The sequence below is a fragment of the Malaclemys terrapin genome, chromosome 2 (assembly GCF_027887155.1).
Source record: "Malaclemys terrapin pileata isolate rMalTer1 chromosome 2, rMalTer1.hap1, whole genome shotgun sequence".
In the NCBI taxonomy this organism is placed as follows: domain Eukaryota; kingdom Metazoa; phylum Chordata; order Testudines; family Emydidae; genus Malaclemys; species Malaclemys terrapin.
Genome location: NC_071506.1, coordinates 276706825 through 276758958, shown reverse-complemented (window position 1 = coordinate 276758958; position 52134 = coordinate 276706825). Strand labels below are relative to the sequence as shown.

Below are 52134 nucleotides of genomic sequence, written 5' to 3'. Positions count from 1 at the left end.
CAGCAGAGAATGAGGTTGCGGGCGTTATCTCGGCTTTGTGGTTTCCCCCTTTAGGGCTTGCCGTGCTCTTCCTTACAAAGACTAGAGGAGAGGCATGAGCTGTGCTGAGGAGGACTTCACTGAGAAACGCAGCACAGGAAAAGGAAACAGGTGACAAACCGACAGGAGAAGCAGAGAAGCAGCGAAACTGCTCATTCATTCTCTTATCGGGAATGGGGAAAGGCGGTGGAGAGGGGCAAAGCCCTTGTCCCACTCACCACTTAGCACATTAGCATGCAAGTGTATTACAGAACAGCAATTCCAATCCAGGGTGGAGACAGAAACTAGCAGGGGGGGAAATAAAGTACAAACAAAGCAGCCTTCGAACCTCATCAGTCAAGCCCTGTCAGAGCCGGGAAAGATTTTAGAAATCCTGCCCGTTGCTGGGAAGTTGGTGTTATAAGGCATAGATATGGCAGCACTTGTGTGTCTCTTGGCCAGTCCGGGTTCTCTCCTTGCACATTCTTAGTGTATGAGTCAATAGGCCGGAAAACTCCACCGCTCATCTACATACTGCATAACACATTTTCAGATGGCATGTTTAGAAACTTCAGCTGTTCGCATTCAGCCTTGTGTAGCGGCAATAAACAGCAGTTGGGATGGCTGAAAGTCGCAGAGAAACAGATTTCTCGTTTACTTGATTCCATAGGTGTTACTAGAGGACCAGGCTCTGCCTTCCAAGTTGATTCACCCATTTCTGGCAATGACATTGTCTCAGTTCCCCCTGGAATAATGAAACTGTTCTACACTTCCTGACCCCAAAACTACTGTGTAGTGTTGCTCTCCATGCCCAGAGGTGACTGTAATATGATGAGTGGAACTGGAGAAAGAGAATCAAGTTTCAGGAGGGACCTAGTTCAGCGTGACACAGCTCATGGGGGGTTGTGGGAACAGCCTGAGCGTGCATAAGTTCGGCCAGCCCTAAGACACAAGGGGCTTGGATAGGCAGGCTGGAGCAAGACTGCTTACAAAACTCTAGAGGTTCAGCATGTCACACAGGCCTCTCAGCATATGTAGTAAAGATCTGTTTCCTACAGCTCTGCCTGCTTGTCCCTTGTTGCTAATGGAACAGTCACCAAGTAGGAGTAGTGGAGGGAGTGATGCATGTATAGCTTGCAAATCACATTGTAAATGCCTTGAGATCCTTCTCGGGGAAAGATTTGCTCGAAGTGGAAGACATTTTCCTTTTTTACGATGATTTATTTACTTTGCAGGGAAATCACACGTTTTCACTCAAGCGTTTCTAAAAGGACATGATGACATTGCTCATACTCTCTGTGAGCATTGCCCCAATGGAAACAATTAATAATCCCTGACTGTTCTGTGGGCCACCTACCATAGGATATACAGTCTTGCATTGCTACATGCTGCTGGGCCAGTGGTGAGTCATATGACCTCTCAGCTACTGCCCTGGCTGAGTTGGAGTTATATAATACTCTAAAACTTCCTGAAAAGTGGGGCCAGATTTCTGTATTCTCTAGCAGCATAAAGGAGCCAGAATGCTGGCACCCCTGGGAGATACCCCTCTCCTGATGTAAGGGGATACCTATCTAGCACAGAACTGTTGGAATGGCTCCAGGGCTCCACCCTTCAGATGTAGGGAGTGTGCCACGGGTGGGTAAGGAAGAGAGGGTGGTGGCTGGGGTACTCTGCGCTCTGGCTGTTCTCAGCCTTGATGGGGCCAAGGGCAGCCTGACTTAGACCAGCTCTAAGACTGGTCTAATTTTTCCATAGGCCCTGGCAGGGCTAGGAATATGGAATGCAAAGGTACGGCAAAGCCCCTCCCCCTTTGTTCTTGTGCTAGATGTGGCACAAGATGAACTGAGCATCTGGTCCACTGCTATTTCTTTACGAGTCAGGCGCCCATTCTGCTTGGACCCAGACAGCAAGAGGAAGGAGGGGAAAGAAAGAGTTGTCATAGACGAGAAGTGACTCCACAGTAATAAGAGAGTGAAAGGGAAGAGCTGTGAAGAAAGGGGGACAACTGTTTGTCCCCTGGGGTTTACTACTGAGATCCATTCTGATCACATTGGTGCCAAGTCCGTCTTAAATGGAGTCCCTCAGGTTAAAAATCATATTTAAAAGAAACAACGTCCTCTTCGACGTTACTAATAAATCCTGAGATTTACTAAGAGTAAATGTACTGAATGTAGGGGGGAGGTTTTTCTAAAAGCACCAAGGATAGTGAGGCCACCTACCCCTACTAACGTTCAGTGGAAATCGCACACATAAATTATCCTTGTGCCTTTGAAAAATCTCATTTACATCCCACTGTTTTGTATGTTTATTTCCCCTTTGCCTTCCTCTCAGTTTGGACACTGAAAACAGCCTAGTCAGTTTCACTTTTCTTTATCTCCAGTTTTAACCCAGTTTCCCTTTCTTGTTCTCCTACACTAGTATAGCTCACTGGTGAATGTACTAACCAGTGCGTCCCACTAGCGTGGTGCTGTGCTATTTGGGTTACAAACACAAGGGAAGATTTGTCTATTGGGGGAGAAAAGAGATAAAATTGTTTCCACTGGGACTGTTTAAAAACAAAAGCAGTTGAAAAATAGTTTATTAGTCTTAACTTCAGAAAAACCTTTTAAACACAAACAAATAAAAAAGAAACCTGAAGCTGGGGCAAATGTGACCCAAGAGTGTCCCTTTAATAGGATAAGCATAGTGTCTTATGATGTTGTAAACTTCCACAAGATGTTGACCTGAATATCAACCCATAATGATAAAAACACCCCGTTAAAAAAACAAGGAAAGGAAATTTGTAGATTAAAAATAAATTTAAGTAAACAGATAAAACTAGACTACATCAGGGAACTAATTTAAATCCATAAAAGCAATGAGATCCCGAATTAAGATTGAAACTGCATCCTTAACCCTTCCTGTGCACCGACAGTCACTGAAATAATAAGAATAAAACACACATACGTCCTTTACCAACATTAACTAATTAATTAATGCTCATACCACTCCTGTGATATAGGAGAGCAATACTATTGCCATTTTAATACTTCAACATTTGCGCAGAGGTTGCTTTGAAAGTTCTAATTGCTGTACCACAGTGAGGTAGATATTAGCTCTTTTTCACACATGGGGAAGCTGAGACAATAAGGGTGAGATTTTTAAAAGTGCCTAAGTGAGTTAGGAGCACAAACCCTAATACCTTGTGCTCCTACCTCCTGTAAGTGCTTTTGAAAATCCCCCCCTACCGCCAACAGTTTCAAACTCAACAAGGAGTGTGGTGGCACCTTAAAGACTAACAGATTTATTTGGGCATAAGCTTTCGTGAGTAAAAACCTCACTTCTTCGGATGCATCCGGTTTTTACTCACGAAAGCTTATGCCCAAATAAATCTGTTAGTCTTTAAGGTGCCACCAGACTCCTTGTTGTTTTTGTAGATACAGACTAACACGGCTACCCCCTGATACTTGACACCATGCAAGTTTCAAACTCGGCTACCTAATGGTATTTAGATTCCATATTCATGATCTGGAGTGGTCTGAGCAGTGAATACTCAGCACCTCTGAAAAATTGGTCATTTGTATTTAGCTACTCATATATTGCCTAGCTTTAAATAGCTGGGATGGACAATGTCGGCCTAAGTGACTCGCCCAGGGTCACAGAAACATGAAATTAGTGCCCGAGCCAGAAATGGAACTCAAGAGTCCTTATTCCAGTCCCATTTTCTAGCCATTAGCTCAGACTGGTTCCTTGAAAGCTAGGTTACCCGAAGTACGAAACAGGCTGCGATATCATCGCTACCACAGCCTGTGCTAAGCACAATATTTCGGCTTTCGCTTGGCATGACTCAGCTTTTGCTGTGTTTAAGTTAAACTCTTATCATAAACTGAATGCGGTGCTTGCCGTATGTCTTGCCACAGTAAGATAACATTTGCCTTGACATCACATGGGCGCTTTGCCTCTCTGCTCTCTACCCTGGCAGGAAATGTCTTTATATACAACTTAAAACACAAAGATAAGGTATAAACCCAGGAGATGGAGAAGTGGCTGCAGGGTAAACAAAAGGGGCGCACTAATCTGAGATGCACAAAATTCCCTAACCCTACCACCCTCTGAAACAATACATATACTTCTAAAATCCAGCTTCTTCCTCCTCCCAGCCACCCGGGCCAGAGAAACATCCTTCCTCCTCAGTCTCTGCTGTTTACTAAATGGAAGCATCTTTGCTTTCCCTGTTTGGAATTTGGGAACCGGGTTGGGGAAAGGATCGACTGTTTGGACACTGCATTCATTTTCATATTCTGGAAAGTTGCTTGGCCTCTCTCTCGCTCTCTCTCTCTCTCTCTCACCTCGTTCGGTCTTCTTCACTTGTTTGTGAGGCATTTTTAAAAGGCAAATGCGGCCCGCTTCACTGATTAGTAACGAGCAGAGGTTCTGAGCTCCAAAGGGAAGTCAAGGGAAACTTTTGAAAAGACCCAGGTTGGCTGCTGCTCTGGCTCAGGTGGGAGAAGGGCCAAACAGATGGCTCCATTTGGATGGTGCTCAGGACATCCTGTGGATGAGTTGAGGGTGCTCGGCGCCTCCCAGGATCCGTCTCTAAAAGAGGAAGTAGGGGAGAGAACTGAAGTGGAATCTTTTGTTCTAAAAATCTCTGCGTCACACTAGGAGATTTAAAACTGCACTTTGCCCTCAGTGAAAGTCAGGGGCCCAATTTCTCTGCAAGAGAAACTCCACTGACTTCAATGGAGTTATGCCAGTAGAGGATTCGGCCCAGGGCTGGGCGATTTTCCTTCGGCTTGGCATGACGTACCGTTCGCTTTCCAAGCCTTAGTAACAGAGACAAACAGAACTGTGTGTTTGACTGTCTTAAAAGGGCATTTCTTCTGTATCAGTGCACAGTGCACTTGGCTCATCTCCTCTCTCACACACGGTAAATGGGACACACTGCAAGCAGGTTCTCAGGGACTCAGATGTAGTGAAGGAGCAGGAAAGTCTCCTGTTGCCCCAATGCACTGTAACTGCAAATTGCAATTGCAGTTACAGTGAACCTCTGCTCAGAGCAAAGCCACTCTGTGAAACAAATGATTAAACTATGTGGGCTGGTTATTCCCAATACCTCCCGGCTGCTTTCATTTTTCACACCCCTCCCCCTTGTCATACTGGAGGCATATTTCAATGGTTGTCATTTCCATTGCTCCTGTTTGCTCCGGCCCCAATTCAGCAAAGCCCTTAAGCACGTGTTTAACGTACTTGACATTAATGAAGCTCAATTGGGGATTGATTTGCAATGCCTGGAAATGATCATATTCAAGAGAGACAGGTATATGGATTTCACTGCTGGAACAAAGGTTTGTTTTAGAATTTCTGGTCTATTTTTTTCCTCTGAGTTGATAGGAGTAGGTAGCATCCGGGTGAAATGATGCTACAAGCCAGAAACAGCGCATTCAGCAAATGTCATCCTTTTCCTCTCATCACTTTACTTTACTTTAATTAATTTATTTTTTTTATTTATTTTTTTTTAATCACAAATTGTCCACCAGCGGTATGATTTCATGCAAATTAGGCCTCAGTCCGGCTACATAGTTCCCCCTGAAGGATAAGGGCTTTGTTCTCTTTTTGCACTTGAACAGCAAGTATGTTCTGCTGTCACATACCAGCTTATGGATTATTCACAAACTGTTCATTGCTACTATTCCATTGAGTATCCAGTATTCACTGTTTGCTAGTTGAGCTTTGCCATTGGACCGCTGAGCACATGTCCTGCTCCCATCTGTGTTTACAGATCTGATTGTCAAAGGTGCTGAGCGACCACAAGTCCCACCGAGGTCAGTGGTTGCTGCTGATGACTAGCACCTCTGAAAAACGGGACGCGTGTCTACTTTTTAATTTACTGCGAGGAACTCGGTTGCCATGGCAAAAGTTGCCATAGGAATGTGTCAAATAAGTAATGATAAAGAAAAGAATGAGCTAGAAAGCAGTCAAAACCTCTTTTTCATGTCAAGCCAACCAAAAGAAATGAATATACCAAAATAAAAGAAAAATATGGGATCAGCTTCTGATCTCAGTTACATTCAATTCCAATTGCTCTACTGTGAACCTGGAGTAACCCGTCTGGGATTTACACCAGAGTAAGTGAGAGCAGAACCAGACCCATAACAAATAAATGAATATCTCAGTTATAAATAGGATGGATTACATGTCTTTAAACTGCTCACAGACAGCAGGCATGTATGGTGTCCTTGTGCAATATACTAAGTAGTAGTGGGCGCTGTAAGGTATTTGTAAACATCATTTATCTTTACCTCCTAAGGGAAGAAAGAATACAATCCCAGGATTCGCAACTCAAATGGAGGCATTCATAAAAGATGTTGGTTGTTTGAAGAAAGAATGAGATGCAGACCAAGGCTGATGATTGAGAAGCAACTGGTCCCTTTTCCTCAGCAAAGATTTTATTAAATGGCCACAGGAAAGATAATCAGAGGACTGATAGTTAAATAAGAACAGATTTTTCCAATGCTACATTACTATTTTCAAGGGAAACTACTGAAAAAAACAGCAGTAATTCTCTGGGAGTGAAATTCGTCCCTGTGAGTTGGCCCAGCTCAAGACCTATGCATCACCTAAACCTTCAAAATAGGGCTTTAATGGTGCACTGAAATGGGGTGATTTTCACCTTGATGAGAGCTCCACAGCGTTCCACTTGGCAATACCAAGGATTTGAGATCTCGGCAAAGAAGATTTGAAGATCAATGCTGTGCCTCTGTCACTTGTAGGATAATTACTACTGCTTGTCAAATGCATTTAAAGGAAGGCATATGCCATTATTTATATCAGACAGTTAATCAGTATAACAAGACACTGACTGGATCCAAGACGTTATTCCCACTGCCTCCTACTCCCAGCTGCTGCTCTTTCACACACCCCCCCCAACAGAATCCCACTGTAGCTTCCCCCTTTCCCAACTGCTGCTGCTGTCCTCTGCGGAGCTCAACCTTTAATTCCCCACTGACTCCCCATCCCCCGCTGCTGCTTCCCTCCACATCCATACTCACGACTGGACTCTTACATGCTCCTCAATCCCACGCTGAGGTCTGCCCTCGGCAACTTTCTTAGGCCGACACTTAAAAGCAAAGCATATGCTCCAGCGCTTCCCCGACTAGGCCTGGACTCGAGTTCATGGCAGAACTAGGATGTGAGAGGAGGTAGGTGTGAGAGGAGCGGAGGGAGACGTGAGGAGGGTATAAAGATAAACAAGGCTTGTGGTGTACACTGGAGTAAATACATGAAGTATTTTTAAAAAAAAAAAAAACAAAGAAGATGGTTTTAAATTGCAACCTGAAATGACTCGGGAGCCAGATGAGGTGTCTGAAGATGGCCACCCTGTTCTGCACGTATGGAACAGAGGGGGGTGGTACTCGGCACTGGCTCTGAGGAGACAATAGCGAAAAGAGCTGTAATAACGATTATTAGAGGGAACCAAGGCATGGACAAGTGGGCGAAACCCTGGCCCCGTTCAAGTCAACTGGCATTTTGCCATTGACTTCAGCAGAGCCAAGGTTTCACCCAAAGATTTTAGCTGATGTGGGATCAGGATAGAGACATATACAGGCAGAGCAGTAGAGGTGGATATAATCAAGTCTGAAGACAAAGGAAATGCGGGAGGAGAAGGTGACTTAAAATCAGTGGTGACACCCAGGTTCAGAGAGCAGAGGGAAATGAGGGTGGAAGGTAGGAACAGGAGTTGGAGTTGTGGTCAAGGACACTTCCAAGCACTTCTGCCTTTGGATCATTCAGCTGAAGGCAACTAATAGGGGAAAAAGCAGAATAACTTTTCCAAAGCATATAAAGGAATCAGAGACGTCTAGCTCATTTTTCAGTCCTTGATTCCAACACGCCACAGCCGCCTTATTTCCCACAGTGCAGAGCTGACCTTAAAACCTTAGCTAGCATTTTCTAAATGCGTCTCAGCTGCCTGTGCAGCTCCAGCTGCCTAAATCTATTTTAAAACCCCAGGTTGCTTGGTATTTTCCTTTACCGGCTTTCATCCAGGGAGAGCTGCAGAAGCAGGAAGGTTCCATTTAACATTCACTGTAGGCTAAGAATCTAAATTGCAGCCAGCGAAGAGGTGGGACCGAGTGTAAATAGAGAGGATTGAAGAACCCACTGTAATGAAGTTCGGAACCTGGAAACCTTCAAGCAGCTTTTATATTGGGACAGGCTTAAAAAGAAAACATGTATATTGAAAAGCTAGGCGTTTTCTATATTCCTATCAGAGCTGGTTGCCCATTTTCCACTGATACTTTTTTCAATGAAAAATGGATTTTTGACAAAAAGGAAATTTTTGCCAATAAAAAATTAAGGGTTTTTTTTTGTCAACATTTTTTCATGGGGGGGGGGGCATAATTTCCCTACTAGCTCCAGTTACTATTAATATTTTGGCAGCTATTGGAGTGTGTGAGTAGGAGAGATTTCTCTCTCCCAAGCCAGGCTTCCTTGTTCCTTGCTTCCACCTGTGTCTGACGAAGCGGGTATTCACCCACGAAAGCTTATGCTCCAATACATCTGTTGGTCTATAATGTGCCACAGGACTCTTTGTCACTTTTTACAGATCCAGACTAACACAGCTACCCCTCTGATACTTGCCTGATTTTGCATTTCTGGGCATTTGACGTTCATTGTGGTCCTGAATTTTATTTTATTTTGGCAAAGGGATTGTTTTTTCTTTGTTTTTCTGTTTGGTTTTTGCAAGGGAAACACTGTCACTTTGGCCTGTGTATTTAACAACCAAAGTTTGACTGAGCAGTTAGGTCCAGCCCTAAGTATAAGGGGACAATGTTCAGCATTATCAGTTCTCGTGACTGTATTGTGAGTCTCATCATTTTTGTGATTTTCTTTAATATCCAAGCTCCTGGAGTCATGTGATTATATGTGACTCTCAACCCTTAATTTTTTTTAGGAAGCTCTAGCCCTCATGGTTGTGGAGTAAAGCTTGAAAAGGTAACACTCCCAACCCCTATCCCAAAAGGCTCCAAAATGAGAAGGAAAATAATAAAAAGAAATCCAACATTATTAAATATTGTAGATATCCAGAGAGGTTCCACACCATATCTGGACCCAAGATCGATGTAAGCCTTACTTGACTGAGCAGGAGGATTGGAGAGAGTTTACTCCCCTCTATACTGAGTAAGACAAGGGCACAATCTAGTCCTGAGGCTACAATTGCTAATTTCATATAGCTGTGACCCAAATCAAGTCCTCAGATGTGCGCGCGCACACACACACACACACACCCTTGCACACTCCTCATTGAGTTCAGAGCAAGTTGCACAGGTATCTAACCATGTAATTTGGACCTCTATGCACAACACTTTGAAAATGACACCTTCTTTATCATGCCATAGCCACTGGCTATTCACAGAAATTGCTCATTCGGTTAAACGTAGAAGTTGCAACATGTTAGGTTCAGATCCTGCGTTCATTGTGCCTGCAACACTCCCACTGAAGGCAATGGGAGTTTTACTTGTTGCAGGGATTGGACCCTTTGTGGCAAAAATCATTTCACGTGGCTTATATTTGGAATAAATGTGTGCTGTTGAATGTCCACAGCATTGAAATGTAACAATGATTTCAATGTTTGAACTGAGACAGGAAACAACTATTATTATCATGAAACCAAAGTCAAGGCTCCCTAACAAGATAAGACATAAATGATTAACAGGACAAACAATTCTTTTAGGAAAGAAAAGGTTACTGTTAATATAAAGAAAATCCCACCACAATAATTAATCAGGATAAAGATTTTGACTGAGATCTTTGAATTCCATTTCTATTAGGCCAAGTATAGAATTTAGGAATTGAGCCGTTGGTGACTTTTATTCCTTATTGAGAAGTCCTCCCAGTTTTGTAATATTCAAATTTACCTGGAACGCCTTGGTTTGTTTCAATTAATGAGTTAAAATAATACTCCTATAATACCCTGCATATGATGCCTTAAAGGGGATATTATTACAGAATAAATAAATTAGACATTCACGCAATTAGAAATACGCAGGACTCAACAAATAAGGCATTGAAGGATTTGCAAGCTGAACATATTAGTTAAGACTTCCTTAGGATGTTCTATCTCTCATGGGGGACGGCAGCAAAAAGGCCTGGACTGATATGACAACCACTTGTTTTTACTTATATATGTATAAGCTTTTCTGTGGTATTCATTCCTGTAGCGTTTCAGCACCTCACAATCATTAATTAATGTATTGTCGCAACATCCTTGGGAAGCAGCATTATTCCTGATCTCACAGCCTGGGAAATTAAGACAAGGGGTACATCAAGTGACTTGCCCAGTGCCACCAGGGGTGGCTCTAGCTTTTTTGCCGCCCCAAGCACGGCAGGCAGGCTGCCTTCAGTGGCATGCCTGCGGGAGGTCCCAGGTCCCACGAATTCGGCGGCATGCCTGAGGGAGGTCCGCTGGTTCCGCGGATTCGGCGCACCCGCCACCGAATTGCCGCCGAATCTGTGGGACCGGCTGACCTCCCACAGGCAAGCTGCCGAAGGCTGCCTGACTGCCATCCTCGCAGGGACCGGCAGGGTGGCCCTCGCGGCTTCCCACCCCAGGCACGTGCTTGGCGTGCTGGTGCCTGGAGCCGCTCCTGAGTGCCACACTGGAATTCTGTGGCAAAGTTAAGTGTAGAATCCAGATGTTCTGAATACCAGTCCAGTGCCTTATCCTTAAGAATATCTTTAATTGATGCAAGTTCCTATTGGGATCTGTGTTACGTTGATTTATTTTAAACCAGCAACAACTGAGTCTTTGAAACTTTACAGGGCAGGGCACTTTGACTCGCCTTTGGCTAATGACACTGTTCCCCTATGACACGTTTAAATGATGACAGTTTATCATAAGACTAGACAATCACAAGATTAGACAAGTTCTCAAATACAGTGGTTGCCTTTAGAAGCATGACATCGTTCTTACGAATCACACATATGACGGCATCTATCCAAGGTTCCTAAAGCGTTTGCCACTTTTAAAAATACAAAGGCATCTACAAAAAGAAGTCAATCCATCTGCCTCTCCAAAGCCATGAAAGAAAACAAAAACCACCCCAGTCCCAAAATACCAGCCCTTGACACACACATTCCAGCCCTCAACGTACCCCTTCAAAAGCCTAGGTGAAGAGAGAAACTTTGCAGCATGCCTTCAAAGAATACAGAACTGGCTGCTTTGCAGGAGAGGATTCCAACATCCGAGGGGCCTGTCATATCCTGGGGTACAACGCAGACCAGTGTGCAGTTGTGTTGCTGCCTGCCCTGTAACACTGAATGCTTCAAATGCTATGCTGTTGTGGCTCACAGCATGGACCCCAACAGCCAGCAGACAAGCATCCAGTGATTATCCGAGTGTGAGCAGCTCTGGTTGAGCATGCTGATCCAGCAGCCTGCTTGTTATACCCCAAAAGCATAGTGGTATCCACCAGTTTTGGTTACTACTCACCAGGTGACCCCAACATGCTCCCAGCCCTGAATTTTTCCAAAACTGCCTGCTCTGCAAAGTCCCGCCCTTTCCTGGACCATGTGGCCTCCTTTAAAGAGACAAAAAGCACAGCTTACTACTTTAACTGAGGTTAACAATAATTTTAATTCAAACACAGCCCTGGGTTGGTTTAGATTAAAAATAAAACAAGTTTCTTAACAAAAGGAGATAGGATTTTAAGAGATTTTCAAGTATAAAGCACTAGAAATGGTTACAAGGAAATAAAAGTGAAAAAAACTTTCTAGAGACTAAGACGTAACAAAACAACAGTCTTGGTTCAATGTAAGGTTCTTACCAGATTTCCTTCCAGCAAGATGGCTAACTCCTACCTTGGTGAGGATCTCTCCCCAAAGACAAAGTGCTTGGTTCCTTTGTCTTTTTAGGTGTGTAAACAGAGTCAGGATGAGCTCTACCCTGACATCTGGTGGTGAATTATGGCGAGGGTGGAAAAGAACTTCAGGGGCTGATCTTGTTTGCATAGGCACACCCACCCGCCTAGCCTGGGACAACAGCAACTGAAAGTGGTTACTTTGGCTGGTGTGGGATCCCCAGTTTCTCTGTTATTGGGGCAGGAAGAATAAAGTGTTGTTACCCTGATTAAGTGAATCAAGGCCAGTGGAACTGTTGTGTGACAGAGGGACTCACCATTAACTAAGTAGCACTCGCTAGACAAGGGGCATGGGTTACAAAACCCAGTGAATGGAGAGGGGCTGGGGACAAGTATTTGTACCTGATGGTATGGGCCCCTTTTGTGAGCTTGAAACACCAATTGTGCCTTCTCCTCTCTCCACTGTTGAATGTCAGAGCTAACTTTGATTCTATTAGGAGTCTAGTTACAGGCTGCTGAGCTGAATTCACTTTGGGCCAATGGTGCACCAGCAGTAGGGCTCCCCTACTACAAGCTGAAATCACTAAAGTTACTAAGAGCTGAGATTGCTGTGTTAACTAGTGGGGGAGCCTGAAACTATATTGCTAAGCAGCTGGTGGAGCAGAGTGGAGCAGTTTGCGGGATGGCTGGAGCGACCCAAGGAACAGCGAGCGGAGCGGAACAGTTGCAGAACGGCTGGTGGAGTGGCTGGCAAAGCGGAGCCATTTGTGGGACGGTTGGAGCGGCCCACGGAGCGGCTCGTGGTGAAGGCTGCAGCGGAACCCCACCGGAGAGGCGGGCAGTCGGCCTCAGACCACGTAAAGGTGCCCCTTAACACCCTGCACGCCCCCATCTCTCTCCCCCCCCCCATTTCCAACCAGGCTGGGGGGAGGTAAAACCCTGCAGATAAACTTTTAAACTCTGGGGCTGCACTGACCAGGGGCAGAGACGTTTGGGTTGTTGGACTTTGGGTGATTCTTGGGTTGATGGATTCAAGAACCAAAGGGAGAGGACACGGCCCAATTTGCTGGGGTGGGTCTTGGCTCATGGCTTGGTCCATGAACTCTAGTTGTGGTGTTTTCCCAATTTAATGCTGATGTCATTTACCTCATGTTATTAAATATTTTCAGCTACACCAAGACTCTGTGCTTGCGAGAGGGGAAGTATTGCCTCTTCGAGGCATCCAGGAGTGTGTGTATGATTTTCCCAGGTCACTGGGTGAGGGCTCAAGCTGGTTTCGCGTTAAGTTGTTGGGAGGGGACCCCTATGTACTGAACCCGGCCCTTGCTGCTATCAACTCAGCCTGGCAGAAGGGTTACAGGTGAAAGCTTACTTGGGATACTTTGCCCCTCTCTTTTATAATCTAGTGAATCTTTGACATGGATTCTTCTTCAGGCAAGCCCCCAGAGTAAAGTTCATTCCAGCAGTGAGGAAGGAGACACGGAGACTGGAGGGGAAAGAAGTTCCATGCTGATTTGTCCCCCCGCACACACATACACACACTGGTGTTTGCTGAAATGTAAATTGACCCACACCTGCCCTTTTCCATTCAAATGAATGGCCACTTGTCATGTGATTGCCAATCAACTCTGATGCCACCTGGCTAGCGGCATTGGTTTGTCCTTTGTGTGGTATAACTGTGTTCACCCAATCTCCAGACGTGTCTCGTAAACACATTTTAGTTCCATGTTTCCTTTGTGTGTGTATGGTCCCTTGGGCATTTATCGTGCAGACACCATGGGAGAATATTAATTATCAGCAGTGATGCAACTAGGGAGGTACGGTCCAGTATGCCATAACAGTAAGATATTTATAGCCGGTACACCGTACCAGAAAGACATAGGAGGAGCAGAACATTGGGCCACTGGGCGACCCCACACCAACAGTTCCTCCAGCCCCACAGGAGGACAGGGCTGGGGGTGGTACAGTCTCACCGAAGGAGTCACGTGCCCCCCCCCCTTAGCTGGTGCAGTGTACCGGAAAGAAATGAATTCTATTTGCACCACTGATTATCAGTGTGTTACTAGTTTTCCAGTGATGTCTTACACGACACATGTCAGATACAGTGTATGACATTAATGAATTGGGGTACACTGGACTGGTCAGGCCAGCTGAAACTCACTATAAGATGTCAGTGAGCCCCTTCTCCTCTTGCACTGGGATGCTGCTAGGGTCACAGGCTCCCTGGCAGAACATGCTGCCAGCAGTCCTATTCAAGCATCTCCACTGAGAGCAGTTGGGGGTGGCATACCATGGGGACAGAGGCAGTCTCTCCAATAGGCATGTCCCAGGCCATTTAGGGTCTTATAGTCCAAAATCAATGCTTCAGATTCCACCTGGAGATCAACAGACAGACAGCACCCTACACAGAGCACTATTATGCTATCATAGCAGATATTAGAGCACTGGGATCTGTTTCTCGTTGCCAGTAAGGGTCCTTTTTCACCATTCCAGCAGTGCAAAGAGGCTTTCAAGGGGGTGTGAAAGGCCCCTTTCGATTGCCAGAGCAGTGTTAAGGGGTGTTAGTATCAGGGCCAGCTCCAGCTTTTTTGCCGCTCCAAGCGGTGAAGAAAAAAAAAAGAAAAGAAAAAGCCGTTTCATTCTTCGGCGCAATTCAGCGGCCGATCCTTTCCTCCAAGACGGACTGAGGGACCCGCCGCCGAAGACCCGGACGTGCCGCCCTTTTCCATTGGCCACCCCAAGTACCTGCTTCCTGCGCTGGTGCCTGGAGCCGGCCCTGGTTAGTATAAGCATGAATCAGGCCTCAAGCGATAAAATATTGGCATATTGCAAGCAACCTCTCTTGCATGCAGTGATGATGTGAGGCTTCCCCAACTTTGAATCAGGTACAAACAGCTTTATGTTCCTGCGATACAAATGTCCCCTGCCTTCCACAGTGTTCAGAGATGGTGAAATTCATTCAATTCCCACCAGTCATTGAAATTTCACACACAATGTTAACAGGAGGCTGAAAGGTTCCGCTTGGGTAATAAAGGCTGGAAGATGGAGTTGGTGGCCTGCCTGAATTGATCTCGGGCTGCTGTCTGATTAAACTCATAAAATGAAATGGCGCAACATTAAAAAGTCAGAGCTGCCCCAGGGCGAGCGCATGTGTGCTGCAGCCTGTTTATAGCAACATCCACTCAGTGGTCAGACTGCTACTTGCTAGGGCTCCAGAGACTCTTTCAAGAAAAAAAAGCATTAACACTTCCAGCAATTGGACTTAATGTGAGCCTCTTTGCCAAGTGCTGCTGCTCGCCCCCTTGATTATGAAGAAAAAAAAATTTGGTGTGCGTTTTCAATGGCAAAAACACATGAATCAGTTCTCCAATCCCTCCGCCCTTCACACACACCTTGGTACGGGGAGTTTATCACAGACAAGGGGGCGCAATTTTGTGGGGCACTCTTCTTTAAATGTTAGCAACATATCTTGGGACAGTAGCCAGAAAGGAGGGAGTATGGAAGAACATAAGAACATAAGAATGGCCGTACTGGGTCAGACCAAAGGTCCATCTAGCCCAGTATCCTGTCTACTGACAGTGACCAATCCCAGGTGCCCCAGAGGGAGTGAACCTAACAGGTAATGATCAAGTGATCTCTCTCCTGACATCAATCCAAAAGAAGGGAACTGAAGAAGAGGCCCGAGAAAGATGTGATATCAAAGAGGATAGATGGGATCACTGTGCTGATCAGTTTTCATGTGCCTTGTGACTCCTGCTTTCAGACAAGAATAGAAACAGAACAATGGCAATGGTGCAATAAAAGTAATTCATGGCATATTTTTGAATCTGACCAACCAGGAAGTTGAGGAAATCTTACTATAAAGTTGGTTTATTGGTTGTTGTTTCTTCCTCTTTCCCCTGATTTCCAGCATGATTTGGCAACCAAAGATCTCTCTGGATCATAGAGATACAGCAATTGAGCTCCTGGAGCCTATCTGTGTAGCTTAACTAAGATGTTTAAGGGGTGACAGGATCACAGTCCATATGTACTACATGGGGAACAAGTATTTGATGATGGGCTCTTCAGTGTAGCAGACAAAGGTATAAGAAGATCCAATGGCTGGAAGTAGAAGCTAGACAAATTCAGACTGGAAATAAGGCATACATTTTTGGTAGTGAGGGTAACTAACCATTGGATCACTTTTCCAAAGGTCATGGCAGATTCTCCATCATTGGCAAGTTTTAAATGAAGATGGGATGGTTTTCTAAAAGATCTGCTCTTGGAATTATTTTGGGGAAGTTCTCTGGCCTGTGTTACACAGGAGGTCGTAAGAACATAAGAACGGCCATGTTGGGTCAGACCAAAGGTCCATCTAGCCCAGTATCCTGTCTTCTGACAGTGGCCAATGCCAGGTGACCCAGAGGGAATGAACAGAACAGTTAATCATCAGGTGATCCATCCCATCACCCATTCCCAGGTTCTGGCAACCAAAGGCTAGGGACACCATCCCTGCCCATCCTAATAGACTAGAATAGGTTAGACTACATGATCACAGTGGTCCTTTCTGGCCTTAGAATCTAGGAATCATAGTTCTTGAATCGCAGAATACAAGTTCTAATTCAAAGAGTCAAAACAGTCAACCCCTCTGAGGCCTGATTCTTTCCTGATTTTCACTGGTGTGACTCAGGAGCGGCTCCCTCAAAATCAATGGAGTTAAACCCAATGAAGGTGAGAAGAGAATCAGGCCCTCAGTAGCATTGATATATTATCCAGTTGCTCTATTTATGTGGGCTTGTGGTCAGCACTGTGTAACGGTTTCATCTTAGTTACAGGACCAGATTCTTGGCTGTTGTTAATAGGTGTGGCTCTGAGTTACATCCCTTTACACCAGTTGAGTATTGGCCCCAGTATATTTAAGGGAGGATTGGGTAGATAGAATCCATGAAAGTCCTTCTGCCCTAAAAGGGGTATCCAACTCTAAAGAAAAAAATATCCACTGAACTATGTCTAGTAATTTTTGAGAAAAGACACCTCTTTTATGCAGCTAAGGCAGATCATTATAAGGCATGGACTGTATCCTTCTGGGCTTCACATTTGTAAAGTAACCCCGGGACACAAGTTCAGCCCTTCTATTTATCAGCATCACAGAAAGTTTGTGGTTTATTTTCACCAACAATGTGCATGGAAGTTGTGCTTTTCACTGACTGCGAATGGTCTGCTTTCATTTTATAGGAGAATGAATGTTTGATTTTCTGTTTGCCCATGGCTCAGGTGAGGGAAATGGCAGGGAATTAGTTTTTAATGCTGCTTATACCTGAAAGCTTTTGAAATCAACTATGCGGGCTTTTTATGAACTCTGAATCTGAGCTATTCACAAAATGTTCCTGTACCATCATTTTCATTGTATCCTCTGAGGATAGGACAAGAAGCAATGGGCTTAAGTTGCAGCAAGGGACATTTAAGTTGGACATTAGGAAAAACATTCTGTCAGGGTGGTTAAACACTGGAACAAATTGCCTAGGAAGGTTGTGGAATCTGCATCATTTGAGGTTTTTAAGAACAGGTTTCCAACACCCGTCAGGAATGGCCTAGTTATTACTTAGTCCTGCCTTGAGTGCAGAGGACTGGACTAGATGACCTATTGAGGTCCCTTCTAGTCCTACATTTCTTTGATTCTATGAGATTTTGTACACATGAATGGGTGGAGAAGGACTGTTCTTCACACAAATGCCCAAGTTCTTGTGCAAACAAGAGTGTTTCCTAGTCTTTATTTGTTGTTCATAATAAACTATTCGCTGTCTGTTGCTTCATTTTCCTTATTCTCTTGTTTAAAAATTGTCAGGCCACCAGTCAAGAAGGATCAGCAACACTATGTGATTTAAGTGTCAATTCATACACCATGAACAGTGAATAGCAAATAGGCAATATGATCAGACAGCAAACATCCCATAGGTTGAAATTTCTTCAACTAACCTACTTTGACTAATATCTTTGCAGAAATCAGAGTTTGTTTGTGAATCATTCAAAATGAAACAAAAAAAACCCTAAATTCAGTGGAACAACTTATCTAAAATAAGCAAGAGCGCTGCTGCATTTAATTTTTATAGAAACACACATACTTGTATCTCAGTCAACCATCTTTATTCAAATTACTGTGCACCACCTTCTGCTCCCTAATATATATGAGAGAATAGAAGTCATGGGCTTTGCGGAGCAGAAGAGGAGTTTGCATGTGTAAAACAACTTCACTTGCTTCAGAAGAGTTGATACATTCTGTATGAAACTTGGGTTGAATTAAAATTGGCACTAATTCAAACTTTAGAGAAATTTGCCTGCCTACATCCATTTTGTGTGTGTATGTCTGTTGTGAGGATAGCAATGCACATTGCCGTGGAATATTCTGTTGAGCACTATATTTGCACATGGTTGTGTGGGAGGATGATAAGGTATTTCTATGAAATAATACAACAGTCTATTGAACCAGAAAGAAGAAAAGTGATACTGAAATACAAGTGAGACTAGATCATAATATTAAAACATTGGCTATCTCATTCCTTTGCCATGCCTGGGAGCAAGAAAGGGGATTTTATTTACCAGTATCTTACACTTGCTGATGTGTGTTTGCTCTATGTACAATGATCCTTGACCTTTTTTTAAAAGGGGAACAGGGCATCTCAGTAAGGGCATGATCCAAATTTAATTGAAGTCAAAGAGTATCCATTGGCCTCTCTGATTAGGAGCAGGCCCCAAAATCCCAAGAGAGTTGAGAATTTGTGCTTTAACTTTTTCTATACTGGCTGTTACAAAAAGTCTATGGTTTGGAGTTAAGACAAAGTGCTGTGAGACTACAAATAGTCACATTACTGGTTTTATGTCTCATTCCAAAAAATGTCACCTACAGCACATGCCATCATGCTGTGGTGCTGATCCAGAACGAAAAGTGGTGCAAACAGAATCACCAACGCCCTGTCCTGCAGCATGTTTAATTTCATTGGCTGTTTCCATCCAATACGATGACATGGTTTTTATTGTTTGTATTATTGTACGACCTTGAGGCCCCAATTGTTATCAGTGCTCCATTGTGATAGTTGCTGTATATACACATAGAAACCGACAGTCCTACCCTGAAAAACTTCCATTTTACAGATAAGAAACTGAGGCACAGAGAGTGAAATCTTGTCCTCGGTGAAGTAAATAAACTCACAGAGGCTTCAGTTAGGTCAAGATTGCTCGCAGAGAGAATAAGTGACTTGCCCAGGATCCTCCAGGAAGTCTATGACAGAGGCAAGAATTGAACCCACCCCTTCTGAGTTCTAGTCTACTGCCTTCACTACAGGACCATCTTCCTTAGCTTCTGGACGCCTACAGCCTCAGGTGGTATAATCCAATGGTTCTCAAAGCCAGTCTGCCGCTTGTTCAGGGAAAGCCCCTGGTGGGCCGGACCACTTTGTTTACCTGCCATGTCCGCAGGTTCGGCCAATCGCGGCTCCCTTCAGGCCAATGGGCGTGGCGGGAAGCAGTGGCCAGCACATCCCTCGACCCGCGCCGCTTCCCGCCACCCCCATTGGCCTGGAGCGGTGAACTGCGGCCAGTGGGTGCCGTGATCGGCCGAACCTGCGGACGCGCGGCAGGTAAACAAAACGGCCCGGCCCGCCAGGGGCTTTCCCTGAACAAGCGGCGGACCGGCTTTGAGAATCACTGGTGTAATCCACATCGAGCTAATTTTCACATATCAATCAATCTGTTAATATATAGGTTGCATTTTACAATTTGCCATTAGAAATTGTGTAAAAGACCTCATTCATCCCTATCAGGGAGGATTCATATCTGGGGTAAATTCTTTCCATAACATGAATCAATGTATTAATAAATAGGGCCTGGCCAACAAGGTCAGATGAAATCAAACCCAACTCAAATCTTCACAAAACACTTGAACCATTTATTGTTATTTTCCCATGTGTCTCTGTGCACTTCCCAGTTTCAGCTGGGACAGGACGTAAAAATGCCAGGCTACTTTGGGAGCTGATTACTAGCTTTGTTGTGTTTTTATTTTTATTTTTTTTATTTTAAGAAAATACTTAATCCACGAATTGTAGTTGGTGGACAGCTGGTGCAGCTTGTTTATATGTGAACACAATGGCAACTTCCTGCCCTGTTGGCTCTCTTCATATTGTGTTTCAAACGCCTTTCTTTCCTTCTTGTATGTTTTAAGTATATGGGAACCCAAGTGAATAAGAATCTAAATTTAACTTGCCGCAGGATGTAATAATGAGATGCAGACATGGCGATGGTAAGGTGCTGTCTCATAGCCCGAGCCGAGAACTGTAAACCTCAGTTCTAATCCCAGCTGCAATAGAACGTGCTTTTTAAGAAACCGAGTAATAGACCGCATCAGGTTGGGTCTGTGCATGGTTCATGCAGAATGATCTCTGAGCAATCTACAGTGAAGATCTGTTTATTAGAACCAGCTGGGTTGGTGGCCATGTCTACTCAGGAAAGTTACAACAGTTCAATTGAAGTCAGTTTTCAATCTGGTTTAGTTAAAGGTTGCAAACCCCTTGTGTGGATGCTCCATTTTAAGTTTATTTTGAATTAGTTTAAACCTTTTTCCCCCATTGACTTAAGCTAACCTGAAAATGTTACTTTTAAACAGAAATAGGAACGCCCACAGGGTGGACTGCACTGGTTTAACTCGATTGGTTTAAATTCACATCTTAGGTCAAACTAGTGCAACTTTCTCATGCAGACAAGGCCCATATTAGTTGTCTCTGTGTGCTATACCAACCTGGGGATTTCACACTGGCTCTGCCACTGATTTTCCCTCTAGCCTTAGTCAAGACAGTTAATGATAGTGTGCCTCTGGGTTACCATTTTATAAAATGTGAATAATAATGTTTACCTCCATGATAAGGGTGTTGTGTGGGTTAACTAGCTAAGGCTTCTAAAGCACTTTGAAGATAAAGAGCTATAAAAGCACTAAATTAGGAGGCTAATACAGGAGTACCTAGACTGTACAGAGAAGAATGAATGGCAGCTGTATTTCTCTGAAAGGTGAGTAATAGAAAGGCATTATTTTCTGGGAGAGAGTGAACAGCTCACTAAAAATATCATACAGGTTCTTGATTCTGATACAGTATAACAATGAATATAGAAGGATTCTCCAAGGCTATGTTGATGGTCTGGTTCGGTGTTTCTTAATCAGTGAGTCACAACCTCCAGGGGTCATGAAAGGCCATCGGAGGGTTGTGAGGTGTTAAAATGTTATTACAATGTAAAGCAAAGAAAATCTCACTCCCTACTCCCCACACACCCGTAACCTTCCAGGTCAAATTTTCTCTAGCAACATTTCAAAATCCACAGACACATACATCAGTTATATCGACATTTTAAACTCTTAGGGCTGGTCTACACCAGGAACTTAAATCGTCACAGCTATGTTGCTCAGAGCTGAGAAAAATCCCCCCCGTGCAGAGTAGTTAAACTGACCTAATCCCTGGTGTAGACAGCAGTAGGTTGATGGAAGAATTCTAGCTACCACTTCTCTGGGAGGTGGATTAACTATAACGATGGGAGAACCCCTCCCATCAGTTTAGGTAGTGTCTACACTGAAGCACAAGCACTGTAGCTTTTGAGGTGTAGACAAGCCCACACTTTTAGAATAAACGTAAGGGGGTTTGAAAAATGTTTGACTTCGAATAAGGGGTCACCAACCTGAAAAGGTTGAGAAACACTGGTTTAGTTGACTACCCAGTTGGGGAAAGGGGGAATGGTAGACATCCTTTGGAGTCAGGTATCTACTGCAGTCCCAATCGTTACGGGAGGTTTCTAAACTTGTCCAATTCATTTCCCTTTGAGAGCTTTTACAATGCAGAGCAGAAAGATGGTTTATCAACAGCTTCTCTTTTAGGACTTGAACCACCACCAACCATGGGAGTTTGGCTATTGATTTCAATGGGCGCTGGTACCCTCATGACGGTGTGTTTGTGTACCTGACATTTGTCCGTGTACCCAGTACCTACTACTGCATGTCAGATTTGAATTTGTTTACTGTGCAGCCTCCTAATGTTTTACTTTAATTGGAATACTGAGTACTAAAATTGAGTACTATAAGGGTCTTGGCCAGCACAGTCCCAACTACTTGTACTAGGAACAGCACGGGAAATTATTAGTAATTATAGCCTTGACTTGCATTGTTTAGAAACTGTCGTTCCCAGTTCGGGATCCAAGTATTTTGAATTCATCATTAAGCTTTTCCGTTTCCGCCACATGGAACTCTGGGGCTTTATTTAGCTATTTAGATCCACAAATAAATATAGGCATGGCAGGGCTCAGCATTACCACGCCTGACTTTTAGGCGCCTAGAAAATCACCCAAGTCTGAGTTCCGCACCTATGCTTCCTATGCAATGAATGGGGAGAGACGGGCGCCGCAGAATGGGATTCACAAAAGCCAGCACATTAGGCAGCTCCTTGCCTAAGCTAGCCAATGGGAGATGCCAAGGAGAGGAGTGTGTCCTAAGCCCTTCCCTTCTCACAGAGATAGGTGCCAAGTTCCCAGCTGAAGGAAGGCGCCTCCCTCTGTTTGGCATTCCCAGCTGCAAACCCTCTCCTGTTAGGTGCCTGTGCCATTTTTTTGCAAGAAGTGGGAGGAGGCGGAGCCGCTGCCTCATAGCTTTTAGCCCAGTGGTTAGGATCCTCAGCTGAGATGTGGGAGACCCCTGGTTCAAGTCCGCCTCCCACCCAGGTGGAGGGACTTGAAGGGATTCGAATAGGGCTCTTCCACTTTGCAGGTGCATGCCTCATCACTGGGCTTTGGCAGACTCAGCTGTGGGGGCTCTCACATTCCCTCTTGTTGAAGCTGTTGCACTGGGGGTGAATCGTTGGACCCGAGAGAAAGAATGACCTTGTACCTGGTGGTTAGAGCACTCACCTGGTCCCCCCGCTCCAATGACTTTTTTTTAAATTATTTCTCCACAGAGGAAGAGCTTCAATGGGAAGGGAGTCTCCCTACCTCCATCAGAATATCCCATAGCCCAGTGGCAAGGCACCCACCAGAGATGTGGCAGATCTCACCTGAAATCCCTTTTCCCCTCCAGATGGAGGAGGAAGCAGGGGTGTCCTACATCCCAGCTGAGCACCCTAACCACTGGCTTTAAAGTTGTGAGGGAGGGCGCCTTCTGCTGTCCTTTTGTGTCAGCTTGCCTATGGGGCCCCAGTCTGCTAAGTGACGTCTGATCACGCTCACGGGATGAAGCCCCATAGGCGAATTAGGCTGAGGAACACCTATGTTCCACTCATTGGTGCATCACTCTGGAGCTTAGTAGTGTTGCTTCCTCTGGGAAGCAGAAAAAGCAGCCATTGTACCACCAGCAGCAGCAGCAGCCTGACCCTCTTCTTCCTCTCTCAGGTGTCCCCCAGCAGCCTGGCCCTCCTCTTCCCCCTCAAGTTCCCCACTCCCCAGCAGCCTGACCACCCTCCAACGCAGACAGCGGTGCACGTGGGGAGTTGGGGGTGGCTCAAGACCTCTTTGCCTTTTATCTTCTCCACTTGTCATTGCATTCCGGGCCCCTGTCAAACTCACCAGCAGGTGGCAACGTGGGTGGCCCCATAACAACAAACCCACCCACCTGCTGCCAACACAATGACTAGAGAGCCTGCCTGACCCCAGAGCATGCTGGGAAGGAAGGGAAGGCAGACAGGTTCTCCAAAGTAGGCCGGGGTCTTGAGTATTTCTCTCCCTACTTCACCCTCAGAGAGGCAGAGGGCAAAAAATCTCTTTAACCAACAAGGCAGTACAAAAACCAGCCACCTAACAACCCATGTCCTGCAGAGCCAGACTCATAGGTGCCTATGGTACTTTTACTGCAGAAATTTAGGCACCAAGAAAGTTTAGGTGCCTACAGAACTCGGGGGCAGCTAAGCAGCAGTTTTGCGAATCTCGGAGGGGCCTGATTTGGGGATTTAGGTGCCTAAAGTGGCAGTTAATCACCAAAGTCCTTCAGTGAATGTAGCCCACAATTCCCAAGGGGCTGTGCTGGGGATTTGCAATAAGTGCAAATTCTCTCGACATTCATAACAATAGTAATAATAAAAAAAACCACGCTGTAATTCATTTACGTTGATGTGCCAGCAATGAACCCGTTGCAAGGAAAACCATCGTGGTAATGTGCCAAGATTTGCATTGGGGAAGTAGTTATTTTCATATTTTTACTACTAAAAAAATATTTTATTAATCTGATTGTATTTAGAATCATTACCGACGTACAGCGGCCGACGTGTGCTAGGCTCACTACACAACAAATAGAAGGATAATGTCCTTGTCTCAAAGAGGAGAGGCCCAGGGGGAGTTAGGCACCTAAATATCTGTGAGGATCTGGGCTTCATAGCCTAGTTTTACATGTTCAGGACCCAGGCGCCGCTCTACATTCTGTGCTAGGCCGGGGCGAACCACAAAATAAATTGTAACTCCTGGAGTCAGAATTCTTCTCTACTACCCCTTGCTTTGAGTAATGAGTAAGTTACATCAGTCCTGTTGGAGAAGCTTATCCCACCTCTGTGTACCTACCCCACTACTCTGGCCAGTGTGTCCTGGTGGATAAAGCCAAAACTGCTCTTCCTTCCTGCTTCTCTCTACCCCATTCCTGACAGACGCCTCTAGCAATTAATGCCTTTCTCCCTCTGACACTACATGTGCCACTTTATAATATTTTACTTGGATATATGCTTATAATAATAATAATAATTAATACATTATTAATTGCGTTATTAATTATATTACTATTATTTATTATTCAGTAGCACATAAGGCCCCAATCAAACTTGCGCCTCACCCCCTGTCCTAGGTGCAGTACAAATTCAGAATAAGAGACCATCCCTTCCCCCCAAAAGCTCACAATTTAAATTGGGCCTCCAAGGGTAGGAGAGCAGAACTATCATCCTCACTTTATGGGGTTGGGGGGAGGAGAACTGAATGATGCCATACAAAATGACATTGCACTGTATTGGATGGCAGGTTAAAATCAAGAATCATGATCAGTTAGTGTGTTAGTACAACGGCGTTTGTTTATTTCTAAACTGATCCAAAATCCAGCCATGCCATATTTACATAGATAATACATGGGATAATATACCAAATGTGAATGCAAGAAAGAAAAATGTATTCCATGTTTGCTTTTTTTTTTTAATTTTATGTGCTGTACATGTACTGAGCTGCCTGCAACTTTCATATCCATTGGAATCTTGTTTTGGCCCTATGATCAATACTGCTTCATTAACATGAGAATGGATCAATAGCGATATCAATTGATTGGTTGGGTGAGTTGAAAGTGTGCAGTTTTTCATATAGATACACCCCAGGCCTCATTTCTTATTTAAAGGTGATAGTCTAAGTATACAACAGGTATATTAGTATGTATCTGCTTCAAATATATTCTGCGGTTAGTATACACAATCATCTACAATTGTGTATTACTTAGGCAATACAAAGTAGGACAAAAATAAAAACAGAAAATAGTCTTACATATTTTTGTGTTAGTTTTCTCTCCATTTCCAGTGCCATTTATTTTGCCTAACATTTACCGCAATCCTTTTCCTTTGTTTTCTTCTCCTATTTTCTTACAAAACCGTTTATTAGTCTTTTAATATAAAACATATATATATAAATCCAGGAAATGACCCCAAAAATATGTTTAGGTTCAAAAAACTTATTTGTTTGTGCCCGTTTAGAATATACTCATATACTGAGTATATATATATTCTGTGTTACATTGTCCCTGAATTTCCCAGTATTAGCTACTCAAAGAAGTGGGGTGGGTTTTATTTTTTGCCATTTTGTTTTAAGATGCACAGTTGTATATGCAAGATTAACAAAAGCAGACGAGTCACAGGACTAGGCAAATCCTGTTTACACGCTAACGAGGTGTTGTTCTCGTTGCCATTGTTATAGCTGCGTTCCATTTGACTTCTAGTTATTAGTTCCCTGGAGTCCGAAAATTCTAGTTGCATCGAGGTTGTGCAGAGAGAACAAAAGATTGGAAGATGCAAACGTTTCTGGCGCTTGCAGATTTGATGTTTGCTGAGAGCATTGGTGGTGCAGTGTTTTGGGGCTCGCATGCAGTCTAGCAAGCTCAGACATGTTCCATATCACAATTTAGGTGCATTTATTTCTAAAGGATTCTTTTGTGCCAACAACTGGAGAGAATTTTTTCATGTGCTTATTATGCCTCATATTTTATGTTAAAGCTTTCTGTCTAGTAAAATCTCGATTATGGGTACAGACAGATCATGTGTCCTAGCATTCCACTGTCACAGCACTTACACTGGTGATTTGAATGTCATGATCATATATGGAGACATCGGGGGAACGATTCCTTCCCATACAGTGCCATAAACCTGGGGTTTCAGAATTTTAACTTCACTCGCTAGCTCACACGCAAGTGTCTAGTGATTTTGGCCTCAAGCCCATTGTACTTATCAGCCAGATAGTAAAGGCTAGAGTTAAAGGGGGCGAGGAAATGGAAAACCTGAATTTAAAACCTTCTGGAAATACTGCTTGTGTGTTTACAAAGAGTCTATAATAGTGATAACATCTTCAGAAATTGATGTGTTTCTTTTCCTGAATTCTTCTTTATTTTGGCTTCATCTCCACCCTTGTGTTAATGTCATCCCCATCCAGATCGTATTCTTCCACTTGGCCACTGGTCCACACCTTTATACGGTCAGTCAGGTCGCTGCTTCTGGGAGCCAGAATGAAGTCGTAGATTAGGGCAGCACTTGCACCTCCCAGCATTGGGCCCACCCAGAAGATCTGAAATACAAAATTGGGGGGAAGGTTAGCTCAGTGGTTTGAGCATTGGACTGCTAAACCCAGGGTTGTAAGTTTAATCCTTGAGGGGGCCACTTGGGGATCTGGGGCAAAATCAGTAATTGGTCCTGCTAGTGAAGGCAGGGGGCTGGACTCAATGACCTTTCAAGGTCCCTTCCAGTTCTAGGAGATGGGATATCTCCATTATTTAAAAAAAAATCAAACTCAGGTATTTCTTTCAGTGCTTTCCAAAATACTCATTCACTGTAGAGCCATTCCTGGAATCATCCTATGTTAGTCATGCACTTTCACATTGGATTAGACCTAGAGGTGATCATCTAATAGATTATGCATTGGGGTGGAAGCCAAGAACTCCAGTGTTCTAATCCTGGTTCTGATGCTGAGTTGCTATGCATCTTTGAGCAGATCACTTAGGCCAAAGTTGTTGGGTGTCTAAAGTTAGGCACTTACAGGGAAAACATTTTGCATGTTCCTAAGTATATGTGGTCTGATTTTCACTGAAAATATGGGAACTGCATATGCTCTGTGCCTCTGAAAATCAGGCCACATTCATTTTGGAGTAAAATTTTCAAAAGTGACTTAAGCTCCCAAATCCCCTGGATTTTCAATGGGATTTAGGCTCTTAAATTGCTTAGGTGACTTTGAAAATTGTACTTTAAGTGCCTCTTATGGATTTAGGTGCCTACTTTTAGCTACACAAGTTTGAAAATGTTAAGCTAAACTAATTTTCCTTTATAACCAAAGTTACATTTTTGTAAGTGGGAGATGGATGGCATGGTAAGCAGATTTATACAAGTTTTCTCAACTCTGTCTTTTATCCTTCAGTTTGGAATTTATTGCATGCCCCAAATGCTAAGATTAGCCCTACTCGCTAATGGGCGGCATAGTGATCAGTAAAGAGATGGGCGAATACTGCATAAATAAGAGTCTCTGTTTGTCAGAAGGTAGTGATGGACGGCAGGAGAGTGATCATTTGATCATTACCTGTTAGGTTCACACCCTCTGGGGCACCTGGCATTGGTCACTGTCGGTAGATACTGGGCAGGATGGACCTTTGGTCTGACTCAGTACAGCCATTCTTATGTTCTTATGTTCTTAAATTCACATTGCATGAGGATTTGTGCAATCAAATTGTACAGGCATAAATATTCATTGAAAGTGATTTTGAAAGTCATGTGCAAATGTACTGGTGGAAACCAAATTTAAAATTCTCATGCATGAGGATTCCATTTGATAATATGTGTACATTTATCTAATCAGGAAACAGGCACTTTATAGTGTGATTTTAAATGGACAACACTTCAAGACTTTATTCAAGTTCTAGACACAGTAGCAGTTCTAGTGGCATTCCCCGTTTTAAGCATAGGGAACCGCTCTGAAATCTGTAATATTTCCACTGCCCTGATCCAGGACAGCATGTAAGCAGATGCCTAACTTTAACCACAGGAATAGGCCCATTGACTTCAAAGCAACTACTCACATGCGTAAAATTATTCATAAACTAAAGTGCTTTCCTGAATTGGGATCAAAGGCCCCATATATTCAAAGGTATTTAGGCAACTAATTCTCATTTATTTCAATGGGACTTAGGCACATAAATACTTTGAAGGATCTAAGCCTAAGTGCGCTCACTGTAATTGACCAATCACAGCTCACAAACATAGCTTGAATATTGAGTACTTGGCTAGAACTCTGCAATAAGTCTGTTTATAGTTAAAAGAATGTGCAAAATAAGATAAATGGGATAATATGGAATAAGAAATAAAGTTGAGGAGTTTGTGATCTGCATGCAGTTATTTTGTGAGCTGAAAAAATGCTGTGTTTTTTGAATGAAATATTAAATTATTCGCTCAGCTCTGATGATAATATATCTTTTAATGTTTGTATTTTTGAACTGCAATCATACTTTTATAATGCTTCCTATCCAAGGATCTTAAAGTAGTAGGTATACATGGCAATGCTTAATAATTATCATGAACTTCATCTTAGGTTTTTGTCACAAAAATAAATTCCTGTAGAATGAATGATTTGAACTTACCCAGTGATTAGTAAAGTTTCTGCCAACCAAAGCTGAACCCAAAGACCTGGCTGGGTTGATTCCACAACCGGTGTAATCAATCTATGTGAAAGAAAGAGAACTGATGTTAGGGAAGTGATTCAGAATGTAATATGTTGCACAACAGCAAAATATATATGTCTGATATACAATAAAATCCATACTTAATGATCATTTAGCAGGTTTGTGACCGACCAAATGTGATTCTGAATGGAATCATCTATGGAGTTTTCTAGGGAATGGAATGGAAAAGAATAAGAATGGAGACTTCTATGGAAGGTGGAGCAGAATTGTTCTCAAGGGGCCAAGGGTGGAAATCCAGGCCCCATTGAAGTTAATGGGAGCTTTGCCATTGACTTTAATGGGACCAAGATCTCACCTCAGGTTCAGAGCAGCTGTGAATCAATGTAGCTTCTATTTTAATGGAATTATGCCCGTATATATCCTGCGAGGACCTTGCCTGGTACATCTGGGTATTCTTCGGAATCATTTCTTAAGACCTGAGGTTGTCTAGTTTGGGTAGTCTTTCTTACTGTCGTTATTGAATATTTGCATATGCCATAGGAGTCCATGCCACCTTACAAAGGTCACAAATACATGGTTCATATCCCAAAGAGCTTAACACTGAGGTTACATGAGAAACACAAGAGATGGCATCAGGCCAGGTTGGGGAATGGGAGACATTCACAAAACAAGGTTATGATGTTACTTGTCTTCAAAAAAGCTAATTCCTTGTTTTATATTATTTTGTTATAATTTTATTTTAAAGTGTAGAATATTGAGTGTTGATGTCTCAAGGCAAGTCACTGTGGGGAAGGAGTGGGGTTTGGAGGATGGGCTTAAAGAAGACAAGGAGGAGGGATAGCTCAGTGGTTTGAGCATTGGCCTGTTAAACCCAGGGTTGTGAGTTCAAGCCTTGAGGGGGCCACTTAGGGCATGTTGTAAAGGACCTGGGAAGATATTGCAGCAGCAGGGGAGGCGTGCAGAGGTGGTCAGGGGAAAAAGGAGAGAAATGAGTCTGATGAATAGTAGAACTAATTTAGTGCAGTTCTTGGTGGGCATGCTGTGTCTTTCACCTCCGAGGTTTCTGAAGTCTAAGTGATGGCTGTTGCATTTGGAAATGAAAGTATTGTTTGACCTATGACTTTATAATTGTATAACAATGTCTCAAAGTACTGTATTAAGGCATAATGCCATATAAGCTTTATATTAATGTAGAATCTTTATAAAGGTGGGTCACAAAGATGATATATTCAGTCTTCAACTGGCAGGGCTAGTGAGCATTTCAGGGTGATGTGCCAGCAGGATAACGGATATTTAAGGGGAAGATAGGGACTGTGTAAGGTATTTTGGCAGGCAGGTTGGAATTTATGGCCTTCTGGCCATGAACAGAATAATCTTAGCCACTCCTGGAAAAATCCTCCTAAGGACCATTACATGGGAAATTGCAGAGTATTTACAATGAGAGTTAAAACTTACAGCAAGAAGATGTCCTAAGGCAACAGAGAGCCCAATGGCCAGAGGTGCTGATCCTGAGACATCATTTCTTCTCCTGTCTGTGGTGGCAAGGACACACAGCACCAGTTGGAAGGTGGCAATTATTTCAATGCCCAGCCCTTGGCCTGAATTGATTCCATCTGCAAGCTGTATGGAGACAAGGAGAATAATTTCATCTGACATTCTGAGCCACATGCAGGTGAGACTTGAGGTTGAATGCTCACACCGTATTAGTTCTTCAGTGAGAAATTCTAGGCCAGTCAGGCAATTTCATCCCTCGTGTTGGTTTTAATTGACCAAAAAGAGAAAATCTAGAGTTGAAATACCAGCCACTGTACTCATCAAATGCCCCTGGAACTGTTATTAGATGATACTGTAAAACTATAAACTCTTCCAGCCACAAGTTAAAACTGAGCTCCTAGACACAGTGGCTTTTGGTAACACAGCCAATTGCAAGTTTCTGCAATAATAACATAATGTATATGAGAGACAGAGAGAACCCAAAATCTGCCATCTATAAATATAAGGTTACACACATCCTATCCATTGAATTAAGTGTTCAGTGTACGTATTAATTTCTTCCCAAAACCTAGACATTGTAGAAACAGATTGCACATTGCTCTGTTTTCGTACTGCAGCAAATGCCAAATAAATGCAAGGGGAAGAAATAATGCAAGGAGAAAGAGAGGTGGTGTGGTCCATTGGGTGGAGCACTGGTCTGGAGGCTAAGAGACCTGACTCTGTTCTTTACTCTGCCACTGGTTTACTGTGGGTCCTTGGGCAAGTCACATCATTTCTCTGTGCCTTACTTTCCCCACCCTTTATCTCTCATCTGCTTGAATTGTATTTTCCTCAGGAAAAGGACTATCTATTACTATCAGTTTGTACAATGCCTGGCTTTCTGGAGGCCCCTGATTTCTGTCGAGGCCTCTCAGTGCTACCTGAAAAAAAGAGAACACTCACAGGGCAAAAATGCCACACAGTTGTGGCTGAACCCTCCTGAAGGAAAGCAAGTTGTGGGGGGTGGATCAGCTATGACAGGCATAGACACAGCAATCTTGTTTCCACTCCCGTAAATGAGAACGAACTATTGACATCAACAGTGTTACATCCCCACAAAGCTGGCATGCATCAGATCAGGCCCCCAATATCTAGCACATCATTGAGCAGCAAAATGTGTAGGTTTGCTTAGAAAAAAAGGAAATTTGCTCATTTTCTGGAAGTTCCATGGAAAATGTGTGCTCAGGAAACACGCCTGGATCATGCAAAGTACATGCAGAATGCTGTTTGTACTAGTTCTGTCCATTGCTCATTAAACATGGGCCTGTTTCTAATCTCAGCTACACCGGTTTAAATGAGGAGTAACGCCACTGAACTCAATGTTAAGTGATACTGTGAAACTGTAATCAGGCCAATGTAACTGAGAAACAAGCCTGCTCTGCCAAGTTTACATCCAATGTCATGTTATCAGGAGGTTATCCCATCTGTCCTAGTATCTGCATTAAAAAGTTCAAGGCCCTACATGACAATAACATAATGATATTGTGACCCATCTGGAACAAAGAAAGTACAGGAAATCATGTTTGAAAATCTGTTCTCATGAGTTTTCCAGCCTCATTTCCTTAGGAGAGACATTTGGATAACTTCAGAAAAGTACCCAAACTTTTGGATGCTTAACAAAATCCTTTGACTTTCACCCCTCACTAGTCACATTCCTGTTTTTGCCTTTGCTATAAGGCTTTCTCTGTCTCTCCAGAGAAAGAGTAAAATGACTGGCTGGAGCCTCATCTGACATAAACCAGCACAACTCCATTAAAGTCAATGGAGCTACCTCTATTTGCACTAGTTGAGGATCTGGTTTATAAATAACACACTTTTTTACATATTACTCATGAAAAGAGCTGGATCGATAGCCCTGCAGTTAGAAGTCATCTGTTTCTCCACAGGTGCCAAGTAGTGTCCGTTGCAATGACGTTATTGTGCGATGTGGACACCCATTCTCTAGGAAGTGGACTGAGACAACCCAACATCCATCTGAACAGTGATACCGGTTGGGAGCTACTAGTCTTAACTTCATAAGAATTGATGACTCAGAGATGAAAACCTCCACTACCCAAACATCCATACTAAACCCTTGAGCCACACCACCCCGCTCATCTATTGGTTATCAACCCATTGCATCTGCTGCTTCCCACCCAGCCATTCCAAAAAGGCAGTTTATTTATTCCATCCCACCTGGCCCATCAGCCCTTCTGTGAAAAGAGAAATCACTTTATTTATTGCAAATCAATGGAGCTTGTGCTCCTAAGTCATTCTGGGTAAGTCTACGCTGCAGTGTAATTCCCAGCTTGGGTAGATGTGCACGTGTTAGCTTTCCTTGAACTAGTGCACTAACAATAACAGAGTGGCTATGGTGCCACAGCCAGCGGCTCAGACTGTCTGAGTACATACCGAGGGTCTTGTTACGGGGTTATACTCAACTGTGGCCACACTGCTATTATTAGGTGCTAGCTTGAGCAGAGATAACATGTGCACATCTACCCAAGCTGGGAATTATCCCTCCCTCAAGCCGTGGAGACGTACCCTTAGGTATTTTTGAATATCCCACCTATATATTGAATTTGGAAGGCCAAATGTTGAAATTTAGAAGCCAATTGCAGGTGCAGGTGCAGACTATGAAAATCAGGACAATGAGACATAGGTCTCCCAATACATCTATGGAGTCAAATTCTCTGCTGGTGTATCACTGAAGTCCTTAATAGCAGAGCGACAACTAGATTTGCCCTTCACATCAAAAGATTTATTTTAAAATAAATTGCACCTTGAAAAACAGCTTTAATCCTTATTTATGGGAGGTGGAAATCATATTCTTCCTCTCCTCCCCCTCCCCACACACACACACACACACAAAAGAGGCCCATGTTCAAAGGTCATTCTCTGTGTTAATCAACACTTATTCATGGGCTCTGTGGAATCAAAGAAAATCTGGAAAGGTCGTAGGAAACCTTTACTAATGTCATAGGAAAGCTTTTCCTTTTGCAAGGGCTTGTCAGATGTAATTACATCTGGCCTGAGAGGCACATCAAGTTTCATTGGAATAGGAAGGAGTGTGGGCTATGTTCCAAAACTCTACAAATCAGGACTAAACATTGGATGGTCTGCCCTGTTTTTTTCTCTCTTCCTTTGGTCAGATGTCAGTAAATATGGCGCTATGGAGGTCTGTCTGCCTTGTCCTAGAGGGTCACTATAGTAATATACAAAGCTGTATTAAGGCAATCTGGGCCCCTGGGTGCACCACAACATGGGTTACTTGGTGGTTCCATCCCCACAACCATGCCGTACATTTGGAGTGGAGATGGCAGGCAGCCCACTTTTTCCCCGCAAAGTGGAGCAGGGTAACTTCTCCCCGTACTTACCTCAGCAGCTGGGGTGTATCTGCTGGGATGAGTAGGCCAGGCCTGCTGAAATCCTTTATCCCTTCCAAATACATAGTCCCCTTGCCAGGGTGGTACTGATGGAGCTATCCCTTTCACACCCCTTTGAGATGCACGAGGCAGTTAACACCTCTCAGAGCTGTCATTTCAGGCTCTCTACAGACTCAGGCAGACATAACTATATTGGTTACATGTGGGTCATGTTTGCAAGGTTTTCTTCGCAACCATAGGGCTACAAACTTCTTTTTTTAAATGAAAGCTTATTTTTTAATCTACTCATCTAACTCCAGTATCTGAGGGCCTAGGCATGAACGGAGGTTGCCTATGCCTTAATCTGAACCTAGTAGCATACAGTATTACAGGATGACAACCACTCTACTGGCTTTAACCATCAGAATGTATGTAATGAGAAACATCATTGTTTTCATAGGAACATTGGGTTCTGATGGTAAATTATTCCATTGGTCCCACATGTCTGCTATCCCACATCTAGCACCATCTACCACACACCTGACCAAGGTGCTTGTCCTGCAATTGGACTTGCATTGGACTTCTACAGGATTGGAGACCAGGTATGCAATGTTTTTATTAGGAAGTATTCCTCCCTGGCCTTTGCAGTGGTCAGCTAATGCTCTGAAACATGAGATTTGATCACCTCTCTAGTGGGGTGAGGAGCAGCTCATGTGTCCCCTTTAACTATGTTTTTTGTGGTTTCAATTCAAATCCTTGACAGTTTTTGGCAGGTGAGTTTCCTTTGGTCTGTTTTTTAAGCTAATATGCTAAAAAGAAAATTAGGAAGAGACCAGATGGTTCTGAGGAAGTGGTAACAAAGTGCAGGGCCTGTCACCCGTACATCTTAAGCTCAATCATAGAACTGTTTGGCATTCAGCAAAAGTCAGTCACCCCTGCCAGCTGTTCGGTGGTTTATGTGAAAGCATTAGATGGTCCTTGTCCAGTTCCTAATGTCCACCTCACAAAACCCACCAGCCCACTCCCACCTCTAGATTGGCAGTTTCAGCAGACACTGAGAGAGGATGGAAATGCAACTAACCCCTTATGTTTACAGGTAGCTCCTCAAAGTCGCGGTAAGTCATACGGGGGCTTGTGGTGCCATTGCCTATGCTGTATCTGACAGGAAGCCTTTGGCCCTCATGGATTCCAGGCCTACAGCCATCCTGAGCTCTACATTTTAGTGTATACTTGTTAAAACAATGGACTCAATCTGCTGAATGGGCGGGGAGAGGCAAAGGTTGCTATAAGCCGCCTTTACACCTCATGCCCCTGGGCCCTGAATTGGCCTCTGGCACAAGTTGTAGCAGCCACAGATCTGCTCTAACTTACAGTGACTAGAACATCCCAGGGTGGCTCTAACACACCCCTTGTCGTGGGGAGGGGCGATGGGATTCCCCCACAATCAAGGACTCCTCCATTGCCTCTTTAGGGCAGCTTTACGGTCACTTGGTGAGACTCCGGCAGCAAGAATTGACCTTTCTGGGGACGAGGATCATTCCCAATAAACGTACAGTATGATTTTAATAATTGCAGCTTTTTGACATCATACAATGAAAGCGGTGGTTTGGGTTATACTGGTGCATTTCCGTGTTCTCTTCATTATTGCCTTACTTAAATGAACAAAAATAAACAAAGAATGGCAGAAAGGTAATAGGAAATGGGAAAGAGCATACATCACTGTCCATGTTATACCAGGTGGTGTATAAGAACAAAGAACGACCACTCAAAATACAAGTTTGAAGAATACCAACTCTAAGAAGAGAGAGGAAATGTTTCGTGTTGGAAATGGAGTATCATTGCTTGTAGAGAACCTAGCACAACAGGGTTCTGCTCCTTGACTCAGGCTCCTAGGGTATGTCTACATTGCCCACTAAGCCTGGGCTCTGACTCCAGTTTAAGCCCAAGCCTGTCTTCTGTCCACACACTGAGTAGGGTCAGCAAACATTCAGGAAGGTCCTCTTGATTTTGTTATGGAGTGATATCCAGGAGAAAGGACAGTATCGCTCAGACACAGCACATCTACCTCTTCCAAAGATAATCTTCATCTCTACAAGCTTCGCAATTGCCCATTTAACCAATGGCATGGTTAAAACCCCTGAACTTTGTTACTTGAGCATTGATTATTAAGCGTTGCTCAGGAACAGCACACCGCTCCCTTTCTGGGATTATTTTTATCTATATAACACTGGCAACCATTCATTGACTCCATGGCCATTTAGAAGAGTGTGGTCTATAAGTAAATCCATCTTGGCGTTTGCGTGCAGAAGCTGTTCATTTTTGCCAATCCATTTTAATGCACACTTGGGATTACATCACCCACAGTTCAGTTCAAAAGACCCATCTCAAGCCTTGGTAAAGGCAAGCAGGTGATGTAATCCGACAGGATGGTTCAACAGCCTGCAAGATTCAATGTAAATTTATTGGTCAAACCATGATCACTAGAGCTGCTCATGGAGTGAGCAGAATTCCTTCTCTATGCAGTTGTGGGAAGCATATGGCAACCGAAATGCAAATAGCTCTTAGAGGTGACAAAATGCTTCGCTCTCTGATTTGTCCATGAGTGGAGGTATTCAAGCTGCCTTCTTGCTGTTGCTCTTCATGGACATATTTAGCTGACCCATTTCCACCACTTTGAGCAGGAATGTGGGCAATTAATGGCATGTTTTCTTTCCTTTTGTTTTATCAGAGCAGGACGTTTCTGAGTAGTCTGACTTCAAAACAGAAACAGGGAACAGGAAATTAAACTGGCCCAAGGTGAACATGCCTATGAACTTTTCTGGGGGCGTCATATTTTTTGCATTAGAGACAAAAGTACATCAAGTCAAAACATGGTTCCAATTACATGGACAAGACAATAGAAAGGACATTATTATTTGTTACCCAAGGTGGTTTTATCACGTGGAACTATGTGCCGTATCATCCAGCACCCTTCTAGCTATGTAGCATATTTTCCAGGGTTCAATTCACTTTTATATATCAGGGAATTGGTTAGTTTCTCATCATTCCTTAAAAATATGGAACTTTTTGCAAATGAGTACATCAACCTTGCATAGGGGACATATTCATCTTTGTATCTTCCAAACACTTCTCTATGTGCCATACTGATATGTTTTCTCCTAGCGTGAAAACTAAGCAGTATGGAATGTAGAATTTCATTGACAATAACCTCCAGAGTTACTTTTAGTGCCATTCAATTCTAGAAATTACAGGTGGAAAAGACCTGTTAGGTCTTCCCTTTAGCAGTACTGGAATGTTCCCTATAGTATGGTTTATCTAGTATGGTTTTAAGGAATGGGATTTTCATCACCTCTCTTGGGAATCTATTGCATAGTTTCACAGAGTTTAAGGCTCGAAAGCACCATTAGATCATGCAGTCTGACCTCGTGTTTAACAGGTAATTAATTTTTATCTATATACCCCTATATTATGCCCAACTATTTTAATTAGGCCAAAGCATTGTAGTCCTAGAAGACTAAACTGTGTTATGCAATTTACTTTCCTGTTCTCCCATCTCCACTGCTAGTTAGTCCCCCTAGACCATCCTAAATAATTATTCTCCCTTCTTCCACTAACAGGTAATGCATATTGATGCATTAACCCTGAAGAACCCCACATACGGCATAGCTTGCAAAATAACTATATAGGACTGTGAGAGTTAAAAGATTCTTCCATTGTGCTGGGCTCACTGAAATCCTTAATTCCCCCAAACTTTCTTTTAATATAGTTAGAGTGTAAATGTAGTGTGCACAGAACCTAGCATCTGTGGGGCAGTACTGTAATACAGATAATAATAATCAATACTACTACTAATAATAAACATCATTAATAATAATAAATAATTAGTATCTCTTCCCTACAGTGAACTCATTCTTTAGCATGTTATGTTCAAAAAGCTTCTAATAACTAGCATTAGACATCCCCGTATTTCCCACGATAGACATTAGCTCACCCAGTCCATCTCCCTCCCAATGCAGGTCTGTTCCCTAAAGAACATTTCCTGCTGCTTTCCCCAGCCCAGTTTGAAGTCTCCTAAGTGATGCAGCTCTCCCCACTTCTTTCAGGAGGCTGTTTCCAGACATTCACTCTCTGAAAGTGTTCCTTACTATTTAACCTAAACACTCCCCTCCTTAATCTTACCCTGTTCTTTCTAATGATAATTCATTGTACCACCTGAAATGATTAATCTCCTTTTCTATTCATACCCTACAAATATCGATACACTGTTATCAGACCCGTTAGTCATTGTTTAGCCAACCTACATTGATTCATATTAAACTCTATGAATCTCATCTCATAAATCAATATCTGCAGTCCACCCACACAACCATTTCTGTTACTCTACTCCAGTGTTTCCCAAACTTGGGACACTGCTTGTGTAGGGAAAGCCCTTGGTGGGCCGGGCCGGTTCGTTTACCTGCCATGTACGCAGGTTCAGCCGATCGCGGCTCCCACTGGCCGCGGTTCGCTGCTCCAGGCCAATGGGAGCTGCTGGAAGTGGCGCAGGCCAAGGGACGTACTGGCTGCTGCTTCCAGAAGCTCCCATTGGCCTGGAGCGGCGAACCGCGGCCAGTGGGAGCCGCGATCGGCCGAACCTGCGGATGCGGCAGGTAAATAAACTTGCCCGGCCCGTCAGGGGCTTTCCCAAACAAGCGGCGTTCCACGTTTGGGAAACACTGCTCTACTCCAAAGTCCCTCAGTTATTTTGTTGGTACAGGACACCTTTCCTCAGAGTGGCTCATCTGTTGTCTCCATTATCTGAGGTAACTATGTCCCGACCACCACAATTCATGCTGCTGTTCCAATTGGATATGAGCAGCATCACTTCCTGTCCTAGCCTGTACTTAGTGTCTTTTATGCACTGTGGAACTGTGGCAGCATTTAATCCCAGTGATGGTGGCAATTCAATGAGGGACCAAAACAATCCCTCTATGTCACACGGTTATTTTTTAAAGGACTTCGAGATACTGTAGGATCACAGTACTGAAGTCAATGGGACTGCTCCCATGACTGAAGTTAGTCAAAATTGTGTTATCCAGCACTTCACCAACTGGAAAGCTCTATAAACCGGCATTTCTGATCTTCACTGAAAGTCCGGTTTATAGTCCAGTTGGCGCGGGGCTGGCAGGCTCCCTACCTGGCTCCACATGGCTCCCCAGAAGCGGCAACATGTCCCTTCTGCTCCTAGGTGGAGGGCTTGGGGCAGGGGGTTGGTGCACGGGAGGAGTTTCAGGGTGCTGGATCCAGGCGGCACTCACCTCAGGTGGCTCCCTGCAAGCAGTGACCTATCCCTGTTGCTCCTAGGTGGAGGTGTGGCTAGGTGGCTCTGTGTGCTGCCTCTGCCCCGCCCTGAGAGCTGGCTCTGCAGCTCCCATTGGCCAGGAACCACAGCCAGTGGCAGCGCCTGCGGATGGAGGCAGCATGCAGAGCTGCCGAGCCGCACCTCCAACTAGGAGCATTAGGGACAGATCTGGCACTCCACACCCCCTCCTGCACCCCATCCCCCTGCCCATAGCCCCCTCCTGCACCCAAACTCCCTCCCGGAGCCCACACCCTGTACCTCTTCCCGTGCCCCAACCCCGCACCCCCTCCTGCACCCAAACTCCTTCCCTCTTAGTTAGCTGGAATTTTTCCCTTACCGGCACCACCCATTCCCCTAACATGCTGGATAAAAAAGCTTTTCCTATATGTGCTTTGTTGCATACTGTTTTGTTGAGTCAGAGTCAAAATGCACTATGGCCACAATCCAGCAAAGCACAGAAGTATGTGCATAACTTCAATCGGGATCACTCGCATGTTTAAAATTCCACGTGCTTAAGTGCTTTGTCAAATCAGGGCCCAGATTCTGTGAGTTATTATAAAGTTATTAATATTGCGATGAAGTTGTCCTCTTCGTCACTTTGCAAAGGCTTTGACATTCAGATTTACCTTTGTTTGGTACACAGCAGGTAAAGCATTGAGAGTTCTCCTTGAGTTGACTATTTAATGATGTTAAATCCTCAGTAGTTGGGTAATTGATTAATAATAACATGTTAATAATTGTTCTTCTGTATGACCTTTTGTGGAAGAGCTCAAACCACTTGACAAACACTAATTCATTAACAACATCCCGGTGAGACAGGCATTATCACACCCATTAGCTGGTTTTGATTGATATAGTGCAACTTGTCAGAAATCTCTGGGACACAGAGAGGTTTAAATGTTTTTTTTTGTCTCAGGCCACACAACAGGGGAGTGCTCCAAAGTTCATTGAAGTCAATGGAAATCTCTGGAAAGACTTCATCAGCCAGTCGGTCAGTGATAGAACCTGCAGTAGAATATGGGGGCATAACTTCCTGTCGTCTGCCAGACTCTCCCTCCCGAAAAATACAGATGAGAGAATTCTAGATGCCAGCCCAAGCATTTCTCTCAGAACAACAGCTGTCTTCCACTCTTTGGACAGTAGACAACCTCAAATAATAAGACCCAACCACCATCCTCCCACCCTCTCCACTACATGGTGAGAAACTAGTCATTCCTTTTGTGTTACAGGGCCCAATGTGCTATAAAGAGAAGAATGATGGCTTCATTTATATTAAACCAACGTATATAAATCTAGCATATGTGTCCAATGGCAGACAGTAAATGTCAATATATCTACAGGTCCTTCATTAAACATCACCAGTGTGAGGCAAAGCATTTGTGGAAGAGTCTCATTACACTTTCCCTTTGTATATTCCCCGTGGGAAAGTTTCCTTGTGAAATGATTTTTGATTTTACTGTTTGGGAATAAATTAGGAGGTTTTTTTTTTTCTAAACTCAATTAAAACTGAGTAAACAAATCCTTTTTAGAAGCATGTTTGGAGCACTTAATTATACAGATAAACTATTTGTTACCTCCTTCATTGGCAACTTGTAATGGGAATTGGGTGCCTACCTGCTCTTTGTGCCTATGACAATCTCCCCCAGTATGTGGACACTGGAACAACTATCTGGCTTTGTACAAACACCACAGTGTGGGCACTTGCTGATTGCCTTGAAGTAGCATTAGTTTTATATTTCTAAACCCAAGCTCCAATGAAACTGAAATCTTCCTTGGAATTAAGGGGATATTCAGAGACTTCTCAAACCCGAGGTAGTTTATACCTTTAAACTCTCCTTTCTAAAGGTAAAATTTGGCCATTTATATTCAGAATAGGCTTCTGGAGTGAAGGCAGCAACTTCTGCTCTCTCATTTCTCTGCCCTGATCATCAATATAGAAGCAATATCAGAAAAAGGGTTAAGGGCCAAATTCTGCCTCCATTACATCCATGTCACCTCCGTCTAATATATTTAGGTTCTCAGATGGTCCACATCACCATATATTGTCTTTAGAAAAGGGATCAGGGAGAGAACATGGGAGTGAGAGTGAATAGCAGCAGTAATAAGAAAACTGTGCTGCTAGTTGGAAGGGTCCAAGAATCGGAGAAAGACTGAATGTCTGAGGTGTAGATTGTTTTCCCAGCGGAACCCAGGATACAGCAGGATTTCTAGGCCGCATCCCCTAACCCAAGTGGTGGATTACAGACCTCCACCTCTTAGGGGAGAATAACTTTGTTGAGATATTCAGACACTTTTTACCTCTCATTTATTTATGTGTCTATTTATTTTTCTGTCCAAGATAGAGGACAGGCCCCGTGTAATTGATTTAATGGAATACGATGCTGTCCTAAACTCAGATTTCATTGTCTTCAGTGGAGCTCTACCCACTTACCATCAGCTCTGAATACAGTTCTGAATTTCAATGTAATTATTTATTTTTCATTGGGATTTTCCTTTTAGAACACATGGTATCAGGTTCTGCTCCCATTCCCACCTATGTAAATCCAGAGGGGATTTACTGAGTTCTTATTTTTATTGCTATTAGATTATTATTCCTATTTGTATTGGGGCAGCACCTAGGAGCCCTTGTCATAGACCCAGGCCCACATTTTGCTAGGTGCTCTGCAAACACACAACCAAAATTATAAAAGCAAAAAGACAAGCTCTGTCCCTGAGAACTTATAATCAAAATATAAGGCAAGAGACAACAGGTGGAGACAGACCAACAGGGGAGCACAAGGAAACAATGAGACAATTTGGATTTACAAAATAAATGTCATTTCTCAAAAATGAAATTTGCATCATGATACCTATTTTTTTTTTAAATCCTGGGATGACAGATTCCTAAAATGGCTAATGAAGATCACGTTTACATTTTGAATTTTTTTATCGGCCTTTGTCTGTTAGTATGACCTTTTGTTATCTAGAGTTTCCAGTTAAACTAGAGAGTGGGAAAGCAAACACACATTGACTATAAATCACTGTGAAAAAAGCAGGAAACTTCTATATGAGAACAGGAAATTTTCTAGAGCTGTTTTTTCCTCCTTTAAAATTTGTGAACTAATCTTATGCTCAGAGAGAGAAAAAAGGGTTGTCATAGATTTGTCTTTATACAACTCTGATTCCTACATTTTCTAGGATTCTCTTATCCTTTAAATAGCTGCCATCTTCCATCCACCCGGAAAGCCACATTTTTGGCTGGCATAAGTGGACACAGCTCCATTGACTTCCATAAAGTTTTACCCATTTACACAAACAGAGAATTGGCCCCAGAGACTCCCACAAGCTACTTTCATTACCTCATTCTTTCCCTCCATCCTGCCTTTCACCAGAAAGACCTCTTTCCCTCCCCATTTATTCCCTCATGTGCCAGATTCCCAGTCTGGATCGATACAGATAGCTACTTTTTTCATGCCTAGTGAATCTCAACTGGATTTGTTTCATCCCTAGAAATGAAGGCTTGGTATCCCTGCATGGCCTGGAGCAAGTTCCACCTACACACAGCTCTGCCAGGCCATCTCTTCCAGTGAAATCTGTGATGCTTGTCCTAGGCCTGCCCTGAGCCTAAAGTGAAAGATGCCAAATCAAAGATTCTAGAAAGTAATGTTCACTGCTTGGTCACAAAATAGTCCGGGTGCTGGCAGGGAGAGTTTCCTACAAATTGTAGCCAACATGTCTCAACTCTAGAACTGAAAACTCTAGAACAGAAAACAAATTTCACCAAAGATTTTCAGGAAGTGGGGGGGGGAGAGGAAGTTCTGATTTTTCACTGAGGAAAAAAATCATCAAATATGTTCCGGACAGTTCTACTCACTCTTAAATTGCTGGGACCTCCTCAAGGGGTTAAAAAGATTACACATTTCCTTTTAGTAGCTTGAACAAAACTAATAGGTATGATTAGGTCTATTGTATCTTATTCTTATGCAAGTCTATAGATTTTCTCCCACAATCTGAAGTCATAGAATAATATTGTGCATTTAAATAGCACATTTATTCCGAGGATTTCACAGCACTTTCCAAACAGGAATGTTTAACTCCTCCTAATACTCTAGCCACCACCAGGAGTCCACTTCCGGGCATAAAACATCCTCAGGAGGGCTCTATTCTAAGCCTAGGGACTGGACTGGTGGGTGGATGGTCCCAAAAAGCGATTCTAGAAGCCAGGGATTGCTACGCCCCTTTCTCCCATCCCCCCCCCACTGTACTATGAGCCAGGGTGCGGTTTAGCAGCTGCCACAGCAGCTCTGTGACATTTAAGGAGCTCCCACACCGAGGAAATCTTCAAGTGGCCAATTCAGCTGGTTTTATGGCTGCTTCGCCCTATTGGATAGGAGCATTATCATACTGTAGGTTCAGGGCCATCATGTCAATTATGTTTTCTTAAGAAGGTGTCAGGAGGGGATAGTTCCATGCATTAAACAGATGTGTTGATTTGGGTGGACAGTCAGAGTTGTTTTATAGCCTTACGAGATCTGCTAGTCCTAATTAACACCTCCAGACAAAGTGTATTCCCTAGACACTATGCATGTTGTACAAGGATCTCATGTACTTAGTGATAAGGCTATCTCATAAGTATAGTAGAGAAAAAAGCTGGATGAGGTAATATCTTTTACTTGGGGGAGGGATAGCTCAGTGGTTTGAGCATTGGCCTGCTAAACCCAGGGTTGTGAGTTCAATCCTTGAGGGGGCCACTTGGGGATCTGGGGCAAAATCAGTACTTGGTCCTGCTAGTGAAGGCGGGCAGCTGGACTTGATGACCTTTCAAGGTCCCTTCCAGTTCTAGGAGATGGGATATCTCCATTAATTAAAAAAAAACAACTTCTGTTGGTGAAAGACACAAGCTTTCGAGCTAACACAGAGCTCTTCTTCAGGTCTGGGAAAGATGTTCAAAGTGTTACAGCTAAATCCAATGCATTCCATCTTTTATTTAGCTGTGACACTCTGAGGACTTTCCCAGATGCAGACCTGAGGAAGAGCTCTGTGTAAGCTTTAAAGCTTGTCTCTTTCACCAACAGGAGTTAGTCCAATAAAAGATATTACCTCTCTAATATCCTGGGAACATCACAGCTACAACAGCACTGCAAATAATTATAAGTATAGTGTCTTTTACCAAAAGGGGTTTCAAAATACATATATCGGGTGTGACTCGCCCATCGCAGAGAACACAGGACATTTCTGGGGTGGTAGAGAGCAGCTATTCTGCATCAGAAACACTAATCACTAATTTTTAGGTGGAGAAGGAAAGAATAGCTTCTCCATGTAAAACTGCATCAATACTCTAAAGAGGTAACACAGCCAGGAAATAATAACTCTCCCGTTCTTCCTAAATTAACTATAACATTTACCCCAGGGCACCAGTTGTATGTCTCATTCAGAAGATGGATCTTCTCTCACTATGGAAACAAGTTACTAACATAGCAACACCACTGCAGTTTTCAAACAAGTGATTTTCTTGTGTTCTGTATCTTATCAAAGTCACCCATCTCCCTGGCTGAATGCTGTTATGTATGCAGGGATCATTTTGCCCACTACTGAAATGCAGCCACCTCTGGAGTGCACTACAGCAGCTATAGTGTGTGTTTAATAGTGCAGAACATAACAACACAACAGCCTAGGCCAGCAAGAGAGAGAGAATACTGGGTTTAATTGAAACCACAGGGGGAATTTAGGTATGCAGAATGTAATTTCTTAGGCTGAAATTTGACCAGGGTGCAAGGACTTAAGTCTTTGTCTTATAAAGAGTGTCATGCCCTCTATAATGTCTGTAAGAAGGCCAGACCTCAGATGTATGTCTCATCTGTCCAGTGGCACCTCCAGGAGTCCAATACTCCATAGCACGAGGCTGGCTCAGAGGAAAAAATGCTGCCGACTCATTCACCATCCTTGATTTTCTAAAACACTGGGTTTTCTTTGTAAGTCCCACCACCCAACTCCTGACCCAATCTGATTTTGTTTAGTTTAAGATTGGATGAGATCACAGTCTGAGGGTGTGATCATAATGAAAGAGGGACACAGGAAAAACTGAATCACCACAGCAAAACATACGCAGAAGCCACTCCTGGCACATTGGTTATAACACAGCTCTGGTCTTTCTGAGGCGTTCTCTAATCTGTGATAAGAGCTGTGTGAATAACCAATTCTTTGGTTTGGTGGCAGAACCAAAAAAAAAAAAATTATTTCAGGTCCACCCAACGCTAAAATGTTTTCAATGTTTCAATGAACAAAAATTGGACAAAAGTTTGACCCAAACCCAAAACATTTCATTTCATTTTCAAGGAGGTTTTTTGAAGTTCTTTCAAAAAGACAACTGAAGTAAAATTCAAAACAAAACGTCATTTGACATTGAAAAATTGAAATGATTTGTTTAGAAAATATCAAAACAATTTCTCGGGCTGATAAATCCGTCCTAGTGCTGAACAACACTCAGAGACCACTGCTTGTTCTCCTCAGAGAGTTACTTGCCTTGAGCACATGCGGAGGGATTTGTCCTGTAATGGCAAAGTGCTGGGGAAGGGGGGGAATGAAAGTAGTGGTTACTGCCAAGCACTGATCCTGCTGTGGTGAAGAGCTAATGTTGTGGTGAAGCACCCTCCTTCCTCTTTTGGGCAAGACTTTTGAGTCATCTCCAAGCCTGGTTAACCAGACAATATAAAACCATTTTGCATCCCAGCTTGTACATTCATGTGTCTGCCACTGTTGATTCATCTGTGGAACAGCCTAATTGACTATGGGTGTGGCAGAGGGACTATCCATTAGAGAGAAAGTCCAAAGCACACTCAAGGAACAACATGCAGTGAAACCCATACTAAAGTACACCTTTATTAGTGTGATCTCTTAGGAGACTGCTACGAAATATCTCCGAACATACTGGTCTGGCTTTGTTCCAAAGACATCTCCTTTATGTAACCAATTTCTGTCAGCCCACTGCATGCGCCCTTAAACCAGAGTTGGTTGTATTTTCTTGTTTTTCCTCCTCTGTCTAGATTAATCTCCTTTAGTACTCATGTTTATTTTCCTACCTTTAAATTCTTTTTCATTTAATTTAAGGCAGAATTATCACTAATTTTTCAAACTTGAAGAAAGGTCTTAGAACAAGCAAGGAGCTTGTTTGCTAAGCTTCGCAGTGGGGTTCTCTGCGGCTTTAATAAGTGTACAAAGCCACATAAAGTGCAGTAAATTATGAACTCCTGAAGCAGTGCATACATCTTTCACAATCTTATAATTTCAGCCATAGGGAAAATTGACTTAAAATTGGCATCACGTAGTTTACGGCAATCTGGTAAAAGTGTTGAGATAATCACTGATAGGCAGCAAATATCTTGACTACAGCAGTTATCTGACCACATATCAGTTGCCTCTTGCCTGCTTGTTGACCATTAATAGTCTGTTTAGTGTAAGTAAATTACACGTTAACAATCCCTAGTTCACAGATCTGTCGCAAACATAGAATAGTCAGCTACATTCAAAAGCCAAGGCTGTGTCTTGGATTTACTCTGCTCTTACAGTTCTAATATGTGGAAACTAGTCTGGGGCGAGAAGCTGAATTATCCACACACACAAAAAAGATGCAAGATGATGGAAAGAGATGCCTGCTCTGAACTGCAAACAGATACCTTTCCTGTGTTAACACTGTGTCATGGTTAAAGACTGACAAAGGAGGGCCAGATTTTTAGAATTGCACATACCCAGCTTGTCTCTTACTGTCCCTCAGCATTACTGTCTGATTCAAAACTTGCTGAACAAAATAAATGTATTTTCCTTGATGTCAGTGGCTTTTGGATCGGGCCCTTTTAATGTAGTCATCTTAGTGTAACACCGACAGACCCCGGTCATCGGCGGGCAGGATCGAATCTGGTATTTCTGGAGCTAAATGCGCGAACCTCAAGCCATACGGCTCTTAGCTAAGGCTGTAGCGCAAACCCATTAATCTCCTAGTGGTCGCAGGTGCTATTAGAGGGGACAGAACACCACACCCAGCAGGTGTGTGGGTTACATTAGCACCATATAGTACCTAAAAGTAAACCCTTTAAAGGAGTTTAATACCTTTCCCTGCTCCCTCCACCCTCTTTCTCTGCACCTTTGCATCTCTCTTGGTGTGTTTTGTTATAACTGCTGTCATTTTGCTTAGCTTGCTTGCATTGCTTTTTGTCTGTTTGGTTTGCTGGTGGTAGGCAGTGAGGCTCACTATTACCACGATGCATACCTGCAGGTCTGAGACCGCGTGTGCACAGCAGGTTGTCTAGTCACTCACACTGGTCATGTGCAAATGTGCTTGCACTTCTTTTTTTTTTTTTTTTTGGCTCATAAAAACGTGAAAATTTGACCCTAATAAAAGCTGATGATGTTACAACAGAAACCACTCCTCTAGGAACCGTAGCCCAACCTAAAAGCCTCTTCTTTTTTCCCACACATTCAGATTAACGTATCCTCTCATTCCCACTGAAAGCACAAGCAGCTGAAGCTGTTGGCAATAATGTAGGTTCTATCCCTTCCCTATTGTACTCTAGTTAAGGGAGGGGCATTGTACAGAGGCAGATCTACATTGTTTCTGCTTATCTTCTGTTTAAGGACGGATCCAGCCTGCTCTGAGGCTTGACCTGTGTTTTCTTTCCCATGTGACCTATCATGACAGGTTCTGAAAAACCTTCTCGTCAGGGCAGCTGCTGGGCTGTTTTCCCCCTGCACTGAACTTAGCCACTCTGCCAATCTGGACTTGCCAGTGGGAAGTGAATAAACTTGTTTTCCTCTCTATTTCTCTCACAGGGAAAACAACAGCTGCTGCTCTCCCCATCTCCAGGGAGATCCCCCCACTGAGACTCCAGCCAGAACATTTAGCACTGAATGAAAAATCATTTCTTCTGAATATTTGACAATGAAGACCACTGACACCCATGCTCGGGATGATAGGAGTCACCTTAGAGAGCTACATTAACTGCAGGATTAGGGTGCTGACCAGTGTCCTGGACAAATTCCAATGTGGGGATATGGTCACATATGGTGCTAGACCAGGGGCGGGCAAACTTTTGGCCCAAGGGCCACATCTAGGTGGGGAAATTGCATGCAGGGCCACAAATGTAGGGCTGGGGCAGGGGGTTGGGGTGCGGGAGGGAGTGTGGCATGTAATAGGGGGTGCGGTGTGCAGGAAGGGGCTCAGGGCAAGGGGTTAGGGTGCACGAGGGGGTGCGGAGTGTGGGAAGGGGCTCAGGGCAGGGGGTTGGGGTGCAGGGAGGGATGCAGAGTGTGGGAGGGGGCTCAGGGCAGGGGGTTGGGGTTGCAGGGAGGGGTGTGGAGTGCGGGAGGGGGCTCAGGGCAGGGGGTTGGGGTGCAGGGAGGGCTGCGGAGTGCAGGAGGCGGCTCAGGGCAGGGGGTTGGGGTGAGGGTGCAGAGTGAGGCGGGGTCTCAAGGCAGGGGGTTAGATGCGGGGTGTAGGAGAGGTTCAGGGTGTGGTCTCCAGCCCAGCGCCACTTACCTTGAGTGGCTCCGGGGTGTCAGTGGTGTGCAGCGGGGCTAAGGCAGGGTCCCTGCCTGCCCTAGCCCCGTGCTGCTCCCGGAAGCAGCTGGCACCATGTCCCTGCGGCCCCTGGGGGAAGGGGGGGCAGAGGGCTCCACATGCTGCCCTCGCCTGCGGGTACTTCCCCTGAAGCTCCCATTGGCCGCGGTTCTCCGTTCCTGGCCAATGGGAGCTGCGGGGGGGAAGTACCCGCAGGCGAGGGCAGCGTGTGGAGCCCTCTGCCCCCCCTTTCCCCAAGGGGCCGCAGGGACATGGTGCCAGCTGCTTCTGGGAGCGGCGTGGGGCCAGCAATCCCTCGGGCCGGATCCAAAGCCCTGATGGGCTGGATCTGGCCCATGGGCCGTAGTTTGCCCACCCCTGTTCTAGAGCCATAAAATACCATGTTTTTTCCCTGCAGGGTATTCTCTTCCCCTAAAAGCACAAATTCCATTGAATTCCACTGAATTCCTGTAAAGATTCAGAGGCTTCCTTCCTGCAGGTCAGGTGGAATTTTTAAGGCTCCTGGGGTAAAATCAAGTTCCATTGAAGCCAATGGCAAAATTACCATTGATTCCACCCCGACACTTTGCACATGCCATTAGATTTAGTACAAACATTGGCTGGCTGGGAGGGCAATAGGAGTAAAATAATGGCTCATTTGGGGGAAAAAATAGCCCCTGATTTTGTGGTATATTGCCTAAAGGCTGAGGCCACATGCCCAAGTGGAGGGAACACTTTCTCTCAAGGAATGGTTCTTTCCCTCTCACAGCCAGCCTGTATTTGCTTTATTACCCCTGTAGACTTTTCTCCCTGCCTTCTTGTCATTCCAGCCCTATCTTCCCAGTCTTCCCCCTGCCTCCCAAACACTTCTCTTTGGGGTCCCCGTCTCCCAGCTCCCCTGCCTGTGCAGTGTGTGTAGCACCCTCATAACTTGGGGTTAGTCAGAGAAACAAACGGGGTTTTGTCTGGTGTGACATATCCACCCAACAACAGTCCAGGTTCACCCAGGTTTAGGGTGAACCAGTGCACGAGGGTTTCATGGCTGGCCAGTGTGCAGATGGGGAAATCCAAATGCTAACACTCTGGGAAACAGACCACCCGCATTTAATGACAGCTGGCAGCGAGGTGTTTGCAGGAGACCTCTTTGGTTACATGTGCTTCACTCCTGCATGGTCTAGTTCCCTCTGGCACTGGTTTCAGAGGGAAAGAGTACATACCATTTTTAGACCTTGATCCAAAGCCTATTGAAGTCAATGGAAAGACGCTCATTTATTCCCAGGGTCTTTGGGTCAGGCCCATAATTATTATCAAAATTTGGAAGCTGAGTGGATAGATGGATCATCATATCCCCTGTAACCACAGATTCCACAGAGGTAAACAAGCAACTAATATTGCAATGGAGCATGAAGGTTAGTGACACCCACTTGTTACTCTGGAGTAACTTATTAAATACCAACTTTTACTGTATTTCTCATAATTTTCATTGTAGTTGCCTATGACGCCTCAGCATGTTTAAACCACATAACATTATTTGTTCATTTAATACTCTTTGACTTGTTCTGTTTGTTTTCTCTTGCCTATAAAGGGGTTGCCTATAGCAAAAGACGCATTCTGATCTAAACCTTCGCTTGCAAATATGCCCCGTGAATTAAACTGGGTGCTGAATATTATTGTCAAAAACTGCAACCTTAAATTCTTTATATGGGAGGGTACGTCCAGAAGATTTATAATAAGTGCAATTTGCAGAATCAGATGGAGTAACTAGCCATAGGGGAAATCCCAGTTTTAATATTCCTGTAGGTAACACTAACGAGGTGTTTGTGGCTATGGACTGACATTGAAAATAGGCTCATTCTAAGCCAAACAAATGCTCAAAAATATGTGTATCCATTTAATGGCCACTCTGGTCGAATGCCAGTATTTTAAGGAGGAACAGCTGCACTGAAATGATCTGAGCAGCTTTAATGAAATGACTGTCCACAGTCACACCGCCACAAACATCTGGCTGTAAAAGTATTGAAACCAGGGCTCCTATTATAGACAGTTGCCTCACCTCCTCTTGGCCAGAGCAATGCAGAATTCAACATTTCCATAAGTGTATTTATAAACAAACAAAAACACAAGAAGTGGCAACTGTGACTCAGTGTCAGAGAGCAATTCAGCTCTCGGTGTAATGCAACAGGTACATTTCACTGTAGATTTTTGACAGGATTTCCTTTGCTACAGATCTCCCTCCCCGCACCTTTTTCTCTCTGTGTTTAATTAGGTACCTATGTTCTTAGCATCCATCCTGGGGTTATCTGAGCCCCTAATTAGGTAGCCTATACAGAGTAACCTGAAAACAATACAAATATATACTCATCTATACACCTTAAATGGCATCACCAGAAAAGATATGTAGACTGAGATTTTCAAAGTCTGCTAAGGGATTTGAGTACCCAATTGCCAATAATTTTAATGGGAATTGGGCATCTAAATCCTTTAGGCAACTTTGAATATCTCATGCTTGACGTACAAAAGCAAACACCAACCTAATGTGATTCCAGTACCCACCAGCATATGACCTTATTTCAGGAAAAAAAGAGGACCTTCTCTTTGATCTCTGTCTTATCGGAGATGGTTTATATATCCTTAATCTCACAGCGGTCACTGTACTAGCAAGTGACAGCATGAGCCCTAAAAACTTGATCCTATGGCAATTGAAGTCAAGGCAAAGGCTCCTGTTGACTTCAGTGGGCTTTGGATGAAGCCCTATTTTAAACACGGTTTCCTGCATTGTGCCTGCCTGCCTCAAACAATCCCCAGACACCAGATTGCCCTCCTCAGTAGGTTATTGGTCTTACATTAAAACTTCTGCTTGAAAGTGGGAAAGAAAAGGTGATCGGCTTACCGCATTGAGCCCAAGGGAGTTGTTTGGAAGAGATGAAGTGACTCCAGAAAGAATCGCCGTGGCTACCACTGCTCCTAGGCACTGGGCAACGATGTACATGAAAGCCTTCAAGAGGCTGATCTGACAGCTCAGCAGAAGACCCAGGGTCACCGCTGGGTTCAGGTGGGCACCGCTGATGTGGCCCACACTTTGTGCCATGGTTGCAATCGCGATTCCAAAAGCCAGCGAGACCTTCACATTGTCTTGAGTGGCTGTGGCTGTTCTGTTGCCGACTACAGGAAAATTGTAGCCCAGTGCTGAGCCGATGCTGATAAAAATAAAGAGGCTCATGGCTAAGAACTCAGCCACTACTGCCCTCCAAAACATTTTCTTTTTGAATTCACTAGCCATCTTTTCTCTCTCTCTCTCTCCCTCCCTTCCCCTGCTTGATATTTCTCTTTTAAGGTCTGAGGAGGAAAGCTGAAGAAAAAACAGAGTTCTTGGATTATTTATAGGGCTTTGGGTGGTCTGTAGGAGGAAAGGGGTGTTACACAAAAGGAGGAAAGAACATCTACATAGATTGATGTAAGGCACTACATGCGTGCCAAAGTTTTTTCTTCTCTTTTTTTTCCCCTCTCTTCCCCTCCCCTCAGAGACTCCGATCTCTGCTGCCGTTTTTAAGAGGCTTTTTAAAATCCTTATAAAAGAGTGCTTAGGGGTGCCTCGGGAGTTTTACCATCATTTGGTTACCCTCTATGTGCATGCAAGTTGGGCT

The 52134-nt window shown here is 43.8% G+C and overlaps 1 protein-coding gene across 1 annotated transcript; it reads right to left on the bottom strand.

Moving 5' to 3' along the window:
* Positions 1-24879: 24879 nt before the first annotated feature.
* Positions 24880-51851, bottom strand: AQP1 (aquaporin 1 (Colton blood group)). The gene is made up of 4 exons (XM_054016613.1): positions 51381-51851; positions 30199-30363; positions 28702-28782; positions 24880-26645 (listed from the first exon to the last, which is right to left on the bottom strand). Exons 1-4 carry the CDS (start codon positions 51768-51770, stop codon positions 26466-26468), a joined length of 816 nt encoding a protein of 271 aa, XP_053872588.1. The 5' UTR covers positions 51771-51851; the 3' UTR covers positions 24880-26465.
* Positions 51852-52134: the final 283 nt, after the last annotated feature.

Coding starts and splice junctions, on each gene's coding strand:
- AQP1 (XM_054016613.1), bottom strand. CDS start 51,770: ATGGCTAGTGAATTCAAAAAGAAAATGTTTTGGAGGGCAGTAGTGGCT. Junction 28,783..30,198: donor CCTTAGGACATCTTCTTGCT/GTAAGTTTTAAC, acceptor TCTTTCACATAG/ATTGATTACACCGGTTGTGG. Junction 26,646..28,701: donor GAAACTTTACTAATCACTGG/GTAAGTTCAAAT, acceptor TTTGTATTTCAG/ATCTTCTGGGTGGGCCCAAT.